General features: G+C 39.0%; 1 protein-coding gene across 1 annotated transcript; it reads left to right on the top strand.

Annotated features, from left to right (window-relative positions):
• Positions 1–29,456: 29,456 nt before the first annotated feature.
• Positions 29,457–70,415, top strand: LOC311209456 (uncharacterized protein; the record flags this gene model as incomplete). The annotated part of the gene is made up of 24 exons (XM_084286802.1): positions 29,457–29,515; positions 32,228–32,309; positions 33,613–33,679; positions 34,411–34,642; positions 36,704–36,893; positions 38,837–39,011; positions 40,009–40,074; positions 42,558–42,678; positions 43,646–43,791; positions 45,464–45,607; positions 46,688–46,852; positions 47,471–47,819; positions 56,052–56,136; positions 58,920–58,989; positions 59,442–59,513; positions 62,008–62,257; positions 62,563–62,755; positions 63,561–63,723; positions 64,524–64,589; positions 65,145–65,265; positions 67,355–67,503; positions 67,797–67,940; positions 69,347–69,508; positions 70,027–70,415. The coding sequence occupies exons 3-24, from the start codon at positions 33,619–33,621 to the stop codon at positions 70,413–70,415; spliced, it is 3,513 nt and encodes a 1,170-aa protein (XP_084142928.1). The 5' UTR covers positions 29,457–29,515; positions 32,228–32,309; positions 33,613–33,618.
• Between the last annotated feature and the right edge of the window lie 1,674 nt (positions 70,416–72,089).

The following is a 72,089-nucleotide window of genomic DNA, read 5'->3' as shown; positions in this document are numbered from 1 at the left end:
TGTGTGGATTCCCACTACTTTTTTTTGATTTCCTCCCAGTTTGTACTGATTCTACGATCAGAAAGAGCAACATTTTCACAACTCATTTGGCATCTTCAGCCTGAGAGTTCATTCACAACTTGTAATATCTAGAATACTGCTGACACAAAACAGGAGCAGCTTAGTGGCTGAAACAGGCTAGTGTGTACCAGTGTGAAACACCAGTATTTCTTGTAACACCAAACTTAGCACGTGTATGCATTTCAGCTGCAGGATGGATATAGTTAAGCACCATTAGAGGTGCTTAACTATAACTGTGATTACTGAGGTCCGAGGTGCCATGGGAATGCAATTTTCATTATGCTTCTGTTTTGCATGACACCTCTTTCTCTTGTCTGTCTAGCAAGAATTTCCTATGTGATCTGAAGTACAACAGAACTGATCTCCAACTGAATCTGGGGCAAGTTGCAAAGTCTGATAATTTCTAGCTTCAAACTGCTTTCATTCACCTGGAACGGAATCAGAGAATCACAGAATGCTTTGGGTTGGAAGGGACTTTAGAGACCATCCAGTTCCAACCCCCCTGCAGTGGGCAGGGACACCTCCCACCAGACCAGGTTGCTCAGGACACCATTCAACCTGGCCTCGAACACCTCCAGGGATGTTGCATCCACAGCTTCTCTGGGCAACTTGTTCTAGTGCTTCACCACCCTTGGAGTGAAGAGTTTCTTCCTAATACATAATCCAAACCTACCATCTTTTAGTTTAAATTCATTACCCCATGTTCTATCACTACATTCTCTGACAAAGAGCCCCTCCCCATCTTACCTGTAGGACCCCTTTAAGTACTGGGAGGTTGCTATAAGGCCTCCTCAGAGCCTTCTCTTCTCTTTAGGTTAAAGCCCAGCCCCCCCAGGGCCAGACTTCTACAGGGGAGCCTGCAAGGGTGTGGCATCCTCATTCACTCCCACTGCTGACAGAAATGTTTTAGTCCACAATTTTCTTTGAGTGCTGTTAAGTAAAAATAATAGCATATTCCATCAGCTGACTTACACTGGTTCAGGTAGCTGGTGCTGCTCACCTGCCAGGAGAGTGCTCAGTGGGATCCTACTGGCTGGATCTGGGACTTTCAGCATGTTGCTCACAAAAAGGTGATGTGAATAGTAGCGAGGTGACAGACCTTGTGCCTGCTACAAAATTGTTAGGCTAGTCAAATTCATTGAAACATATTGGGAGAGCTATGGAAGGATCTTACTAAATCTTCTCACAGAACTGACTGATAAAAGAGAGATTTGAATTCAAATCTCTCTGTGAGTAACTTTAGGTGGTTATATCAAAGCAGGCACACCAACATCTTGGAAAGAGCATATCTTTTGAGTCCTTTCATCACCAATAAAACACAGCACAGAGAAGGGTGCCACACATGATGGTGGTATGGGCTGGCTTTGCTACAAGGTTCTGCAGCTTGGAAATGCTGTGAGGTTCCTCTGAGTCATCAATAGTAATGGAGAAAGTGAGCAGGAAAAGATGTGTTCATTCTTTCTCACACAAGCAGAGTGAAGGGTGCCTCACTAAATTACTGAGGGGCAGATTAAGAAAGAGTAGTAGAGGGTTTTAATCACTTTTTAATAAGAGTGTGCCTTTACAGTTTAATGATTAAGCTGCAGGAAATATACGTTGAATGTTGTGGAGGCAACAAAAGATAAGAAGTTCAGAAAGAGACTAGGCAAAATAATAGAGGGAAAGTTAATTAGTCACTAATGAATATGACAATCTGGGCATGACCTTTTGCAGAGGGGATGCCTGAAACACTATTACTGGAAAATGGAAAAGTATGACAAATAAAAACAAACAGTATTTGCATTATTCATTTAAAGTTTTTACAAGTATCTGCAGCCAAAGTCAAAAACATGAGATTGCCTCAGGGGCTGGATGGCCCCTTCATTTGGCCTTAGATCTCTCTTTGTCTCCCACATTGGCTCTAGCAACTGACAGCTTCAGTTTTGTTAACCCATAAGCTGCCATGCAGAACAAATGATCTGACTTTAATCAACAACTTTCAGTGATTAGCTTCACTGAAAAGAGATATAAAATCAGCATGACGTCAAATAATGTCCTATCTGTGTACATCAACATAAAGGAAAGTGGGAAGGTAGCACACTGGAGAGAAGATATGAGAAGGTTTCAAATCTACTTTAAATATTGAAGCCATGAGCCTGTGCCTAAACCAAACTGTTGTCCACTTATTCAGTGGACAAGTAAGAGAGTGAAGTTAAAACAACCTAATGTGTTACTTCCTGGTTATCATAACATAACAAAGCCTTATGTTCTGCTGCTTCATACAAACACGGCTGGCTTGGTTTCCTGTTTGGACTTCCTAAAGGATACGTCAGTAAATGATGCAGCATAGTGAAGGGGTTATCATCTGAACAGGGCTTTCTCTTCTACTTTGGCTCTTTCCCAAACACAGCAATAATTCTTAGGAGTCATAAAAGCGAGACAGTGTGCTGCCTGTGAGCTAAAGTTTTGGCACTGCACAAGTTTGTACACAGGACGTTTTAATCTTTAACAAATAAAAGGGCTTCAGTCATGGACTCAGTCATGAGCATGTTTTAAAGGACCAGCAACAGTTCTGCGTGCCTCACTGGAAGTTAGACCTGTCACCCAAGAAAGAAACAATGAAGTGAAGATATAGATCCTGTTCGGTTTGTGACAAATAGATCTTAGCCTAAGGTAATGATAGTCAAGCATTTGCCATTTTTGTGAGTGTTTCTAAGCTAAAAATTGTTTTTTTTTATGATGTTCTCTGACATGTAGTTAGGACCTAAATCAAAGCCCTTGTAAAGTAGCAGATTTCTCCTCTGGTTATAGACTTGGTATCAGATCTGCAAACAGTAAGTGTAGATATACAAATGAACTTATATTCTGCAGGAATTTTCCACTGCAGGTATTATAAAGGGAGTATACATCTAATTGGCTCAAATGAATGTGCATGACTTGTATATAGGAAAAGGCATACTGAAGATAGTCTATATTATACTGATCATACTGAAGTGTGAATACCTGTTAAATACATGGACAGCTGGAATGACAGCATATATACCACAGATATCTGCTGGGGTAAACTTAGCTGTGACTTCATAGAATCACAGAATATCCTGAGCTGGAAGGGACCCACAAGGATCATCAAGTCCAATTCCTGGGTCCCTAAAAGGCCACCTAAAGAATCAGACCCTGTGTCTGAGAGCATCGTCCAAATGCTCCTTGAACTCCAGCAGGCTTGATGCTGTGACCACTGCCCTGGGCACCCTGTCCCGGTGCCCAACCACCCTCTGGGTGCAGAACCTTTCCCTAACCCCCAGCCTGACCCTCCCCTGTCCCAGCTCCATGCCGTTCCCTCGGGTCCTGTCACTGTCCCCAGAGAGCAGAGCTCAGCGCCTGCCCCTCCGCTCCCCTCGTGAGGGAGCTGCAGGCCACCATGAGGCCTCCCCTCAGCCTGCTCTGCTCTGGGCTGAGCAAACCAAGGGGCCTCACTGCTCCTCATACATCTTCCCCTCCAGACCCTTCACCATCTTCACAGCCCTCCTTTGGACACTCTCTAACAGTTTTAAATCTTTCTTATACTGTGGCACCCAGAACTGCACACAATACTGGAGGTGAGGCTGCACCAGCACAGAGCAGAGAGGGACAATCCCTTCCCTTGACCGGCTAGCAGTGCCGTGCCTGATACACCCCAGGGTATGGTTGGCCCTCTAGGCCACCAGGGCACACTGCTGGCTCATGTTCAGCTTGCTGTCGACCAAAATCTCCAGATATATCTCTGCGGGGCTGATCTTCATCCTCTCATCCCCCAGTCTGTACGTACAGCCAGGGTTGCCCCTTCCCACGTGCAGAATCCGGCACTTTCTCTTGTACTTCTAAATAACGACAGCTGCAGACCAGCTTTTTTATTGAGATCATCGCTCTGAACAAACACATGAGAGCTATTAATGGTGGTTTTGTTGTTGTCTTTTCTCCATCTGTATAGTGAAAACCAAACAAGACATGAGACAGCTTGTCTTCATTAAATTAAAAGAAGCACCTTAGTGAACAGAAAATGCAAGAGACTCATGGTCTTTCATAGACATTGGACAAACGGACCCATGGGTGTTACAGAAAACATCTTACAGGAAAAGATTTAACATTAACTGTGCCATGTTAGACCCCAACTCATAAGCTGGATAGCCCAGAGCTGTAGGTCTGCTTGAGCCCACAGAGTCCATATTGTCAGCTCAGATTTACTCTCTGTTTTCTTTTAACTACGGACACATTAATATGTTTAAATTGTCATTATAGCATGACCTTGAAGCTGTGGCATTAAAATGCACAGAACAACCCAATGATACTGCCGATGTGAATTCAATTTCACAAGCAATTAAAACTTTATATTTTGATTCTCAGTTTCCATCAAGTTACTCCACCGTAAGTGTGAAAGTGTGTACTAATTCATGTAGCATAACAACTGTAATTTAGACAAATACTTAAACTCTTAATTAACTAACCTTTTCAGGTTCTCTCCAGGCTCGAGTTGTCATGGGCTGTGTCACTCCTTCCAGTTCTGGATTTCTAGGCCCTCATAATGAGAATCTGAATAGAGGAAGAATATCATTTTAGTCTTCAAAGTGAAGTTTATTTTCCACTGAAAGCAAAATATAGGGATCCTTCCATGTTCTGAGGTGTCTTCCTGGCATGGGTTCAAACCATGGCTGGGGTCTGTAGCTGGTTTGTGAGGACCCACTCAGCTCCTGGGTCCAACAACCTCAGGGACAACCTCAGGACAAAAGGCAAGTTACGTTACAGGTCTCTTTTCACAGAAGCAATGCAAAATGATTACGGGAGACAGGAGATAAAAGTGGTTGGAAGCTAGGTTTAAAATCATTTCACAAATTGTGATCTTCCCCACAGAAGTCAGTCTGCATTTCTCAGGAAACTTTAAATACTTAGAGCTCTCAGTTGCCACGTTGCACAAAAGAGTTTCTGTTTCAAGAACCTTTTTATTGTTTTTCCTGTGGCTTATGTGGTTCCATTACTGTAATATCTTTACCTTATACAATTATTCCTTATGACCTCAGCGGAGAAAGAAATGCTGCATCCTCAAGGTAATATGAAATACAGGTTGTTGAGTAGTGTCTTAGCCACCTCATGGGGTTTGCAGGTTTGCAGTTCAGTTTTCTATTCCAGCTTTGGGGTACTCATGATCACTTTATCTCTTAAAACTTCAGAAATGACATATATTATCTCACTTGTTTTTTTTTTTTTTTTTTTTTTTTTCACCTACTTGATTAACAAAAGTTCAGTATCCTGGAAGCTGCCTCTAACTGAAGGAAAAATTGGTGATAGATATCTTTGATGCACTTCTGTTTGTTCATACTTCACAACTTTTTTATTTTTATAATTTCCTGACCACAAAAAGCTTTGCATAGGAAAAAGTACACTGAGTAAAGCTCAGTTTGGGATTTTCCTGTTACACAGTGACTGCTTGAAGTTCTCTGATTATTACATGAATGAAAGGATGCTGTATCTGTCTATTTGTCTAAGAAAATCTGTACAGTGGTTTGTAGACTTCAAACATTTCTAAAGCTGATGGTTGGTGTTTCCAGCCATGTGTTGTGTCCACCAGGGTACCTGCGTGGATTTTGTGGTTGTTTCTTAACAGTTTGAGTTCCATGAGCTATTCCCTCATGTTTTATGCCTTGCTGCTACTGCTACAGTTTCTACATGCTGTGTGCAATATGACCATGCAGTTGAAAGCATAACTAGTGTTTGCTAAATTTTCTCTCTTTCAAAACTCTTCTTCTCTGCACCAGTCCTCTTTTCTGAAGAAAAGAGACACAAAGTAGGGCACAGAACTGCTGGAGTGCAGGAAGTAGTCTTTCTGTGCTGAAACTGCTGAGAATGGGTAAAAGACAAAAGCTACAGAAATGGACAAGTTACAGCCCCAGAGCATGTTCTTTAGCAGGGCTTCCAGGTTTGGAGTGTCAAGCTGGCAAGGAATAGAAATGGTGTGACCACAAGGACATTCAGTAAGCATGGGTTTGAAGGCACGTGGTGTTAGTAGAAGCTGAGGGGGATACTATGACACTTTTGCAAGTATAAGTGCATATATCCTTCTGAAAGTGGCGGCAGAGGGAAAGAGATCTCTTATGGACTCTGAAGCACTGAGCGCTCCCTCCATGTGGGCTGTGAATGTATTTTCACAAGCAGCTAATTTGCTGCAGACCCAGGATTGTGAAAGAGGGTGGAAGAGTTCCAAGGATGAATAATCAGAGCACTTCAAGCACACTCTGTCTAACAGGAAACTCCAAATCTGAGCCCTGAACAAAGTCTGGAGGAGGGAGAGACTAAAATCACGATTTCTTTCTGCTAGGAGTGCTAGGAGAAAAATGTGCTCAAAGGTTATCTTCCAAAAGGAAAAAGAATGAACATAGCACAGTAACAATTCTCTGTCATCCTCTTCTTCTCTGGAGGCTTCTGTGAGCAAAACCCATGTATATGTTCTAGGGAATACATGGGCATGGCAGAGTACTTAAGGTTTTGTTGTTGTTGTTGTTGTTGTTTTTGTTTTTGTTTTGTTTGTTTGTTTGTTTGTTTTTGTGGATGACGTTCCAATGTTTTCAGAAGGAAAACCCTACATCTTTGGATGAAGTTGGAAGAGATCAGATGAAGTACTAAATGTATGTAAGACATGAAAGAAAATACACAAGATGGAGAGTTGCAAAATGAGAAGTGAAGCACCTTGTGGACTTGTCTTAGGGATTTTGTTCTGGGGCTTTGCTGGTTCCTGAGTTTACCTGGATGTGCAGGCATGCGAGCAGAGATTCAAGCCCTATTGGTCCTGAAGAGTCTGCATGTTCTGTACATCCAGTTCTTGAGATTACTGTTTTCTTCTGAATGCCAGAGGGCTGCCTGCCCATCCGTGCACTGTCAGAGCTTCCCTGTTGCATGTGTAGTCAAAGGGAGTCCAGTCATCACCTAGAGTTATTTTTAACCTTTAGTAAGGAAACTGTTAAATAACTATGAAACATCGTGTGACGGAAAATGGAACAAATGGGGGAGGTTTGAAAAAATGGGCTTATAATGATCATTTTCTGTAAGATGTGTTTTCTTTGCCAGTCTTAGGCTATATTTAGGTATATAAACCATATATTAAAAACTATATTGTTGATATAGTTTCTGCTCATATACTACAAACTTTTGTTAAAAATACATGTAATTAGAGAGAGGGTTTACTCTGCAATGTTCAAATGAACAGATGGTCTGTAAATCACAGTCCTTGAAAGGTGCTGGAATAGCTTTATTCTTGGGAAGATGATATTTCTGTCTCGGCCTGTAAAGATTTGGACAGAACCACTGCTCTTAGTGCTGGGAAGCTTGGCCATGGTGGTCAGTAGCTGAGTTTGTACAGGGCCTGGCTGAGGCTCTTTGCAACTGCTCCTGCATCTTGTAAGCACCTTGAGCACAGCCTGAGTTCAGGCTGTGGAGAAGTACTGCTTATTTTTGGGGAATACCTGAAGATGCCTGAACCCTTTCTGAAGGGGCTTTTCTAGGCAAGAAAGGTCCCAAGCTATCCTTTTTGTCTGATTTTAAAACAAAAGCAGATGGAGGCCACATACTCTGTTCTGGGAGGCTTGAGCCTGGTCACACTTGTTTTGGTCAAAGTCACAAACATATTTCCTCTTGGGAATAGGTGCAATTTAACTTTAAACTTCTCATATGACATTAACATTATCTCCTTCTCTAAAATAAATATACAAGTGTCTTCAAACAAATACTCAACAAACTTTCACAATAGTGCACCACAGACAATGAACTGCAACAAGAGTTAGTGTTCAAGTACTGTGTATCACACAGATCCTAATTAAAAAGGTGAAAGACAAAAAAAAAAAAATATGTAAAAATGTAGGATAAAATATGAGGTAGATAACAAACTGTTTTACAAGGGTTAGATTCTTATCAGCAAGACTTGATCATTCAAAGATTTCAAAATGGTTTGATTTATAGATCTGACAAGGAGCAGATAGTGAAGAAAGGTTATTGTACTAAACACATTTGAAACACTAGACTCAACAAGAAAAATAATAAGCAAATGGTTCATAAGTTTGTCCTGCATATGCAGTAACTCATGTTATAATTTATAATTTATAATTAGGTCATTTATATTGTAATCTGTATTAGCTCGACATTAATATGAATTTATTTTTAATTTAAATCAATTTACAAGAGGAAAAGTTAAAATTCATAGCCAGGTACACAGCAGAATTAGGAGAAGATTTGCCCCTTTGGATGAAGAAATGCTATCACTTACACTGCTCACATGATTAATGTAGAGGACTTTGTGGATAACACTGTCAATGTTTTAGTCAATGAAGTAAAAACAGGAGATGACCACAATTTATACATTCTTTCTGACTTGGTTTCCAGACTGCTACTCTATTAAGATGACTCAGAGTTGTCCAAGTTTCATTTACCTTACTGATCACAAACAGTAACTTGTGACAGTCCAGCGACTCATTTCAGAGTCGCTCTTTCAGGACCTAATTGGGGAAATCAAGGTCAGTCAAGATCTGGTATCTTGAACTACACTGTTATGGAATTGGACTTGTTATTTCTGTTGTATGTACATGCCAAATCAAAGGTTTGATATTGCAGAGGCAGCTTTGTACATGGCATCTCATTCAAATCTATTAAAATAAGAGAGCCTAGCATACCATTTAGCTGTGTGAGCAAACCAGAGACCACTGGATTACTTCCATCTCCTTGGGAAAAGGATTCATTGGTTTTGCTTTGTTTTGTTTCACAGTTTTCACAAGGAAGACATCAGCTCTCTTGGAAATAGATCGTCACGTGCCGAGCACAAGTATTATTTGGCGTATTGCCTGGAACTGAATTGATAATGTTTTTTTCTCTAAATTTCTCTATTGAAAGGCTTCTGAACAGTACAAAATATGTCTCTTTCATGCTCTGGTGTGTTTGCTGAAGATGTATAAAGCTCTTGGCAAGGGATGAGGAAGAAGTCAGGAGTTTTATCACTTCCTGACATTTTCATACCCATCCAAATAACTCCCTTCCTTTTCCATTTTTAAACAGGTTGTGGAATGACCTGACTCCCATTTCCTTACCAGGCTGCAAGAAACACGTGGGTTATTATTTTAAATTGTCTGCTTATTGAGTTTTCCTGTTTGTGACTTTCTCTGTTTAACACAGAGTGTAATTGCTGTTCATTGCAATAGGGGCATGGCCATAGCTTCAGCCACTACAGTCTCCAAAAAATCCTTTTGACATGCATCAACCAAACTTCAAAAAAGAAAAAGAGAGACATCTTAAAAATTCAATATACAACTATTGCTCCTTAATTTCCATTCCTTTGTATAGGGAGGCACCTAAGGTAAAAGCCTTTGTGTGAAAGGCTATCTGATGTTGTTCAAAAATCCCTTTTGAGATAGGGAGTCTACATACATACATGCTTGTGAACAAAAGCAGCTCATGGGCACTGTCCCACAAGTGTCTCCTCCACCTGCATGCTGCCTGGTACACTTCTGCCTCGTATCAGCCAGCTTCTTCCCAGAAAATCCTTGGCTATGGTACAGGGACCAGCCCAGGCTAGGGATATTTCCCAGTCAGAAGTGAAGCTGAGAACACATTTTTGAAGGCAAAAAGAGCTATATGGAGAGAAACAGACAACCTGTTCTCTAGCCCATTAATTTATTTGTCCTGATATGACTGGGTGTGCAGGTGTTGAGAACACTTTTTGTTTTTATTGTGAAAGCTGGATTGTTTTATGGCAGAAAAGATAAAGGGACAGGGCAAAAACATGGCAAAAGATGAGAAATACAGCTTTAGATCCTGCAACATGATTCTCCTTAGACTGGAAAAAAATGTAACTTCCAAGTTGGGATGCAGAAAAGGTTTTGCACTTGTTCTGTGTTCTAACATAAAGCCATTCCCCAAACTCCACACCATTAATTAGACCAGTGTTAACCTGAAGGAAGATAAAGCACAATCTGCTTCTCTCTCGTGTACTGTAAGTTGATCCTTTGTAGCACTGATAAAGGATATGATAACTGTATTAATAGAATAGAATAGTTCAGTTGGAAGGAACTTTTGAAGACCATCTGGTCCATTAAGGTAGTCAAATGATGACCATGTTAAGATACACCCTTCTTAAGGGTGTGGTAAAGTAGACCAGTATTAGGCTATGAAGGCACAGAAGAGATTTTTGTTCAGCTTTCTCAGGTATGTACACAAACTCCTGCTAGGAGGGACTTACTTTGTTATCACATCTGTATTTTGTAGGCAGACTCTACTTCTCTCACAAGGCTGAAGCAGGTTCTGGCAAACAGTGAAGTGGTGCCCATGTGGAGGTGCCTGCACTAAGAAGTGATGGCGTGCCTGGAAGCACACTCAGCAAGCAGTCTGGGGACACCTCCAGGCCCCCTATTCGAGCTAGGGCCGTGGAGCATGAAGAGAAAAAGAGCTCTGAGCCACTTTCCCCATTTTTGAAGCTGTAAGAGGATTGATGAAAAACTTAAAAGGGGAGTGAATGTAGTGATGATTTGGGAATCCTTTAGGCCTGCTGGCAATTTTTTTAGGCACCTAGGGAATTGTCCTCAAGTCAAATGCTATTGTTCACATCTAAAAATATGCGCAGCTTGAAAACAGAGGAAGGTGGTTTGGCAGCATCTTCTCTTTTCTCCCTGCCATACTTGAACCAAAGAGATAAGACAGGAATCTCCTACACATCCTTTTATTGTATTGTTTGTTTGGTTGGTTTGTTTTTTACAATTGGCTGGAAATGAGGGAGAGGAAGGCAAAGAGTTAGAGCCAACACCATCTCAGGAAGCTTCAAACAATCTTAACAGCTCATAATTTGATACACTTGGTGAAAATGACAATTTCCAACTTCTAAAAGATTTATAAGTATTTCTAAATTATAAATTATGCATGGGTTAATAAACTCTAAGACATGAAAGAGAGGAAAAGGATAAGGTGGGGAAGGAAAAGGGTGCATAAGAGATGGGATGATGACAGGAGCTTCAAGCACATGTTTCAAGATTTAGCCAAAACAAATTGAGTACTGGCAATGGTACTGCATGATTTCAGTAGTGCCTATTATATTTTGGACTAATTCCTCACTGTTGAACAGCTGGATTTTATATTGGATTAAAATGATGTCATTTAATTAGATAATGGTATTGGCTAATGTGTCTTGCTGTAATTCTGGAAGAAAAATCTAGATTAAAATCACCATCATAGTTTATGTTTTAATTATGCAACTTTGGTGTTATGCTACCGGGTATACAAAGGAAGAGCTTTTGAACCTTTATGAGAGGAGTTTTGCTCTCCTCCTGGGTTCAGACTAAGTGATGCCATTTTTCACACTTATCTCTTGTAAAATTAAGGTAAGAAAACATTTGTACTTGGAATTAGCTCATCTGGTTATTTACCTTTGACCCACTCAACATGAACAATGTACCACAGTCTGACCCGTAAGACAAGACCTCAAAACGTGTTTCACGTCATGAAAGCACCATCTGTTTTTTCTAGCAAAGACTGTATGAAGAAAGCACTTATGCAAAAATACTGGTTTCTACTTAGTACTATGTAGAAGAAAAGTGTCCCATTGAGCCATCTTCGATAGAAAGTACAATCAAGCATCAAAGAAGGCAGAGGTGTATCATTGAAACGGGTATAACGTCAATTGTATTTAGGACAGTGATACATAAAAGCATAGCTCCTGTTTTCTAAATTGGGCCAACTACCATTGCTAATTGGGTCAGCTAACCACAAGGGCACATGCTTCATTTCCTCTTCAGGCATGCCATTTGGTGGCTTCTCAGAAAGTTACAGCCTGTGTACTTTACAAAAATACTTTGAAACACACTCCAGAATAATTTATGTTCCTTTCACAGCCATTACTTTCCTTCTGTTCCATTTTCTGTGCCTTGCCTCAGTTATCTCCCCTTTTCTATTATCTTAATATATTTTTTTCGTCCTTTGTATGTTCATTTGTGACTTTATATTATTGTTATTTTTTACTATGATGTCTCTCTCAGTAACTTCTTTAGAATGATTTTTGGTTTCCAACTATTATTAATTATTTCTCTTCTGTGTTTTAATATACTTATCTGAGAAAGTTATGCACACATGACATTTCTTCAGTCATGTCCTCAATTCTTTGCCAGTTCAAATATACCTTTTCCCCTCTCCTTTTTCTATCAGGTTTGGCTACCTTGTCTAATTTGTTTAATCCAGCCCCACTGTTTTGGTCATTATGAGAAATTAGGAATATTGAAACCTAGATATCATAAAATAGTGTTGATTAACTCAGCTAGTTAATTAAATACATTTGACAATTATGAAAAGATGATGACAAATGTCAAACTCCTGTGCTTATAGGAAATGGAAATTTCCACAATACAGCATTCAGGAGAATCTTTTAAGGTTCAGCAAGGTTTTAAGGTTCAGCTCTGAAGATTTTGGCTTTACTGAACATACTCCATTGCTTTGTGGCTGTTGGTGCTGAACATACAGAACAAGTCTGTGGATCAGTCCACAGTCTAGGAATAAAATTGGTCATTGCCTAGACTAAATCTGTGTAAGGTTGGATTTGGAGCAAGTGTTTCATACTTAGGTAAGCAGTAGAAAGAAATAACAGAAAAGTGAGTGAAGTGGGTAGGAAAGACAGTCCGATAAAAAGAAATGTTTTTTGAGAGATTGTTTAGACAGGGAGACTGGCATTAGAGGTTTTTTTTTTTTCCTTTTTTTTTTCCTTTTTTTTTTTTTTTTTTTTTTGTAGAAAGAAAGAAACAACACAGTCAGAATATGACAGGAGATGGATCTACATAGAGTGGGAGATGAAGAAATGGGTGTGAGATGGATAGGGTGGGGAGAGCAACTGCCAACAACCCCCAGAAATTATGTTTGTGAGAGTGTATGACAGGAATGGACTGTACATAGTGGCCAAATTCAACTGATGACCCTAAATAGCATCTCCCATGGCCACTGCTGGAGACAGACTGCTGAGCCAGGTGGGATGTGGTGTGGTCCAGCTGGGCATTGCTTTCATTCTCAGATATTGTGTGCAGCTCTGAGCTTCATGATTTAAAAAGGATATTAAGATATTTGAATGACTCCAGAGGAGGGCAGCAAAGCAGGTAGAAGGGCTGGAAGGCACGTGCTGTGAGGAGAGGCTGAGGACACCAGGACTGTCCAGCCTGGAGAAAGGAGGCCAAGAGATGACCTCAGTGCTCTCTGCAGTGTCCTGAGGAGGGGAAACGCAGAGGGAGGTGCCGGTCTCTGCTCCTGGGGCACTGGTGACAGGACAAACGGGAACGGCACAGAGCTGTCCTGGGGGGGTCAAGCTGGGCATTAGGAAAGATTTCTTTCCCATGAGGGTGGTCAAACCCTGGAATGGGATTCCTAGAGAGGCGATTGATTCCCCATGCCTGTCAGTGTTCAAGAGGCATTTGGACAATGCCCTTAATAAAATGCTTTAACTGCTGGTTAGCCCTGATGGGGTCAGGCAGTTGGACTCAGTGGTCTTTGTAGGTTCCTTCCAAATGAATTATTCTTGTATAGTCTAGTCTAGACTAGTCTATTATCAAGAGTAAGTTTATCAAGATCACAAAACAAATAATTCAAAATAATTTGTTTCTTAAAGTTGCTTATGCATTTTTTTTTCCTATGCATGTGTTATAATTATTTGCTGTACATTGTAGGAAGACTTCAGCTCTGTTAGTAAGAAAGAAGGTGCTGTCTTTTAATCATCATCTAGTCAGGACATTTTTTCTCCCCAGTAACTCAAGGACCATCCTCATGCTTTATCTTCTCTTCAAGTCCAGATCATAAAATATTTGTCTCTACATGTACCTTTTTTTTTTTTTTTTCCTAGTACTGACTTTTCGATCAAGTTATTTTACATAGCAAGCTCGTGCTATAAATTTAGTCAGGACAAGGCTGTGTGTTGAATACAGTTTTTACTTATAGCTGCCAACAAAACTGACAAAGAAAAGAAGGACACACCATAACTCTAAAACTTACATGTGACAGGTATCTTGTCATCAAGAGACTAAATACTTTTGAACAATGAAAACTAGGAAAGGCCAACAGAGGGTGAGATGTATCAAAGTCAGGGAATAAAAGTGTTTGCCATCTCTTCAGAATGGGAGATGCACAAGAAATACGAAAATGGGAATGAAAAGGAGCATCTGCCCATGGGTCCCAGCTGCTACTCCTTGTATGGGTCACGTTCACTTTGAGTATGTGGGCCAGACACAGGTTGCCCCAGAGTATAGCATAGATGTGAACTAACATGTATCTGTTGTAGATACCCTGTTTAACCCAGACTGCCAAATATTATTAGATATCTGAAAATGTGGAACAAAAGAAGTGATGAAATTTTCAATAGAAAATATTCTTTTTTTTTTCCAGTGGAAAACAACTTTGCAATACCTGCAAATGCTGATGCTACTTTATTCTTTGTCACTACTACTTTGTTCTCCCTTTACTGAGTGTTGCACGGAGAGGCAGGAAGCCTGGCAAACCACAGAAGTGTAATCACAATGTGCTGGTACCATATGAGCAATTTTCCAGAAGCAGCCTAAGCTGCTGTAGGGTTGCACCGATTGATGCGATGTACTATCTTTGGTGTAGCAGATATTATTGCCTTTGTGTAACTTAGCTTGTAGCTGAAAAGCTTGTGAATTCAAAAAATCAGTGTCCTAGTGATCTTACAATTTCACTTTTACATTTACATTGAGGAGTTGTTTTCTCTGTAGTCTACTTTTTTTTTTTTTTCTTCTAGGTTTTCAAAAATATTTGTAATCAATAAAACATTTTTCTGAATGTAAGCAATTTCCTTTGAAAATCATTAGCACTAAACAAAACTGGTGACCATTTCAGCATTGCAACAAGTGTGGGTTCCCACAGGAGGCTCTTTCAGCAACTTGCATTATCAGGATGAAACAACTGTTTTTTTAAGCACCAAAACTGCTGTCCAGCTTACCTCAGTGTAGGCTTTCCCAAGAATGTTTGTCAAAGACTCTTTCCAGTGGCAGCCATTGCAATCAAAACACACTGGGAAAAGATACCTTTCAAATGCATCTGATTTGTAAATAGAGCATGTTTTGGCCAGTTTTCTTGTAAGCTGTTATAATTGGTGTGCATTAGGCTGTGAAAAAACTGGATCTACTTACTTTAATGCCAGGAATAGAAACATAATCTTTGTCAGGGACATGGTGCTTGCATTTCTGTAAAGTGCTTTGCAGATTTGGCCAATTTCGAAATTGCTATGTATTTCATCTCACCCGTGGCCATATTTGCTGAGTGTTAGAAGATAAAGCGTTTGGATAATTTATTTATTTATTTTTTTATGGTTGTTCTGTCTGATTTCTGTCCATGCTCTGGGAGCTCAGTTTCTGTGCCATGTGAAAGGAAGTGTTACGTTATTGCAACATCTTCTACGCAAGTCATTGACGCTATATCTTTCCAGAATATCTCGAAAATTCTGGGTCCTAACCCCTGTAGATATCAGCATAAGGAATTTGAGGAGGCAGCCTGTGCCTGCTCTTTTTCAAGCCAGCTGGGACCATGGGCTGTTTTTTCCCAGATATGAGGGTGCCTCTGAAAGCTACTCTAAGCTGTAGCTCCTTTGGAGTGGTCTATTAGGGCCACCAGGTGACTCTGCTTTGGTTGTTCTTTTTCTTCCACTATTCTTGGAAGAAAGAATCCACTATTTTTCTTCCACTATTTTTCTTCCACTGTTTTCTTCCACTTCTCTTCTCTGCTCTGGCTTCCCTAATGGCTAGGGTGGCCAGAAATGTTCACAATGTTGTCAAAAGCAGGAACTTACCCAGCATGAAGTCTCTTGGATGGGCAGGAAGCCTTCTCTGTGTGCTGCACAGCACATGAACCGAGCTCCTTCCCCTCCCTGCCACTTGTGTTTATATGTATTGGTAAGCAATGTCTCTGAGTTAGCACAAAAATACACATCAGATTTGAAATGTTTCAGTAAATTGAAATGTGTCCTTGAAAAGCTGTTCTTGAAGAAAGCAAAACAAACTCTGAGAAATTTCTACCAAGTGAAACAACACAGGTAAATCCCAGTTTTGTAACCTATTGGAGCTGTGCGCTTAACTTTCTAAAAACAGAGAAAAGGTCTGATCTGCAATAAGATATATGTCAGAGACAGCTCAGCTAATGTATGGATTTGTCTTCTTTCCCTTAGCTCTGTTCTTTCTCTTGCACTCCTTTGTGTCCTTTGCCTCATTTGCTCCTTCTCCCCAGGACGCTGTCATTCTGAAACCAAGTGCTGCATTGCTGCTGAGCAACATGGCACAAACACCTCACAAACGAAGGGTGGGGAAATAAAGGCAGGACTTACTGATGAATCATGTAAACAAAAATTATTTTTTCCAGCTTGCCTACATGTAGTGTGCATTCCCGCCCCCAGTATATCCTGTTTAAGAAAATAAAATAACAATAATAAAAAAAGCATGGGACTGTGGTCTGATTTCTTTTCCCTCCTTCAGGCTTCTTAAGAAGAGCAAGAAGCTGAAATAGGAAGGAAGCAAAGCTCACTCATCATCTGGCAGAGCAAAAGGTGCTGGGAGAGTTCAGAGCTCAGAACTGCTTCTCCCATATGATCCAGGGATGGATGAGATGCTGCCTCCCATGATATCACCTTCCCAGCTCTCCAGAAAGTGGCTAGAGACCTGGTAAGGGTGGATGGGGTTGGAGGGAACCAATGGCTACATTAAGTAGAACGTTTTTCTGCATCCCAAACAAGAATCAAATAAAAACCCAGTTGTTTTTGTCCTTTTTATTCACTTTCAAACTCTGCTTAGCACTCCCGAGAGGTTAATATCATCAGTTTAATAGCTTAAACTACTATCAGCTCAAGCTACTGGTTTGACACCAGTTAAATGGTAGTGTCTAATTCAGGTTTTGTGCCTCCTCTTGTGATCAGACATTCTGGTCACACACATTAAGATAATCCACCCTCAGATGGTGAATTAGCATCAGGCTTAGACAATGTCCCAAAGGAGACTGTTGAGGTGGCTCACGTCTTGCTCTCTGTATTCTGTTTTCTCTGGCTGTATTGCTCAATCCCACATGCTTGGACCTTTCCCATCTCATTACAACTTCTTCTAGCTGGAGAAACATCAAGGCTGCTGCCATCAGTGGTGAATGGGGTGACTCTGAAGTCATTATTGTGTCTTCAAAAAGAGTTAAATCAGCAAAAGGTCATTTCATAATAGCAGTAAAAGACAGCAGTTATTGTTCAATGCAACATATTGACTGGTGGCTTAACAGGTTACATTCTCACCCAAGCTTTCTTTGCAAAAGGAAATATAAAAAACACTCCAAACAAATCTACGTCAATGACTTGATGTTCTTTAAGCCACTTTGGGTCCTGTAAGTAAGGTTAGGCTCCCTCTAACAATAGTTGTTCCTGCTCTGTACCCCTGATTATTTAACAGCTTTTGATGCTTCCAGTAGACAAATAGTAACACCCTGTTCCCCTAATCCATAGAACTCTGTTGCTTTAAAGCGAACAAGAAATGGGAAAAATAACAAAGCTCCATGACACATTTCTCACTCTCTAGCTCTACTTGCATGCAAAACTATGGTTAACCTCTGAGTCAAAGCTCTGGCTACTGTTTGTATCTCTTCACTCCCTTACCACAGCAGCACAATGACACTTGAATGACTGATTTTTATTAGGAATCCAGTTCTAACATTTGCCATAAACTTCTTAAAGCTCTTGGTTGCTCTTTTGCAAGGGATAACAAGGAAGCTTTTCTTTACGTGCAAGCACTACCTTACTTTACTTTATAATAGTGTTTCACTTCACTTTTTTCAGCCTTTCTTCTGAACATATCCTCAGAAATCTGGCCACCAGCTTAAATATAAGTTGGTGGTTTTAGCTTACTAGCTGGATTTCCTTCCCCAAATCCTCCTTACTTCCACTCCTTTCTCCCTCCTGATGCAAAGTTTTTACCATTCACACAGCATTATAGCATCTTTTTCAAAAGGCTGTCTTGGACTCTCCCTAGTACATGCAGGTCTTGTTTGATTTTCCTCTTCTCTTCTTTACACAAATCTGGCTATTCCAATGCACTTCTAAGGTTGAAGACACAGGCTAGGACAGTAATATTTTCTATATAAATAAAATCATCAAAACATAAAGAGGCTGCTATCTCAGAACAAGGGAACAAACTGCATTGTTTCCCTTGGAAGACCATACGGAGAGTCCTCATGCATTGCTAATGTTCTTCTTGTCCTCCTATACAAATACTTCTTCATAACACATTTTAGTTTTACATGTATTACATTCTGTTGTGGGCAAAGGTGTACATTATAGCTGTTTGACCACTGCTTTGCTATTGGTAAGCTCTGTTAAAAAGGCAAAGGGCACTAGAATCAGAAACCTGTATAATTAAGGGAACCCAAGCATTTGAATCTTGAACTGTTACTTCTTACAGTGTTGATTTAATTGCCACACTTTTCAGTAGAAAGGTCTAAGTGTTTAAGGGGAAAATGTAGGGTGCTGGTAGACAGTAAGAATGGCAACAGCCTTCTTACACTATCACCATATATTGTGCCTGACATCTCATGATAAAATCTCCAGATATATTGGGGGCAAGTCAAATTATTTGAAATATTTTTAGATGGTGTCAGTATGAATTACTTGAACTTGAGATGCATGTGGGATATATGTCCTCTTTTGTTTCTAAAGCTTGTACAATATAGGAACCTGGTACTTAAATTCTCTGTGGGGAGTAAACTGTCTTGATACCATGAAAAGGAGAAGAAAAGAAGAAGAAAATATTTAGTATATGTTCTTAAGTTTAGCCTTAACTCTTCTCTCTGAAAGAGAGGTATTATGAAAGGCAATGAGCACAGCACATTCTCTCAGTTTGTTTGTCCATTGTTCGATCACTCTGGATAACCCCCCTGTGTTTATCTAGCAGCATCTGAAAGGGCATACTTGGTCTTGCAGGTCCTTATGAACTCTGGACATAAGTGGAGGACATAAGATGCCACACAACATAGTTATGGTCTCCACAGGCTGGGAAGCTGGTCTGGAGGATGGTCCTGGTAGGAACTATAAGATGTAGTATTAGGTAACCTTGATCCCCTAATCTCCCTTCTGAATAGGCTTTATGGTTTCATCTCCATAGTGCTGACTAAGCACATCTTGCATCTTTTGTGCTCCTATCCCTGTTCTACTTCATCTCACATCAAAATGGAAGTTCTGAGAGTCCAGCTGTGTATCCACCTCTTCAGACATAGAGAAATCACATGCAATCCAGAGAAAAGGCAAGGACATAAGGAACACATGGAAGTCCAGAGAAAGAGTGAATGTGATTTCAAAATATTTCAAAACAAACTTAACCTATTCTGGAGCACAGCATTTCAATGTGACATCTGTTGTTGTATTTATTGTGGGCGGAAAACTGGTTATGATTACCAAAACCCAGGCAAAATATAATCTGTAGCCCAATAATTCAGTGAATACATCAGCAATATTTCACTCTAGCTTCCATATCCCAAGTCAGCAGCTAGCACAGGAAAGCAAGGACCATGGGAACAGAAGTGACTACTTGGGCAAAAGGGTACACAAAATATTTTTATTTTTACTCATTTACCATGGTAGTCCTTAAGTATGGAAAAATGAAGAAATTTTAATGAAATTCAACACAAGAGCTCTCTGTGGCTCTGTGCCTATTGAAAACAGCAATACTGTGGGTTTTTCTTCTTCTTCTTCTTCTTTTTATTTATTTATTTATTTATTTTTATTATTATTATTTTAATTCCATCTCCAAAGTGCCATTCAATAGCTGTGGTCCAAAGGAGTTTTATACCAATGAAAACACACAGAATGAATGTCTCCATAGTGCCATTCAAAAGCTGCGGTCCAGTTGAGTTTTATACCAATAAAAACACAGAGAATGAATGTCTCCAGAGAAGAAAGCATAATGCTAGTGTTAGCAGGGATTGCTTAACACCACTGTCTACATTTGCCAATTCATTTTTAAGGATTTCACTGACAGAAAACCAACTCGTAAACTACTTGTGTATTCCACATTATTGTTTACTGTCTTTTGGCTGAGGAGTATGCTGGCTCTCCAAGCAAAGGAAAGTTTTAGTGAAGAATAAACACAGCTACTGCAGGTACTTTTGGGAAGCAACAAAAAGTTATTAGTTTGAAACATAATGCAACCGCTGAGAGAAATTGTCTTCTCTTCTATATCATGATCCAATATAATAAATAAGTGAATTAAAAAATGCATAAAATGCATTATAGATGCTGCAGGCTGTTCAGAAAGGTCTGAGGACAGGATTAATTTCTTGCATTGTAGACATCCACAGCACAGAGAGATGTCTACGGCTGAACCAGTCACCTGCCTCTGTGCCTGGTGACAGGAGTGCAGCTTGTCTCATTTTCAAGCAGAGGGTGACCTCCCTGTGACTCTTGCTGACCACAGTTGGAGCCTGTGCTGAGATGAACTCTACATTCTGAGTGCTCAAGTGAGGCATTTTGAAAGCCCAAGGGACCTACAGACCAAAAGTCCCAAGGAGCTTGCCCTGAAGGGAAGTTTATGTAGCACTGGGGAATAGGAAGAAAGTAAAAACAAGTATAGCAGTGTGGCAGTGGGACACTTGGACACCTTGACAATAAGGAGGTTGGAGACTGTTTTAATTTCTGCTGAGAGTTGTAAGACAAGGATAGGATTTAGGAGAAGCTGTTGTGCTGTAATGAATTAGTCTCCTTGTGGTAAGATAAGAGAGAATTGCAAGGCTACTCTTAGAAGGTCTGAGCTAATGTTTGTGTTTGAAAGACATGTGGAAAGGAAAGGAAAGAAGCAAAAACATCTGTTAGTGTTATGTGTTGTGAATACTGCCGATGACTAAAAGCCTACTGAGAAAAAAATAGGTGTGTCCTGATTGATGTGCTACAATGAATGACAGGGATGCTACAGGGAGGGCCCTGTAACAGGTAAGCTTTGTTTATATACGGGAACTGCAATGAAGCTGTGTCTCATAGGCTTTAAATCTGTCCGTTTTGATGGTGAAACAATTTTGGTTTCAGCTAATATGCTGGCACTGAGCAAAAGCTATGGCATGACACAACCATAGCTGTCTTCCGCTATGAAAGTGTTTGTGTTTAGTTCTTTCCACATGTACCACTAATTAGATGACTGAAATCAAGTTTCTGCTTCTTGTTTATAATCTGTTTCTTTTGTCCTTCCTCTTTTCCTTTGGCTCCTCGTTTTGTAAGCTAGATGGTTCAGGGTGGGTACACAGTGACTGTGAAGAAAAATCTGTGTCAATAACTACATTTTGGACTTTATAACGAGTATTAAAGAATAGCAGATAGATGTTATTAATATAGAATACATAGAAATTCTATTAATATAGTATTAATACAAACCCAATAATAAGAATATTCATGAGCCATTCTCCCCAGGGAGCCTGAAAGTACCAAATTTTTTGAGTAAGGGAGCATGTTGTAATACTGGTTGCATTCACCACCCCAGACTGTTTGGTCTTTTCCTAAAAGTTCTTTGCAATTAGGCTAGCACTGGATCTCTATTCAGTTTGTACACAAAGCTTCTGAGGACTAATTAATTAAAAGCTACTAACAAGGGGAGTACTAATTATTTGTTATGACACTTTAGCAAAATCAATGGCTTAAGCTGGCATAGAGTTAATTTTCTGCCTAATAGATGGTATGGTGCTTGGATTTATGGTTTTGGATTTGTGATGACAACAGATTTGATAACACCCTGATGTTTAGTTGCTGCAGAGCAATGCTTACTGAGGGCCAAGGACTGTTCATCTTCTTGTGGTGCCCTGCCCGCAAGGAGGTTGGGGGTGCACCAGGAGCTGGGAGGGGACACAGCCAGGACAGCAGGCCCAGGCTGACCAAAGGGATATTCCATACCACATGGTGTCATGCTCAGCAATAAAAGCTGGGGGAAAGAAGGTGGAGTAGGGGATGTTCAGAGCGATGGCATTTGTCTTCTCAAGAAACTGTTACATGTGATGAGCCCTGCTTTTCTTGGAAGTGGCTGAACATCTGCCTGCAGATGGGATAACATGAAAGAATTCCTGGTTTTACTTTGCTTGTGCATGCAGCTTTGGCTTCATCTAGCAAACTGTCCTTATCTCTACACAATTCTGTCCCCCATCCCACCCGAAGAGAGTAAGCAAGTGGCTGTGTGGTGCTTAGCTCCCTACTGAGGTGAAAGCATAATAAGCAACAAGGTGAGAAAACAGAAAAATTAAAGCTTTTGAAACAACTCAGGGATGATACCAACAGAGGACATCTGGAAATGCATACAGCAGACAGAAAATTGACTGCTTGGCAAACATCAAAAAGAAGTTGAGTACTCTGCTGTGTCCCTGGAAGCATTTGAGGCAGCATTTAACACAGTGATTTGTGTTCAGCCATTTAGAACTCAGCCCTATGTAAGACAATAAACTATTCTCCAAAAGGAAAGGGTTCATGCTCCAGTCATGGGAAATCCATTTCTGTTGAGTACTAGTTATTTTATTTTGTCATGTGCATTATCTTCCACACAGCTAATACTTTGATTTTTTTTTTTTTTTTTCCTTCAAGAAATATCATAGCTCAGGCAAAAATAGTTCAGTATTTATTTTCCTACATCTCTTGCTGTTTTGAGGCCACAGCTTTTACAAGTGGTAGGAGAAAGCAACAGTACTGTCATTTTTACCTGCTTCTGAGGCAACTAATCCTTCTAACCTGGGCTGAAATTACCAATAAACCTTAGCGTCTCTTGGGACAGAGGTTTATTTTTTCAAAGCTCAATCTAACACAGGTTACTGCTCCCAAAGATCTTTTCAATCGCCATATTTCAGAGTCTGCTCTAATTTTGTGCATCTTTTTTGTGCACTTTCCTAGCAATGTAAAGAAAATTTATTTTGTATATGCATTTCCTCAGGCCAATTTGTTGCTCCAATTTGCTTTTTTTTTTTTCATATAATTTAGTGGTATTCTAGCAAGGGACTAGATAACCTGATTATAGACATTCAGACATTGTATGCTTTGTGCAGACTTTATTGTGTGCTGCCTCTTTCTGGCTGGGTAAAAAGGCTAAATTAAGGATTCTTTTGCTCACAGTTCTAGGTTCCTTTTAATCACATTGCCCTTTATTGTATATTTTTTAAGAAAAATTTCTGAGGGTACATGTTATGTAGGAAATTCCAAAAGCAGAAGCTAGACAGCCGCTTCATAACAGCAGATAGATAGTAGTCATTATAGCTGAGGGCATTTCAAACTCGTGCTAGCTGGATGTGAAGGATAAATTACTGCATCCATCTTAAAGACCTCATTGCAAATTAGTTACAGCCATTTCAGTTGCACTTCTGCTGTCTCCAAGAGCTTTAACCCACAAAGCAGGATAAGATCTTGAGGTGGCTGTGTGTCAGAGATATAGTTGTGAAACTTGATTTTAATTTCACTGAGTCACCTACTGGCTAGTGAAGCCATCACTTTCTTTGGCATTTGGTGAGTTTTGTTACTGCCAGCATATGGGCTCCACCTCAAGGAAGTGGAGGGAGACCAAAAATAACCCTGAAGTTATTTCGAGATATGCCTTGAGAACTGCTTCAGTTCAAACCAGAACTATTGAGTTAATGTCAGTAACACAAGCACTACTGATTTGTTTAAGTGTAATTGGTAGAGCCAAAAAAGCAGGGATTTGGACCTGCTTATTGTGGTGGGTTAAACTTGGTTGGGCAGCAGGTGCCCACCGAGCTGCTCTCTCACTTCCTCTCCTCAGCAGGAAGAGGGGGAAAATACAATGAAAAAACTCATGGGTTGAGATAATGACAGGGAGATTGCTCACAGATTACCATCATGGGCAAAACTCTTAACTTCGGGAAGACTGATTTTCATTATTGTCAATTAATAACAACAGAGTAGAACAGTGAGAACTAAAAAAGTGAAACGAAACAAAACAAACAAAATCCACCACCAACAACTAACTAAAAGCATCTCCCACAGTCCATCTTCTTTCTAGGCTCATCTTCATTCCTGATCCTTCCACCTCCTTCCCCGGTGCAGCATAGGGGAATGGGGGCTGTGATCAGTCCCCAATGCTTCATCTTCGCCACTCCTTCACGGTCACTCTCTGCCCCTGCTCCATGAGGGGTCCCTCCCACGGGATGCCATCCTTCCCAAACTGGGCCTGCGGGGGCTGCTCACAGGCAGCAGCTCTTCAAGAACTGCTCCCACATGGCTCTGTACCACGGGGTCCATCCCCCAGGAGCAAACTGCTCCAGCACGGGTCCCCCACGGGTGGGCGGCAGCTCCCCCCAGACCCCTGCTCCTGCGTGGGCTCCTCTCCACGGGCTGCAGCTGTGGCCCGGGGCCTGCTCCTGCGGGGGCTCTCCATGGGCTGCATCGTGGAGATCTGCTCCATGTGGGACCCATGGGCTGCAGGGGGACAGCCTGCTCCACCAGGGGCCTCTCCACTGGCCACAGGACAATCTGGAGCACCTGGAGCACCTCATTCTCTGACAATGCCTGCGGAGTTGTTACTCCCACATTTTCCATGCTCCTCTCTCTTACAGCTTTTGTGCAGGACTTTTTGCCTTTTCCTAAATACATTATCACAGAGGCCCACACAGCGTTGCTCCCTGGCTCAGCTCTGGACAGCTGTAGGTCTGTTTTGGAGCCAGCTGGAGCTGGCTTTTATATGAAATGCATGGTTCCTGGTGTCTTCTCACAAAGGCAACCCCTGCAGCCCCTCTATTGCCAAAACCTTGACATGTAAATGCAATACACCTAGTGGGAATGAACAAGGCTATAGCGTTTCTGCATGCTAAAGACAAAAAGAAAAAAAATCACCAGCAATTCTCAGCATTCTTCTCAGGAGGCAGGGAAAACAGTCACAGAAAAGATAACGCAGAAGCATCCTGTCATCCTGTAAGGACATCCACAGTGATATGCATTTATAGGAGTGGATGGGGAGAGAAAGGTGCTTCTAGCTCTGCTTGCATTCCTGGTTAAGAGTTGCAATTGCAGTCACACCATTGCAGAGACCTCCTCCACATTAGCTGCAGTTGCACATGGAAACATGTGGAACTGATGAAAAATCTTCCATCTCCTTTGAAAAGAAAATTAAAATATCTGTTTTTATTCTAAACAAGATTCCAATTACTAAAGCTGTCTTTTGAGACATGTGGTGTGTTCAGGTTTTTCACTTACTTAAAATGTCATTTTGAGATCAGTTGCTCTAACCAGTATAAATTTGCTCCAAGTGCTGACAGATATATCTGATCTTTGCTTTGCATGGAAATGCTGGACAGTGTGACTGAACAAGTCTGAACACATGCAAACATGCTTCAGATTACTGCCGCGTGTACAAAGCAGGTTTGACGTGTCCTTGAAGTAGCACTAAAAGCACTCTTGTGAGGGCAATGTTATGCCTTTTTGCTTCAGTTGCAAATCTGTTTTACTGAGTCTCAGTTTGAACTTTGGACTTGGTTGAGTATTCTGCACTAAACAGAAAATCAACGACTCATACATTTAAGATCTTCTAGAATGAGCACCCTGGTAGGCACAAGCTCTGATGCTGTGTTGAAACAGGTATGTTCAGACTGCAGAAACTGAGAACTGGTTTGTGTTTTCAAATATCTATAGCTTTTGGTGCTACAGCAATCTGTAGCATGACTTAACTCAGTGTACATAGATACTTTGGCATAACTTTGTGTTTCTTGATTTCTTTTCACATTATCCTACTTTAAGCAACAAGTCCAAACCGTCCCGTGGAGAACTTCAGTGGACCTACCAGGAATACCTTTGAGTTACCAAATGTGATAGCCATCAATTCCCACATCAGTGATAAGATGAGTCAAGTGCTGTACCTTTCAGGACCAACGGGAACTAGTTACTGTATTACTCTGAAGTTCACCCTGGCCAGATACTCCAAGATACTGAAGGACACAAACCTCTGTCCAGTTTCTTGATGCTGACTGATTCCTGAATAATGAAGTCTTACTAGCAGCAACTTGGCACCTGCCCAGAGGTCTGAGCCCTGAAACATGCCCCAGAGACATGCAGTTGGAAGCAACGAGAGGCTTTTTCCAATTACATGAGCTCAGTGCCACAGTATATTCTCATGATTGACTGTATAATTGGGGTAACAGGCTGGGTTGTACAACTCATGAGGGAAAACAGTTATACAGTAGGATAAGAACAGACTTTAGCGAAATTATTCTTTTCTAACTGCAGTCCTACTAGATGTTTCATGATAAATTCATCTTCAACACTCAGGAAACTCTGGGAAACATCCTCTGCTCTAAGAAAGACGCATACTTTGCCACTGAATCACCGCTTGGCAGTACGGACACTTGCGTGCGTTCTTTCAGAATTGTACTTTTGGTTCCACATGATTAGTTTCTCTATAATGAATGACAGTCAGTACTTTGGATTTTTTACTTTAGAAGTGTGGTTTTGACAGATATGAGATACCACAATTATGGAAATAGTGATGCATGACAGATTCTAGAAATGACTACTTCATCTTCCAATATGTAGGTGTTACTCTTTCTATGAGACTGATGGGTTTCTGGCATGCTCCGTATTCCCTGGCTTTCCTGCTTGTTGCCAGCTACTGGGAGAGACTTCTTTCTCTGAACCCTCACGAGTCACCAACTTTCAAACTAGTTGTGCAGCTTAGTTGGAAGCATTGCTATCATCCTTTGGACATTGTGGAATGATGTATTGCACAAATGGCCACTCACAACACCCTAGTATCTTTGTTCTTAGGATTGCTATAGCCTATGAAATGAATGTTTCAGTGTTAGCCAGTCACCTTAACATCACCCTTGAGTCAAGAAAAGGCAAAAACAGATTAAAATATTCCTTAAAATATTCCATTAAGATATTCCATTAAAATATTCTCCCGTGAAGGCAAAAGCAGATTAAAATATTCCTTCAACAGAGCTAAAATAAATAGGAGAGTTTGCAAAGGTTTATAAACACACAGGCAACAGGAAAGATCTACCCATCTACTCATCTACCTCATAAGGGTTCGTCTCACCCTTTATATCATCCAATAAGCTGATCAGCATTTCATGGCTTTCCTTTTTGACACCTCCATGGCTCAGAGAAGCTCTTCATCCTAAAATTGTCAACACAGAAGAAGCCCAGTAGGACAATCCCATCTTTTCTGTAATTAGTGTTAATGAAACCAAGAGACAAGTAATCTAGCCCTTTCTCCCAAAAAAAGACTAAGCTTCCCGTTTTGGAAATGGCAATGGTTCTGTAAGTCTGGAACAGAGGATCAGCTGTGCCATTTAATAATTTAAAATATTCCTTCCCACACTTTTCTAATCCCTTAACAAGTCCCTTCACACTGTTTTGGGAATGGCTCAAACCCAAAAGGGAACTTTCTTTTTATGTTACGTTTTTATAATTCATCTTATGAATGCTTACTTCATCTGGAATCTCAATGGAGTTAGTGTATGTAGAAGGTTTTGAATAAAAGCAGAGATGGGAATAAGTGGTCACTGAGTACCTTGCAGTCAGGTTTTTGAGGAGTGACCAAAATCGTGTTGGTTGGAATCAAAATGAAGGAGGCTAAGTCAAATTCAAGGAGGAGAGGGCATTGAATTGAAAAATATGGGCAATTAAGCGATTCCAGAGGAACTTTTCCCTGTTTGGAAAAAAATTACATTTTTATGTTTGAACGTGCTTAATTTCAACCATCGAAGTAAGGAATGAGAACTTCTATAAAGTTACTACCCAAATCCAGACAGAAAAAGCTAATTGTTTGAACTGGAAGAGTGATGCCCTGACACAGCAGAAGGGACAGACGACCGAACAGGACAAAAAATAGACACATATGACAGAAACCAAACAAGCTCTGCTCCAAACCCGAGCATAAGCTTATAAACTCATAAACTCGTGAGCCATAAACTCATGTTTATGGCCCTGAGGAGCTCTGAGGAGGGCTGCAGACCTCCCCACTCACGAACCTCCCTGATCCCTGAGGGAAACTGGGCTGCCCTGAGGCCGTCCCCTCGGAGCCATCCCCCGGGCGGTGCAGGCCGAGGGGCGGCCCCGGGGAGGGGCGAGTCCCCATCGCGGCTCGACGGCCGAGGCGGAGCCAGCTGCCTGGCCGCTATGTGGCGGAGCCGGGACGGCGGCCGAGGCTTGGGAAGCAGACGGAGGTGAGGAAGGGCTCGGCGGGGCTCGGGGGGCCGCCTCGGCCAGAGGCGCGGCGGGGAGGGCGGCGAGGGTCCTGCTGCGCGGGCCGCGCGGGGGCGCGGCCATTTTCCCCGCGGGGCAGCGAGGGGCAGCGGGGGCCGGGCGGCCGCTGGCTCGCAGCGTGCCCGGCACGGAGCAGCCTCGCTGGGAGGCGTTTGCCTTCGGCGTGCCCCTCTGCTGCTGCTCCGCGGGTCCCATTGCACAAGGGCAGGTAGGGAGGAAGGGCAGGGAAGCGAGAAGTGCGGGAGCGCCGAGCGTGCCACGTTTAAAGGCTTATAACAGGAAGCAGGAGAAAGCTTTTCGTAAATCTCCTTGACCTGGTAAAGCACCGCAGCAACAACTGTTCATTGCACAACCCTAATCAAACAAGCGCTTCAAGCACTTTTTTTTTTTTTTTTTTTTTTTTTTTTTTTAACTGTTAGTTATGATGACGAGAGCAGGCTTTGGGCAAAAGCGCTGCCCTGGCAGAACTGCTTGCAGATCTCCCTCCAGCAGAGCTCGGGGCTGGGATGGTTGCAACGAAGCCACCGCATGACAGCTCGGTAGGAACAAGCTCGGAGTGACAGCTCGGTAGGAACAAGTCGTCACCCAGCAGTTCCCGAGCTGAATCACGGCCCCAGTTTTCAAGTTTCCAGAAGCAGCTCGTAACTTAGGGGAGTTTTCGCCAGGGATGTCAGGAAACCGCTGGATGCGTTTTGTTTTTGTTCCTCGTAAACTTGGTAGCTTCGGTCTTGTTTGACTTGGACTCCCTACATGTGCTTGAACTCTCAAAAACAGTTCCTAAATGAACACACTGGTCTTTCATACTGATTGTTAAATTGGAATGGGTTGAAAGCTGGGGAACTGGCATAAAACTTTTGCACAAATGTTTAATAACACAAAATCCTTAACTTAGATCCTTTAAGTTAATTCTCAAGTGAGAAATACTTTCTGGTTTTGGTAAACATTTTTTTTTTTCAGAGAATAATACATTTTTATATTTTTTTGCATCACCGTGTGTTTTTTATATTTATAGTTTTATCTACGTGACCCCTCCAGGTCCTTTTAAATGGCTTCGTTCTTTGAAAATGATGGTGAAAAAGTAATAATTTACTTTCAATTTAAGTAACAACTTTTTCATATTACTTTATATTGACAGGCATCAGGAGTTGAAATGACATAGAAAACTGCTACAAGCTCTGACTACAAAATGAGCTTCTTCCACTTGATGCTGAAAGCAGGAACTGGGTTTGATTTATTTGAACACTGGTAAGTTCACTTCCTTAAAGGTAGCGTGGATGCTCTCATTGTCTCCAGTTTGATGTGAGGTGGAAATTTGTGGATAGGTAGCTTTTCGTTTTGCTGGCATCCATGGTTAGTTATCCACATCTGCAGATATCCATCTATATATCTGGACAGCCATTCATCTGTGTTTCTCTCTTCCCTCTCTCCCTGTGCTTTGATGAAAGGTGAGGCAGTACCTGTAACAAACACTTAGCTCAGAATCTAGGCATATGGTTGCTAACACTTTTTCTCACAGCTGAACTGAAAGATGTCTGATATGGTCAGCTACATTTGGCTCATATATTGAGCACATGAGACAGGAAAGTGGGGACCTCAGGTACAGTAAACGGGAAACGAAGTATGTCTGGTAGAAAGTCTGTCTTGCTTTGCTTAGCTTTAAGAAGCCTAATGACAGGAGTAAACTCACCAAGGAAGATGTGAGCTGTGTGAATTGTTGTGGTAGGTTTAATCTTGTCTTGGTGGTTGTATTTTGGAACAAGAACATTTTTTTGTTTTTATTGTTCCCCCCACCCTCCGTCACTCTCCCACCTTCACTGTTTCAGTTAAACTTTAATAAAAATTTTAGTTAAATATTAAAAGTTGACTCATGTAGGTGTGCTTATAAAATCGGGGTACTTTATATCTCAAGTTGCACTTCAAGCACAGTTTTTGTTTCTTTATGGCTTAGAGACTAAGGATCTGCTAGTCCCCTGATAGTAACAAGTCCCTGTAGGTAGTGATCAATATTGAAAACCACTTAAATAAGTTAGTAGCAAAGTGCTGATAAACAACTGAAGGATCTAGATGCTTTCTTAGCTACTATCCTGAATGATTTGTCATTGTATTGGCCTTTGCAAGAATCAGTCATCTCCATGTACTTGTAAATTATTTACAAGTAAAATCATTTTAGAAGTTGCAGACAGAAAATTTTGAAAAGAAAGTTATGGTTATGCCTTTTGCACAGCTTCCTGAAGGACAAGTTTGCTTAGGGGCCCAACATGTCTTTAAAAGCTATTCTTACCATGTTTAAAGTTGGCAGCGTGCCTAAGGCAAGTAAAAGTCAAGTTCTGTGGTGACAGGCATCTTTTGATGAACAAAAAGTCAGTATCTTAAATCAGGTCAACATATTTACTGTTTCTGTTTTCAAGATGTTAATTTTCAAAATTTGAAGGAGAAGTAATAAGTCATATTTCAGCTACGGGAAGGTAAACATTAGGAAAGTAACTTGGAAATCAAAACGTTTCTTTTTTTAGTAGATCAAACCACAGATATGATTGGTAGGTGGGTGGTTTGTTTCTTTCTTCTTTCATAAAGGCTTTGTGTACAAAAATTTTTCCTTTGAACTCAGCAAGCTTTGAGCTGAAATAGTTTTTCAATATAAGTATATAGGCATTGTCATCCGTGAAGTTGCTGTCCTCTCTACATAAGTGAGACATTTTAAGCCTCTGTAGCTGTGTCACAGGGGCATCTCATACTGCTGAGACTGAGGTAGAAGGCAGTACAAGGCTAGTCACTAGGTATGTGAACAAACATCTGCGTTTTAAACAAAGTTTCACATTTATGGAGTCTGAATAATGTTTCACTGTATATTCTTCTTAAGAAAGAATGCTTGTAAGAATCTTTTGTGTCACTTGAAACCAGAATAAATGTTCTGTGTGTTCTCAGATACTGCAACTACAAAAGCTGGAGGCTTCTTCCCTTCTTTCCAGAGTTTCCAAGTTTTACCATTGCAGTATTTGACCTAGGGGGAAGGAAGTTTGTAAATAATAGAACTTTTCCTAAAATGCTGAGCTTTACCGTACACTATTAGAAAGACATCCACCCTTGGTATTTGAAGCCAGTAATGAGTGCAAAATGTAAACCTTAACCTGTTAGATTGCTTACTTATTTTTACCCTAAATTTAGGCATCATTTACTTTCAGTAGTCAGATCAGTCTTACAAAGTGGCTACTTATGTCTGGCTTTGTTGATTGCTTTGACAAATCTGTAATGTCATCTTTTTGACAGAAACAATATTTTTCAAAGCTCTTGGCTAGAATTCTTGGTCAGTCTTTGCTGCAAGTTTTATTGTTCCGCTTTTGTTTTAAGTAGTGTCTCCAGTGTAGGCACAATTATGCTCTTGCTTTTACATTTAGGTTGACTGTTGAAAAAAATTAGCTTTGTGTTAGCAATTTCGTTAGTCAGATTTTCAACCAAGTGATTGTCCCTCTGTACTCATCTCTGGTGAGGCTGCACCTTAAATAGTGTATTCATTTTTGGGCCCCTCACTACAAGAATGACACTGAGGTGCTGGAGTGTGTCCAAACAAGGGCAGTGCAGCTGATGAAGGGTCTGGAACACAAGTCCAGAGGAGTGGGCTCTTCTCCCAGTCATCAAGTGATAAGACAAGAGGAAATGGCCTCAAGTTGTACCAGAGGAGGTTTAGGTTGTATATTAAGAGGAACTTCTTCACTGAAAGGGTTGTGTGGCATTGGAATAGGCTGGCCAGGGAAGTAGCTGAGTCTCTATCCTTGGAGGTTTTCAATAAATGTGTAGATTTAGAACTTAGTAGCATGGTATACTGAAGGACTTTAGTACTAGGTTAAAGGTCGGACTAGATGGTTTGAGAGGTTTTTTCCAAATTGAATGATTCTATGATTCTATTGTCCAAATAATGTGTTTTTTACCATCGCTTTTCCCCTTCTTAATTTTTTACAGGTAAACTGGAATGTCAAGAATGATGATCTACTCTGAGAAGTTACAAGAAAAACACTTACAAGGCAACTAAATAAAGGCTTTGGTATGAATGCTTTGTCAGATAAAAAAATAAGCTGTTGGTTCAAAACAAGCAGATATTTAGAAGCTCTTATATTCCAATGTTGAACTCTGCTCTGTGTGTCCCTTCCTTGTGCCCTGATGCCTCCTTATGTGCAAAGTTTCAAAAGAAGTAGCTGGTGGGGCCTATACGTTGATGTGTGAACTACTTTGGATATAAAAGTAATTCAGGGCCATGGGTGTTTTTCAGGGAATACATGCTCTTCTTCCAAGCCATTGCTAGCTGATTAAAGTACTAGTACCTGTGGTCATTGCATTTGCAATGATTGTTACACAGGAAACCAGATTGCTTTAGTGCAAGAGGGAGCAGCACGCAGAATAGTCATATATGAAAAGCAAGATGGTTAAATGCAGACCTTAACCTACAAAGAGCTGTCAGAAAGGAAAAGGGTCAAGTGTTTGCCAGCTGGCTGTCAGTATGTGGCTTGGGAGGGGCTCTGATGACATCTTGCCAAAGAAAAAAGCAGGCCCATCTGAGAGAGGGCTTGGTTAAGGCGCAATGATTTTGTGGAAACCAGCTCTGAGGGCAGTGGTTTTCTGTTCAGTCATGTATGTGTTAGAGAAACCTGTGAAGAAGACCGGAGGTGTGAAGTGCAACTACAGTTCTAGGAGGCTTTGCTGTTTTGTGTCTGACCACAGCAATTCACATCACCCACGGCTTCCACATATGTGTGTCTGGAAACGTTGTCACCTTTAGACACAAATTTAAGTACCTGCCAGATCATTTTAGAGTTACAGTACGTTTGTTCTCCAGCAAAGAGATACAAGTTCACCAGCTGTTAAAAGGTTCACCAGCTGTTAAAGTGCTGCCTTAATTGTAGGAGCGCAGTTTGCAGAAGGAAACCTCATGTATCTCTGGAACTGTGTCTTTCGTAAATATGGAGAAGGAGCTTAGTCAAGCTCGGTATCAAGATTATATAGTATAGCTTAAATGTTAGCTGTATGCAAGCATAACTTCATCCATGTTAAAGTTGTTTTTGGATTTAACTAGGCTGGCAAAAGAAAAATACACTTTATGCAAGAGTTCTTCCAGAAGAAAACTGGAAAAGTTCCAGTGGAAAGCTGAAAACTGAGCAGCCTTCTGTGGGCACCAACTTTGGTGGTGGCCAAAATATTCAAAGGCTGGGGCTAAACTGCCAAACCGATTTTTCCCTCCCCACAATGACTAATGCTTCTCCTAAATTTTTAAGGAGTAACGCAGGGTGCAGAGGACATTGTAGCTTGGAATGCGCATCACATTAATGGAAAATATTTTTTTTTCTTTGCAGCAAAAGATGACATCTACATTTTTGCTTATTGGTCATCTAATTCTACTGATACCTTTGTTCAGTGCTGGTAAGTTAAATACGTTGCTGAAATTACCATTTTAAAAAAGAAAACCTACAAGAGACAAGTTGTGCATGTCCAGTAGAAAAGAGTTACTGAGAGGAAGTAGTGGATTCAGAGTGTTGAAGATATTCTGAATGCCTCATTTTGGGTTGAAGTTGCACTGGGCATGGGAAGGACAGGTTGACATAAATAGTTTTAAATCTAGTCGCATAAATTTAGGGTACTGAGGCTTTGAATAACCACTCCCTAATTCCTTTAAAGAAAGTACAAAGAGATCGGCTTCCTTGACTACAAGTGAGCTGTTAAATGCCGTCTTTAAGAGATGTGCTGTTTCTCTAGTCCTGAAAACAGACAGGTAGAGGCCAGTTTCCTTTGCAATTAATTAGTAATATTTTTAATGGTAGATCTAAGTTTTCAGTAGAGTTTAGGCTATATAATTTAATGGTATTTATAATGCTGTTCTTGGAATAAGCAGGATAATAATGGATTTACTACTGACTACTTTAATAGGGAGAAGTTATGATTTAAGGTTTGTGAAGTATGTGTTTATTCAACCAGAGGGTACTAAACAGACAAGAAGCAGTAATCTTGTAATATTTTAATAATAAATAGTTACAGAAAGTTTACTTCCTAATTCTTTTTAACTTTGAATGGATATTAATACTTCTTAAAACAAACAAACAAACAAACAGATTAAAAACAATAACTGTTTTCTCTCTCTTTTTTTTTTTTAATAGAAGAGTGCATTATTTGTGATTACTTTGTGCTAGTTGGAGAGCCTACAGCTATCAGTTGCCCAGTAATAACATTGCCAGCGCTTCACTCTGATTACAATATGACATGGTATAAAAATGGTAGTAATACACCCATAACCACAGAGAAACACGCCAGGATTCATGTGCGAAAGGGCTTGCTTTGGTTCATTCCTGCAACGCTGGAAGATTCTGGACTTTATGAATGTGAAGTAAGGTAAGAAAGGGAGGAGGGGAACAACTGGATTACTGATACTTACAGTGGAGTAACATCTGTGGGACTTGGGTGTACAGAATTTTTTTGTTTTAGGTAGAGACCTTAGATCAGTTAAAAGCACTGTATTGACCATGCTTTTTGTTAATTTTGTGCTGCCTTTTTTTCTTTCACGTGTGTAGAATTTGGCATTGCAAAAGTGGTTCATACAGAAAACTTTCTATCTTAAAGCTCAATAATATTAACAATATTATTGTTAATGGGTGTGGGATATTTTCTTTGTTTTGAATGGAGTGTAAGGTCACTGGAAGAAGTCTTAACTCCAGTTCTTCTGTGTTCAAATGGCTGTTTGATGCTGACACATCAGAAAGACATTTTGCTTTCTTCACAGAATGTGGTTAAATGTAAGGAGGATCTAAGTAGAGAGAGTTCTCTGTATGTTACAAAGGATCAACAAATACAGATGTTCCAGAGAGCTTTACAACTTTTTTTTGGAATCCTTCGGGAAATTTATAAATTAAGAGGCCATAAACCATTGTTATATGTCTTATTATAAAGCATTACTAAGTGTTACTGGTCAAAAATGAGAATGCATAAGAAGAGCAAAGCCGTGTGCTAGACAGCTTTAAAGACAGTGAGAGTACTATGTCCTCAGCACTGTTCAGAAGATCTAAGTGCATGGAGAAGAAACAGAAGAATCTTTTCGGCTGTTTGGCATCTTCAAGCTCTTGTTATATTTAGAGCTCAGATTATTGCACTGGAATTTACTGCTTCAGGTGCTCAAATCTTACAATGGCTGAAATTCAGTGTGTGCTGAACAGGAAATTAATGCCAGGAAGGCACATAAAATTTTTGTTGTTGATGTTGTGGTCTTGCCACATCATGCTGAGAACAACCAACGTAGGCTTTTTGTGTGACCCAAAATTTGTTTTAGTAGGGTGTAGTTAGGTGTACTACAGTGCATACAGCACACCAGTTATGTTGAAAGGATTTGGATTGTGAGTGTAGTCACAGTAATCTGCAAGAACCTCCAGTGTAGGCACAGGTCATAAGCTGTTGCAGCTTCTTACTTCAGAGTCAATAATGAATCCCAAATTTAAAGAGGAAAGAAATGCAATCCCTTCAAAGCTAACTACTTAAATAATAAATATCATTTTAATTTAGGCACTCTTGCTTTGTCTTTTCTTGGGTACCTTACCTCTTAAGTCCGGCTTGCTTAATGTCAGCATGCCAAAAAACATATACTAAAATTCAGTTGCATTAACCTGGCTATGGTTTGTGCATCAGGCACTTAAGTCTTAATTATAGCGTTTGTCAAGGTGCAGCATATGGAAGTTGTCGCCAATTCTGTCAAAACATACAGTTGTCTTCTCTGGAAACCAGTCTCCTAAAAGAGCACTGAGAAATGAAGAATAAAGTAGAAGTAATGAGTATTCCTTTATTTCTGGCTTAGACTTCTGCTTTCTAGTGCTGTATCTTCTGGAGAGGTGCTATACCACAGCTTGTTCTCTGTTTCCTTTAAGATCTCAGTCTGAAGTAGTTTCACACCGATGTTTCATCTTGGTGTACACGGTATTCAAAAGCTTTGTCTCCTGCAAAAAAGTTAAGCCTTCTTGTCTTAAAGTGTCCCTTCAAGGACACAGCCCTTCTTCATAAGAGAGGTGCTTCAGCCCTCTGATCATCTTTGTAGCCCTCCTCCAGACTTGTTCTAACAGGTCCACATCTTTCTTGTGCTGGGGGCCCCAAAACTGGTCACAGTACTCCAGTAACTAAGATAAGTCCTGAAGTCCCCTCTGGTGCTTCCAGAGCACCACAGATTCCACTTCTATACACAACACAACATCAGAGCTTATCCCTATCTCTTATGGTCTGGAATGGGGAGTGAGGAGTTGAGAGTAATGTTTAAGAACTAGGAAGACTGTAGCAGGGGTGATAGGAGCAAGGCTGGTGGAAATATTGAAGTCCCTGCAAGTCCTGAAATCTCTTCTCTATAAACTCCCTGAGCTGCTGAAAACAAGAGACCTTGTTGTTAATGACCTGACTTGTCTGCTCTTCTTGTTACAGAGGTCTTAATCGCTCTAACCAGAAGACTATAAATTTAAAGGTTTTTAAGAACGATAATGGTTTGTGTTTTAATGGAAAAATGAAGTATGACCAAGTGGTGAACAGCGCAAATATTGGAAATATTATATGCCCTGATCTAGAGAATTTTAAAGATGAAGACAATGTTAAGCCCGAAGTACACTGGTATAAGGTACTGTACATAAATATTTCAGATATAGAACATAGAAAATATTATATTTAAAACACGTTATGATGTAATTGTGAACAGCAGCTTTTGGAAGGAAAGTTTATTCACTGTGAGGTTTGAGTATGGCATCTACTTTATCATACTGTTGGGAAGATGTGAGGAGGTATGAGAGATATTTAAAACAAACAAAACAAAACAAAAAACCACAACACTGTGTCCACTTTGAAAGAACTTGCAGTCTAAAAAATGTGTTGCTTTTGTTTGTTGATTTGTGAAATGTCCAGTTTATATAGGTGTTAAGTTTGTAGGTAAAGTATAGAAGCAGTAAGTTCAAAAACTTGTGTTTCCTTAAATACAAGGCTCTGCGTAGCTATTTCTATTTCTTAGAGTGTTAGGCTTGTCTTAACTGTTGATTATGGTGCAGCATTCATATGCCTATTGCTCTGATTATGGCAAAATACTCTGTAGCCCATTCAAGCTTGGAGAAGTATATTTTTGTGTTTTTTTTTTTTTTTTTCTTTTTTTTTTTCTATGTTGAGGTAAAATTCTAAGGCAGTTCAGCTCTTAATTCTGTTGTTGGTCTTAAAGCACTTATATGGGCCTGTATATTATATCTGAAATAAGATGCACAAATGTAGCACCAAGGTTCTTTTTGAGATGATGTGGTTGTAAACTGCTTATAGGTCAGAGAAGAGAAACGATTATTTTTTTTTTTTTGCTGCTTTTGCATTGCTGCAGATGTGATAATACACCCAACAGCATGAGTCACTGCTACAACAGCTCTGTTTCAGGGAAGTAGAAATGTAGACACGCACAGGCTCTGCGTGTCTACATATCTCTGTAACAATGGTTGAGGGTGAAAGGACCTCTGGAGGTCATCTTGGCTCAAACAGGGTCACCTAGAGCACATTGCACGGGGTGACATTCAGGCAGGTTTTAAATAACTTTGGAGAAGGAGGCCTCACAGCCTCTCTGGGCAACCTGCTCCCGTGCTCTGCACAGTAAAGAAGTTTCTTCTCGTATTAAAACTGAACTTCCTGTGTTAGTTTGTGCCTGTTGCTGGAACCACCGAAAAGAGCCTGGCTCTATCATCTTGACACCCTCCCTTAAGATATTTAGATACGTTGATAAAATCCCCTCTCAGCCTTTTACTCTCGAGGCTGAACAGTCCCAGCTCTCTCAGCCTCTCCTGATGAGAGCGATGCTCCAGTCCCCTCACCATCTCCGTTGCCCTCTGGGGGACTTCCTCCACTATGTCCAAGCCCCTCTGAGGCCCCAGGCACAGTCCTCTGGGGTATCAGCGAGTCCTCCCAGCATTGTACCACCAGCAAACTTGCTGAAGGTGCACTGTCCCTTCATCCAGTTCACTGACGTGTAAATTGAACAAGACTGGGCCCAGTACTGACCCCTGGGGGATACCGCCAGCTACAGGCCTCCAGCTGGACTCCTGATCACTCCAACACTGCTGAGCACAACCCCCAAACTCCGCCATCCAGCCAGTTCCCAATCCACCTCACTGGCTCCTCATCTATCCCACACTTCCTGAGCTTGCCTAGGAGAATATTGTGGGCGACAGTCTCAAATACCCTCACTGCAGGTGTAAAAGACTTCTAGTACACCTGGGGACATCTGTTTAACTCAAGATATTAAATGAAGGCAGTGAACTAAGAGACTACATCTGAAAACTTAAAGAATTGGCTGCAGTGATATTTAAAAGGTGCAAATACAGCAAGACCTCTTTGGGCTTCATGTTAGAGCACAGTGACGCTTGTATATGACCCACATTGTGGTTTTTAAAAAAAAAAAAGCTGATTTTTAATTAATTTTCAATAAAAATATCAAAATGCTGATTTTTATTTATTTTTAATAATTAGTAGAGTTCATTAGCGGGCTTAATTATAAGATGATTAGTTCCCCTAACTCACAGGTACTTTTGATATATTTAGGAGTGTAAGCCTGGATTTCTAGAAGACAAGCGATTTGTGTTGGCTGAGGGTGAAAATGCTGTCCTGATTCACAATGTATCTGTACAAGACAAAGGCAACTACACATGCCGTATGGTGTATACATACATGGGAAAGCAATATAATGTTTCACGAACCATGAGTCTAGTGGTTAAAGGTGAGTTCACAGAGGTGGTTTTCTGTTTTATTCCTCTACTCGTTATTTTTATGCAAGCGTAAGCAGACTGGAATGACACTTTTCAGCTCTGTGGAAACAGAGCTGCACATTATCTTTACATCTTTTTTTTTCCCTAGAATGCTACAATTAAAGTACAACAATGCATTCTGCTTACCCTTGAGCATTGCTTCAGAGGAAGAATTGTAATAGGGAAATGAGAAATGTGTGGTTAGAAATTAGAAGAAAGCAGGGGTGTTGGTTTCTTTTTGCAAAAACATGTAAATAACCATTAAAACAAAAACAAACAGAATGATTTTATTTATTTATTGCTGAGACCATGACAGCAGAACTCCTGCTGGCCCTATTGGTCAACCTGTCTCTGTAGAGAGCATTACTAATGACCTGAGCGCTACCATGGCTGTAGTCCTTTCAGAAAGGAGGTACATGTAAAGTGGAGGTAAAAGTTGGAGATAAAGTGTTCATCTTCTTAGATTAAATCAACGCTCTTACTTTAGATAGGTGATACAAGAACAGCGGCTTGTTAGCAGTGAGTGTATGTATCACGCAGAAAGATAAAATTCTGTTTGTGTATTCTTGACAACTCTTTTACTTAAAAAGATGTTCACCTGAAGCAGGAGGTCACTGAGGTAATTTCTCTTCCTTATCCATCTCTTTGACAGTTCATTGTACTTCTTTGCTTGTGTTTCTGTTATCTGGTTTTGTATTACTTCTACATCAACTGTCAGTAAGTCTGAGACTTTTTAAAAAAAATGTTTTTAAGATAAGGTGAAGTTTCCTGCTATCTTGGAAACTAGAACTTGGATGAATACAGCAAATTTCATTAGAGATTTTTTCCATTGGAAAATTGAAACTGGTAGTACATAATGGTGCTCCAATAGTACCAAAAAATAAAGCAAAATAATTGTGAAACTGTTGGTTGAAGTAAGTCATGGAACTCATTGTCCAGAGATTTATTTTTTCTCTTTCTTTCTGTTAGAAAGCCCACTGCAGATGAGACCAGAGTTTATTTATCCAAGGAATAACACAATTGAAGTGGAACTTGGTAAGTAGTGACTATTTATGAAATCATTAAAACTTAGAAAGACTGGGAGTTTTACTGAAATAACATGTTAACAATTCCAGTGATTTCAGCAAGACTGTTAGATAGGCATGTGGATTGAGGTTATCTGGAACACAGATGATAGAACATGATTCTTCCAAGTAATTTGCAGGGAGAATAACTGTGTGCACCTAAGATTGGAATTTCTTGACAAGCAATGTCATGTTGGATGCATCTATTTTTTGTTTGTTGCCATATTCCCTTTTGTACTTCCTCTCACTGCCTGTGTCTTGACATATGTACAGTGTCATTGGGAACACAGTTACAAATATGCAACATGTTAGGATAGTTACCAGTTGACTGGTTTAGTAGTTTTTCTCTTCCTCTGTGTTTCCTGTCTTCCTTCCCTCTCAAAAAAAAAAAAAAAAAAAAAAAGATTTTTAATCATTCTTCTAGGGCATTAAACGGTTTCAGATACCATTTTGTACCAAGTAGAACTGTTTCAAGCTAAGTCTTTGATTTAAAAAAGGCTTTAACTGATCTTGGAGAAGTGTGAGTGGCTATTTACTACAATTTCCTAGTGCAGAGAGATCTGAGATGTCTTGTACTTCTTTAAGTAAACAACTATTAGCAGTTAGGGCATTAAAGAAGCTCAGAGGAAAGGTCATGTTGGGGATCTGGCTCCATATGGAAACTGAGGCTGTAGCACTGTGGATTATTCTTCTGTAAATCACAGCTACTTCTGCTGGTGCTTTTCCTGTCATTGAGTTTACAGTTTGATGTGAAACATCTTGTCCTGCTCAAGTTCTGACTTTGAGCATATGGTAGTAAACTAAAGTGAACAAGTGAACAATACTGAGGTACTGGGTAGTTTGTTTGTTTCCTTGCCTTTTTTTTTTTTTTCCCCTCAATTTTTTCCCCTTTTCTTTGATGACTTCAAGGTATCTTTCACAAGTTGTTGTTCCAAAGTTGCCAGATTCTGATGAGGATGAGATTTTGATCAGAATAAAGCTTTAATAGGAGTTATTTTCCTTCAAAGTTTGGAAGACTTTATTTTAAACAGTAGTCTACTGAAGTGTGAAAATTTAGGACCTGATACAAATAGTATTATTGTAGACTTACAGAGCTGTGGTCTTCAGATGATCATTTAAATCTGTTGGAAAGTTAGAAATGGCTCAACAGCCTCCTCTCTTGTAATTACAGCTTCTCTGGTTTTGTTAGAAATACGTATCTGAAAAGCTCTATTTGTGCTCTAATAAGGAAAAGTGCTATATGTGCTGCTAATAAGGAGATTTATTTACCAGATCTTAGTCTGAAATAGGGATACTTGCCACTATCCTTTTATAAACTCATACAGCCCTAATCTTCTATGAAAACTTATCTTTTCCTTTGCAATTGTAACTGTGGAAGAAATACAGTAATATTATGGTGGTGTTTTCCTGTACTAAATCTTGCAGCCACTCAAATGTGTAAATCTCATCCCAAATTCTTATTGGCAAATTAATTATGACTTCCCATAGAATTCAGAAAAGTTCTTGCCAGTGTAACCACTACTCAGGAGTCAGAAGTGCATAGGACCTTAAAAGGCATATTCATTTACTGTATGCATCCTTAAGGATTTTCTTTCTCCTTTGATCATGCTTGTTGAGAAAATGGAGAATTGAGTAAGCAGCAGTCCGGGGCCTGCCTGTGGTTCTCAGCCTATATTAAGATTTGTTATGGGACAACTTGTTTATATTCCTTGATATTTTAAATTAACAGTTGATCCACATTTTTTATGGCTTGAATATTGTTGATTACAATTTACTGTCATATTACTGTTCATTTTAGCTGGTCTAAGGTACCCAAATCCAGCTTTAAGTACCTCACAGATCCTAAGAAAGCAGTCACCCATGAGACTAAAGGGAGACACTTACACATAGGTATCTGCATATGAGGTAGGGGCTTCAACTCATGTTGTTATAAGACCTCAGTTCAGTTGACTAAACATAGATGTCTAGTGCTGTTTTGGATGAACTGGCTGCTCTAGATATGCAGATTTTCTGAATATCTGGAGGCCTATTTGCTAGCTTCCTACAGATGCCTGGGTTGCTGGTGAGCATCTCAAATATTAGGCAACCGATTTGGGCCCTGAAGATCTTTTAGTAATAGTCAGTGAAGTCCAGAGAGCCATTCTGATGTAAGACCCAGGTGTCTATTTTAATATGAGCAGAGTCCAGTGGAGGTGAACTCCTTTATAGCTTAGACATCTGGTTCATGTGTAGACATGAACATTCAGTTACCTACGTTTAGGGTGGGATTCACATCCAGATTGGAGACATCCAGTTGTGGAGTAGAAATGGATGAGTTTAATGGACTCTGTTTTTCATAAGGTAGGTAAGATTTTCCTTATCCCTCCTTTTCCCAGTTGTTCCCTGGTCACTTGATCCCACTTCTCTTACAAGACTTTCAGTTGCTGTATTTAAATGGCTTGTTTTGTTTTGTAGGCTCTCATGTAGTCATGGAATGCAATGTATCCTCTGGCATAAATAGCTTGATTCCATACTGGGAAGTTAATGATGGATATGTTGATGACTTTGATAGCACCTACAGGGAACAGTTTTATGAGTAAGTATCTTCATACATTGAACTGTAAGTACCTTTCTAGGTGATGTAATCTGCACTAATTTGCAATGAATTCACCGGAAAGTTGACTAGTAGTCAATGGCAGTAGTCACAAAAGACTGATTAGAAGTCTGCATCAAGTACATTATATTCTTATTGCTTGATTTTTAAAAATAAGTAATTTATAATAAATAGTAATGCATCTGATACAAATGGAATGAAGCAGCCTTACACACATTTTTAGAATGCTGTTATGAAACATATCATTTTTAAGCCTTATATATACGTTTGTTTTTATGAAATTCTTTTGTTAATAGACTACACCTTCCCCTCCATCATTAATATAGGAAGGGTAGATTGCTCCAAGGCAAAAAAAAAACAAAAACAAAAACAAAACAAAACAAAACAAAAAAAAAAAAAAAAGAAAAAAAAAAGAAAAAAAAGCCCTGTTGAAGTACAGATGTGGCTGTTAATTTCAAAGAACACAAATGAGAAGCTCTTGTAGAAAATCTCTCTTCCAAGAGAGCAGGACCTTTGTTACTCTGTGATAATTGGTCTGTGCTATTGTAGAGTGTGGATATATTGATGCTTTCTCATTATAGTGACAACTGCTATTAATTATAATCCTTAAAATGTATTAGAAGGAAGTACGTGTGGGGGAAAGGGTGACAGGATTCTCAACTGATCAGTTCAGCCTCATGCAGAAGCATTGTTGTTTCCACCAAGTGCCATCATCAGTTAAAAAAAAAAAAAAAAAAAAAGTCTGGTGTTATGTTGCAAACTGCTTTCTTTTCTACAAACCTCTTAGGTTAGTCTTAGTTTTGACCTCTACAAACCTCTTAGGTTTGTAGAGGTCAAAAATGAATATTCATGTATTTACAAATAGTGTTTAACATAGGATAGATTCACCAGAGATTCTAGTTTCTATACTGATATTTCTTTTTTTATTTTAATCCTTTTTTAATAACAGAAAGGGGATGCCTCATGGAATTACTGTGGCTGGAACAAAATTTAACATTTCAAAAGTGAAACTAAAGGATTATGACTATAAATTTTTCTGTCATTTCATATATGAGTCTCAACAATTTACATCATATATCAAATTGGAACGCCCAGGTAAGATATCAAGTCTTGATAAAAATTGTGATCAACGATGCCTACTTTTCAATTAGTTTGACACCACACTACTTGCGGCTAAAACTGTTTCTTAGCAAAATTAAAGGGAGTAGCACTTTGAATTTGCTTTGCCTTCTCTTGTTAGGTATTTTAGCAAGCATTAATGAAATACTTAAATTTCATTTGAAGCAAATATGAGGCCTCAGTGGAATACTGTGCTTCATTTTGCACACTTGTGAAGAAGCATGTGAATCAGAGGAGATACGTGTGTAGAAGAGGAGTGAAAATGGCCAGTTCTCTTAAAGAATTGAGGGGAGACATAACCAAGTATGGAACAGAGTGTGTCAAAAGCAACTGAACATAAACGTGCCACCTGATTGTCCTGTCCTACTGTAACAAATAATGGGCTCAGATTGTCAGGAGGAAAAAAAAAATCTGTTTAGATAGTAGGAAAAGCTCTTAATGATGATAAAGTGAAACAGTGAAATAGGTTGCTTGGAAGGTCAGGGAGTTTCCATTACTGATGCATATGCTTTGTTACCACCTTCTAGATAGGCACAGGAATTTTGGTTGGGGGCATCAGCTTCTTGTTGAATACCTCCGTCTTGTGCTCAGAGACAGGGTAATTTTGACCTGGCACTGGCTAGTCTGAAATCTTTCTTTTTGGTAGATGAACCTCCAAATAAAGGTAAAATGAGCTTGTAAAAACTCAGATGCAAGGTTCAAGAAATTAATTCTTTGTAGTCAAGAACAGATACACAGAAAAGCAAACCATTAGGTTTTTTAAGTGTCCTTTTTTTTTTTTTTTTTTTTTTTTTTTTAATATAGCTACAGAATATTCCCTAGTCTACTGAGTGACAAAGCTGATTTCATTGATTGTGAGCCAGTCTTTTGACAGGTGTCACTTTCAAATTTGCCTTTAGCTGGCCACATTGTAAACAGATAACTGACTGAAGGTGGATACCAGCCCTATCTTGTTACATAACTATAAACAAATTATTTGCTTACTCTAAATAAAGGCCTTCACAATGACCCACAGGGTAGGAATTAACCTCAGACATTCTTAAATGCATGAACTAAAAATTGCAGTTCATGTGGCCATTTCTGGGCTTTAATCTATTTATTTAATCTGTTTTTTTTTTTTTTTTTTTTTTTTAAATCTATTAAGGATAACAAATTAGTTGGTTCAGTGGTGGGTCTTTCAAGAGGCTTGACACAATGAAAAGCTGGTTGATGTGTGGAGAACAGTGTGGTTAGGAAGTCGTCTCCTCTCCTCTGACTTTCTTGCTTTCTGACTGATCAAACTTTGTATGAGAATTCTCTGGGCTATACATTAATATTAATATATATATATATAATCTTAATTTATATATATGATATTAATATTTTGGTGCTTTGGCTGAAGAGTAACCTCTCTTGTCTCATTGTTAAGGTACCTTTTCTCTGAAAGATGAAAGCACACTTATCAAATAACAATATTTGTAGAAAGAATACATGGAAAACTTGCGGTCCTGTCATTCATTACATCTATTTTTTAAAATCCTTTAATGACTAAGTATTTGAGGGGAAAACTGCCAGTTTTTAACATCACGTCTTATTTCTTATATATAATTATATTTTTGTTTCTCTCCTTTTATTCCACTTTCTAAAACTTTTATTCCACTTTCTGCAGCTCAGAACATCCAGGGTTACTTGATTGGAGGAGGAGTTTCTTTGGTGTTTTTAGTGTTTGTTACACTCATTATCTACAAGATCTTCAAAATTGATATTGTGCTTTGGTATCGGAATTCCTGCCATCCTTTCCTGGGTGAAAAAGGTATGTTTATGTTGCAGTAAGGTGTACTTTGAGTGTGCTGCGTGTTGTAACGAGCAGGTTGTCTCCATCTTCTCTTGCAAAGCAATGAGTTAACCTCATTGGAGCATGATTGATCTTGCTTGGGATTTTTGAAAATAGAACACATTTTTATGATGTATAGAATTAGTTCAGATGACAAAAATATCTATGGGAGAAAAATCAACAACTTTCCAAGAATCCAGTTCTATCATTCCTTTCTCTAAAGACATGATTTAGAGGTTTGAATGCTGTTCTGGCTGCAGCTCTTTGGATATCCTTTAATTACCATTCTTACAAAAAGCAGTAATACAATGGAATTGCTCCTCACTCTGGATGAAACAGGACACATTACACTTTTTTTTTTTTTTTTTTTTTTTTTACTATTTAAAGATATTTCTAATCAGTTTACTTTCCTTAAATTCCTGGCATTCAGAATAATGTTGACTGGTGTGCTATCTATAAGAGCAGCATGCTTCAGTATGAGTCATTTCCAAACATCTGAGGGGAGGTACATGGCTAGAGAAGCTGGAGGTAGTTGTTCTGATGGATTTCTGTGAAGCCTTTTCAGTTTGGTCTTTCTGGAAAGCTTGTTCCTAAATACCTAATGTGCTTCTGATCCTGAATTTTGCCAAATATTTTGGTTTTGTTTTCATGTCTAAGCGATTGTTGTGTTATGAAACTTCTGGTTACGAAAATGATCTGCTAGTTATATGGCTACTGGGGATCTTTAAGAATTCAGTTATTCTGCTGGAACACCTATTTTCTACACAATTCACTGGTAACATATATATGTGTATATATATATTTATATTTAATTTAGATAGGTTTGAGTTTTCTTTATTCAACCTTAATTTTGCAGGTCTCTTGCCTATTCAGATCCAGTATGCTGAATCTTAAAGGGCTGATTCTACAAATACATCAGGCTTGATATAGTTATGCATGCTTAGGTAATAGTTGTATTAGAACACAAATCAATGCTTCAAGCAGAGTGGGAAAGTGTTTAGGGATGTTTTTCTGCTTGTGTCTTTAGATTACATTTTTATATATATATATTTTTTTTAGCTTCAGATGGGAAGATCTATGATGCTTATGTTCTGTATCCAAAGAACAGAGAGAGCTGCTTGTACTCATCAGATATTTTTGCTCTGAAGATACTGCCAGAGGTCTTAGAAAGACAGTGTGGATATAACCTCTTTATATTTGGGAGGAATGATTTAGCAGGAGAAGGTAAGCTATCCAAAGACAAATTAGACTTGAGTTTTCTTACTAGCAGCTGAAAAAAGGAAAGCAAAGTGACGCTAATTTATCAGGCAAAAATCAAAGTGTACTTTGCCCTAGTGAAATTCTTACAAAGCATTGCCTTACAAGGCTTTAAAACCCTTGTGGAGGTTTCCTTTGTGTGTGTATGCACACCAAGTTTCAGTTTCTAGCACCTGACACTGAAAATTGCAAGGTCTGTCCCACTGACTGCTTATGTGAAATGAAATGAAGAAACTCGTCTGAAACTTTTGCCATTTCACCTATGGTAATAATAAAATGACATCAAATCATAAGTAGTAGAAAGTTGGTAGCTCTTTTCCGTTTATGCAATACAAATATGTATGTTTTCATGTGGTCAGTGTATGTTTTCATGTGGTCAGAGCGTTGCATTAGCCAAATCTTCACTTGTCAGCTAACCCACAGTAACAGCTTGGATGCTCTTATCCTGTCCCTATTTATGAGGTAAAGGGAGGTTCAAATATCAAACAGTGAATGAAGCAGTTGCAACATATGAGTAACAAAAAATAAAACCCTGGCAGACAGTCTGATTTTTTTTTTTTTGCACAACCTTTTTTCTCTCTACAGCTGTGATCAGTATTGCTGATGAAAAAATCCGTCAAAGTAGAAGAGTGATAGTTATTTTAGTACCAGAACCATCATGTTACAGTATTCTAGAAGACGCGTCTGAAAAGCATCTAGCCATGTATAATGCTCTTATCCAGGATGGTATTAAAGTAATTCTGATCGAACTTGAAAAAATACACGACTATACTAACATGCCAGAATCCATCAAATATATTAAGCAAAAGTATGGGGCTATCCGATGGAAAGGTGACTTCTCGGAAAGGTCTCATTCAGCAAGTACCAGATTCTGGAAGAAAGTACGCTACCACATGCCGTCCAGAAAACGTGGATCTTCGTCAGGATTTCACTTGTTACCATAAAATACCAATTCTTCCTAAATAGCAGAAAAATGACAGTCACTGCCAAAGTTCATTATAATTAGTGATGGATGAATTGAAGGTCATATGTATCTGTTTTGTACAGAAAATCTCATCCAGATTTGCTGGATTGAAGGTACTACAACTTTGTCTACAGATGTGAATCACACTTTCTTCTGGCCAAATCAATAGAATGTTCTGTAATACCATCAGTAGCACACTGATGACATGGAAGCCATATAGGAAGTACATAAGGATACAGAAAATACGTTCTCTTGAAAGAGAATTGCACTGTGATTTGTTGGAATATTTTTTGACTTTAAAAATGGAAAGGAGAAAAAAGAAAACTTCTTTCCAGCAATTTAAGGTTGAATATGAAGGGAACTGTATTAATTATAATTGTGATGTTTTGTAATGGGTTTGGTTGATGCCAGTAAATGTTTGTGCTTTTTTTTTTTTTTTAATGAAATTACATGAATCTTATTTGTTACAAGTTTGTTATTTGCTGCTTTGTTCAGTTTGCTCAAAGATAATTCCATTTGTGTTAGTGCATCAGTGGGGTATCATCCAAGAGAAAAGGTAAGAGACAATCCCAACCCCCCCAAAAAAATACTATTCAACTCGGCGAAGCATAGATTCTCTTACCTGATCTTTTTACGTTTTAAAGAACTGCATGGTTTTCAATCATTTATCCCACTCAGACATCATAAAAATACTATATTGCTGTACCAGGTCATAAAAATGTAAAATCTCCAGAGGACTTTCTTTCCAGTTATGTGGCTTAGTATGTTCTTATTAGCCGTGTGGAACAATGAGCTCATGACACATTCTCTCATACAGAGTTCAGGATGGTTGACTTCTTCCCCTTTCTCCTAGGGACCAAAGGGCTTCAGGGCACAGGCAATGCAGCTGGGCAGTTTTCATGGGATGCCATTGGTAAAAGAGAGCAGGTCTCCTCTCCTGTTCCCAGCTAGGGTTCTGGCTTTAGCATTTGGCACCTCTGAAAACTGAAGCTGCCTGAACGGACTAACATGGCAGAAATTCTTTTCCTTGTAGCTTTCTCCCAGATAAGTGAGTTGATCTGGTTGCTAGAGAAGTCCAAGTGGAATGGCCGAAGTAAAGGGGTAGTGTGGTCAAGCTTTTTGGCTCCAGGTGTGTTTAGAAAATAGAGCTAAAGTAACATTGCCCAGTACTTAGAGAGAGAGAGATGGCTTGTGTTATTGCCTGTAGCTGCTTGCTTTTCTTTTTTCCCCTCTCCACTGATGTCGTAAGGAATCTAAGATGACTGGGCACCTAATTTAGCTGGGGTCAGATGAATTTATGATGGAGTTGCAACTTCTGTGCAGCTGTTTGGGAAAGGAATTTATTAAAACTTACTGTGGACATCAAATGCTTTTCCTTTCCCTCTTCTTTATTTTTTATTTTTTTTTTTAGCAATATTATGTTCAACACAATTTTGTTAGCTCTGAAGCTAAAATGCATATAGGCAGTGATGTAGTTTGTAATAATAAATTCTCTTGCAGGGCATTGATTGTTAAGAAATTATCAAATCTCTTTAAAATCATGTTTATAGCTATGAATTTTACAGGAATGAGAGATGTGAGAGCTAAATTGCGTGTGCTTTTCAGTCTGTGCTCAAAAGTTTACATTTTTAGTTTAAGAGATTTGTTTATGTATGGAAGCTTCAGCGTGTGTCTGTTACAAGTGGGCTGTGTGCTCGGAGTATAAGGCATATCTGGTTCTCCTGAACAACTGGAGCACCTTTTGTTCTCCTCCAAATCAAATTTCAGCAAATCTTTTCTCATACATCTCCCTTACCGCAGAACAACTATCTTACTACTGTGTCAAATTCCAGTGCTTTCCAAGCTGTACTTGAAGGCTGTTGCTAATACAGTATTAGGCAGAAATTTTGCCTTTGAGTTCATCTGAAAAAAACAATGCTCTGCATCATTCAGAACTCTTCAGCTCTTTGAAGACTGCTTCCTTCATTTTGACACTACAGTCTTTATTGGCTTTTTCTTCTTTCATGACTTTTCTGCCCTCCATTTTCAACCAAAAGAAACTGATAATGTGAGGTGCCATCCCACAGAACTGCCAAGTGATGATGGGATGCTGTGACTCTTGTGTTCTGCCTCACTAGTAATAAAACCAATGGAAATAGCTTCCACCTGAAGTTATTTGGTTACCTCAATGTGTGCTGGAAATCTGAAACCCTGCTTCTGGGGAACAATGCCTTCTGAGCTTCAAGCTTCATGTGTTGAGTGTGTCTGACCAGAATCTCTTCCCTTCAGGATAGGAAGGGAAAAACGTGCATTTGAAACGTCAAGATTTATCTCCAACTTTTATGATACTGGAATGTTTAATTGATGAATGTCATGTGTGTACAGACCAATACGTATGCTTATCTTCTGTTCTCATTGTGTGTTTTATACAAGACAAAAATGTCAGGGAAGAAACACTTTTGGTCATGAAGTGCCACATTCACTAAGCTGTTGCACTAAATTTCCTTTTCAATATAGTGTGTGTTTGGTGACAGCCTGTTGAGGGAGGATAAAAGAGCCTTGAGATCCATCCCAAGTTACTGAGATCCATCTGGGCAAGGCGAATGTGCTAATTGTTGTGGTTCACATTGACAGAAGAATTTAGTGGGACAGCAGCTCTGTGGTTTGGTTTTGGAACTCTTTTGTCAGAAGATCCCTATATCAAATGTGAAGACTAGACACTGGAAATATTGTATTTATACCCTGAGGACTAGTGCATAATATTGACTTTGTATTTCCACCTTGACAGTTTGTGGTTTGCAGGCCATCCAACAGAGCTCCAGTAACCTCTGGCCTCCTGAATTTTTCTTTTTATTTTTGCTGTCTGGAATAGATTGTATGATAAACTGCTACTTGTTATGCCTACCTTTGGTGGAAAGTTATTTTACTGAGCCAAAATACTTTTTTTTTTTTTTTTTTTTTTTTTTTGATACTTGTCCCTTTTGCTATATTTATATGACTGCTGAAGTTTTCCTGTGTGTTATGTAAAGACACTTTGAAGAGAGGTCCACTTTTAATTCAATAAAACACTACACAATTTTTTCTTACAGCATTGCTTTTTTTTTTCTCCTCATTCCTCCACTGAAGCACGCTGTGAATGAAGAATGGCACACAGCTGTCTTTGGTTTGAAAGTGTATCGATCAAAATGGCTTTTACTAGCTCTCCATTCAAGCTACTTTTCCCAGAATTGGGAGTGGAGGGGAGAGGGTCTCACTAACATGGGTTTAATCTGGTTTCAGTACAACATTAGCACAAACCACTTCACCCTGGTCATTCTCATTGCTCCCTGAGCATTCTCATTGCTCTGAAGTCCAATTTCAGTGGTCATTGTTACAGCTAAAAAAATTCTTATTAAATGTTTTGACTTACCCTACAAAACTAAAACTCCAATGGTCCAGTTCTCTAGTGGTTTTTTTTTTTTTTTTTTTTTTTTTTGTCGCCACAGTTTCCCCCAGGTGAGTTTAAGCATTACAAACCTGCAGGTAAAGAGAGAGAAAGTAAATTTGTTGGAGGGATGAAAACCAATGAATCATTTCCAGGGGGGGAAGGACAGATTTTGCCATAAAAAGTGGTCTTTTTCTTTTTTTTTTTTTTTTTTTCTTTAATTATTAGAAACTAGATGTTTCTTATAGAAATACAAATTATTTCCCATGCTTTACTGGTGAATAATTTGCAAGATGCTTGATTACCACACCTATAAGTCCAGAAAAAGTCCTGTAAAATGGATGTAAATGCTAAGTTAGTTGCTCGGTGTTAAAACCAAAAGTGGAATTGATTGTCTAGTAAAATAGAATTACACATTCTTAGCACTGAAAGCACATTTAGGCAGCCTTGACATTCTTAGGTACCTGATTTTTGGATAAACAGTACTAAACCAGCCTGTTTCATGCAGCTTTAAAGTTATCTAAGATAATTACCTGCAAATACATTTTGTGATATATTTTGTAGATTCAACAGAGAGTTTCATCTGTGCAAAGATATTCCCAACATCTTTAGCAAAGCTTAAAGTAGAAATTGCAAGAAAATATACAAAAACGGCTTTAAAGTTCTGTTAGGTTTGGATTCAACCTTTTCAGTTTCTGTTGAGAAAGAAATACGATGAATGTGTATTGTAGCCAAAAGCAAAAAATAAGACTGTGGCTATGAACCAGATAGCTTTGCCCTAAATAGACTTCCGTCTGTCTTAGAGATGTGCTATGACTAGAATCTCTTTTCATGCAGAAGGCATAGTTTACCGGGAACAGGTAAAGCACAAGGTTACTGATTTCTATCATTTCCTTTTAAAAAGTAGCAATTACATATCTTGCTTTTGTCACTTGCCCTAAAAAAACACAAACACACAACCCACACACCTCTCTGTCTCCCCTCCACTCCCTTCCTTCCACCCCAAAAAAAAAGAAGGTTGGAGAGTGCTCATGTTAGTACCATAGCTTAGGTCTATATAAGGAAGCATTGCCCTGAATTTTGCAAGATAACTCCACTGGTGTGGAAGACCTGGTCTCCACCCAATGCACATATCAAGAGGTTTTATTTCAGACTGTAGTCAGCCAACTTCAGTCCCACCCATACAGCAGCGAACATTCTCGCTCTGATTTGCAGAAGGAATGAAATACTTGTTTCAGGTATTCTCATTGTTTATATATCATTTATCAATGAAATACTATCCAAGGTGGGGAAAAAAATAATTAAAAAAAAAAAAAAAGGATTTCACAGAAAGATCCTAGTTGACAAATACATCATTTGGGGAAAAATGAAATATACCAACTTCTACACACAAATCTGTTCTCCTCATTACTCATTACCACCTCCGCAGTCACAGAAAGATAAGCCATGTCATGACCATTGCTCTGCTGCAATCCATTTTCGAAGATGGCACTGATAAGTTGAGTTAGAGTCCTCTCTGTGCAAATTGCAACATCATTCTGCCTCAGAGCTTCACGGCTTTGTTGCTGGAGCTGGTGGTTCTTGGTCTGCTTTGAAGTGGTGCTGGTGACAACATCAAATGGTCATGCAAACCAATGTCAGGTGTTGGACTTCTCTGGTCTTCCCTGCCTTTTTGACTTGTAACAGCCAAATTCTGTACTTCAGGTGTGACGTACCCCCGGATTTTGCTGTCTCATGAAACCCAGTCATTTCAGGTGATATTCCTCCAGAGGATTTGCTGAATTCTAATTCTTATCAGTCTCTGCAAAGTTGAATGATTGAATAGATCTCATTTTACCTGTTCATTTTGGTAATGTTTTAACAACATTTTGTTAACCAGAAACATTTTTTCACTATTAGTGATATTATAGTGAAGTTATGAGAAAAAAGGAATACTTCAGAGGTCTCTACCAACCTTGGCCATTCTGTGATTCACTCAGCAGAACCTCCTATGTGTATGTCTCAGTATTCTTCAAAAATGATTTATTTTTTTTTTAATTAGCGCTTCTAGAAAAAAAGCAGTAGAACAGATTATGGAACCCCTCACTTGTCTTTATGATAAACAGATTTGAACCCACAGATGTTTTTTGTTAGTGCAAAATAACATGGAAACTAGAAAACTTACATAAAAATAATTTGACCTTAAGCAGTAAGTGCGTAAGAAACATTTTCAAAATGAAATACGGGTATAATTGCTGACAAAAGACAGAGGAGGTGACTGCGTAAATCCTTAACTCTTTACTGAGCCAGGAATGAGTTCATTCTCTGTGTTCCTCCCAACAGGATAACGTCTGGAGCTGTTACAACACGCCTGCAGCCAGCACTAAGTACCTTCCTTTGGTGGAGGGCAACATACGCAGGCATAGCAGAGCTTCGGCTCTTATCTTACCTCATCTAATCTGTGGTTGTCATGTGGTGAGCAGGATGGTAGAATGTGTTTGTATTTGGTAGATACAATTTAGAAACAGTGCCAGAAAGCACAACAAAAATAAAAGCAGGGTGGGACAAACAGGATAAGCAACGATTATTCTCCACAGCTTTCCTGAAGTGTTTATAACTGGCTTAGCAAGTTTAGCAAATGTGTTTACGATGTACTTTTACCAAGAATGAGAACCTGCCTCGGCAGTCCCAAAGTGCCTGTGATTTCTGATTACTTTGGAAGGAACCTAGGAACGTGCTTTGCTCTATCTGACCATGTATTTTCAGGTAAGTTAATCAGCAAGCTACAGCGGTAAAATGCTTGTGTCTGATTCTGTACTGGCCATGTGGTTTTGAAGAGCTCTGAGTCCAGCAGCGGCGTGTGAGTGAAGCAGAGAGCCCCACACACTGGCGTATTGTGAACACAGCGCTCCTAGAGCAGCCGCAAGCTAAGTAACCTCCAAATGCCCCATCAGGGCTACTTTGTACGTGCTGAGTTTGCAGGTAAAAGCTTGGCAGTGAGATGGGACTACACCAGTATGTTCACGTTTGAGCCACAAAATAGTTCAGCGTGACACACAGCATGACCAAGCTGTTAAGGCAACCTCTTGAAAAAGCTAACAAACAGCTGGTGTCCCCGAGGGGCTCCTTCTGGCACCTCCACCTTGAAGGCACACCGTCTCCTCAGCTACAGAAGCGTGCTTCTGCCGCAGCGATAAGAAGCTGCCTGTGATACAAGAAAAAAAAAACAAGGCAAAAAAATAGAAAAAAAAAAAAAAAAAAAAAAAAAGTCCGTGACAGTCTGTTGCGATTGCAGCTGAGGTAACAGCTTGCCGGGTGGGGAGGGGAGCCCAGCCCTGACGTGGGGCTGCCTCACCACCACCATCGCCGCTGCCTGCGAACAGTGGAAAGGGAAGAGGAGGCTTCACCGGCTGGAGCTGCCCACAGGACGGGGTGAGGGGCCCCTCTCACCCCTCTCAGCCCCTACACAGACTGCCAGGGAGCCAGGCAGCAGGTAGACAGCAGTGGGGTTTCCCCTGGGAGCCCTCGGAGCTGTCAGGGGGATGAGGGGATCAGGAAGGTGCCCACCAGCCTGAGCTAGGTGTCTGGGAGCAGGGCTTGAGTAGGGCAGCAGCTGATGTGAGCTTGGAGCAGGGACCCATGCTCTTCTTGTCAGTCGTGTTGCAAGTCATTTGGCATCAGCAGGATTGGGATAATCCCTCTTTCCCTCCAGGAAAATCGGTACAGGTGTACAGGTAATCTTCCAGGTCCTGTTTTTTTTGGGGGGAGAGCGTGCGGAGACAGGGGGCAGGGTGATGTCTCTGACCAAAGTGTTGTCTTTTGGCTAAACAGGGCTGGAAACTGTTCACAAGCAGGGGTGAAATATTTCATAAAAGGTCAGTGTTTTCCTCCGCGAGTAATGCATGGTTTAATCTGACTTAATTTCGGAGAGGATTTATACAAGTACTTTTTCTCTGAATTTAAGCGTTGGCTCCTGGGCTGGATCAGTGTGCGTAGCCTGTCACAGCGCCGTTGGCTTGCTCAGCACAGGCTGGTTGGGGACCGGGAGTGCCATTATGCTCAGGTCCTCTGCCCCACTCACATGCGTGTTTCGAGGAATAGGTAAAAATTGTAATGCTGTAAAGCGTTTTGGTCCCCTACGTGGCAAGGGATGTGGGTGATTCACAGAAAAATGGCTAAAAATAGATCACAAATGAAAGTCCTGGTTCCGTAACCACCTCTGAACGGGCGGGCTAACACAGCTCTCCAGCGTCAGCTGTATTGCGAGCACAGGCATTTGCTGCAACCGGGAGGGACTTGACAAGTTCTCACGAAGAGTCAGGGCAGACTGTGCAGTTAGAAGCATTTAAGGTAGTATGTATGTATATACATTTTCTGATTTAAAATATTTGTGGGTTCATGTAAAAGAAATGGTGTCATAGTCTTGTGTGTGTTAGTTCTCTTCAGTTCCAAGAACAGGAGTGTTACACATTTTAATCCATCTGTGTGTTTGAACAAGACATTCAAAGAAAAAGTGCTGTGAGTGTGCAGTAATTACTGAAAGCCATGATTCTTCAAAGTTTTGATGAGACTATGTTTGTTTTTTTATTATTATTTTATTTTTATTTTTTTATTTTTTTTAATTGAGTATATCTACTTTGAAAGGGCTAAACAGAAGTGTCTTTCAGACATTTCTGCCTGTCCGTCTGTCTTTTAAACTGATGAGGATATTTCCTTTCAGGGTGAAACTGTGGACATGGCGTCAGATACAACGATTTTTTCCCCTTCTGGAGAATTTGGGCAAAAATAATAGCAGCTGAATTCTGTCCTGAATGGTAAAGCTCTACAGGTCACTTGCAGACTCAAGATGTGGACAAAATGGCTGGGAAAAGGGAGAAATTTAACTGTTTGCCATGGCATAATGTGGTAGGAAAAACATTTGCACTTGATTCTGCAGTCATACTTTATTATTTTCAGCATGATTTATGAAAACATGTCTACAGAACAGAGCCTGTTTTGCTGTCAGATATAACTTAAATATAAATGGAATTTTTTTTTTTTTCAGATAAGTAGTGTGGGTCCCCTCAGAGCAGTTCAAGTGCCTGGTTTTACACAGTGCTATATACTTGCAGCTCTTCCATGTTGGCAACAGGGCAAGTTAAAAACAAAACAAAACAAAACAACAACAACAAAAAAGAACTATTTAGAAAGAACATTGAACTTATAGAGGAGGGACCTGAATGACTGTTCTTCAGGATATGGCAAAATACTACCGCTCGATAGTTTCTGAATCTGCTGGTGAGGCAAAAACTGCTTGGAAAGCATATATGAGACAGAGTAATATGGTAAGGTAATAGAACAGAGCTTATTAAAAAATGATTCAAAAAGTTATAAAGAAAATACCTGGTCAAAAGTGGAGTCCATTCAGTCCTGTTTTCTCTTTAAATTATTTCCATTAAAATATTTTCATCTTCTTTAAAACTAAAATATAGAAATTTTAAGAATGACTGTCTACTCATCACATTTAGTCAAGAAAGGTGGAGTTTTGTACAAACACACATGAAATGCCTCTGGTGATTTAGAGCATAGTGTGTTTCTTTTTATGCTCAGTGTTCTTGTGGGGACTTAACTCCTTAAAGCTAAGCAAGAAAAGACGTGCCTGGTAATTAGAACGGAAATTGCAATGAGGGAAGAGAAGGGGAGGAAGGAGCAAAGCAGGCATTGCAAAAAGCAGTGGGTATGACTCAATGTATGGCGCACTCCAGAGTCAGTTTGGTGAAGAAAGACACAGATTCGGAAGCATCATATTTGATTACTGTTTAGGTTGGTGATTAGCTAAAGATTTTTAACATCAGGATGGGATTCTCCTGATTGTTCTTCAGCTTGTATAACTGCATTTTTCCTTTCATAGCTGTGTAAAAAGTGTAGTAGGTATCTGCAGAAGGTAGCTTTCAAGAAGAGAATTAGCAAAATTTTCAATGCATTATATAAGGATGGAGTCAGCATTAACTTTTGTGAAGGGAAGTCATGGCCCACAAACACTACAAGTGTATTAGAAGTGTAGATGTGTATGTGAACACACTGGCTGCAGAAGACATGGTTAATATAATCTGTCTTAATTTCCAAAAGGCATTCAGCAGAGCACTCAGTGAAACCAGACTGCTATGGTATATGTAGTCTCACATGTATAAATAAGTAGTTAAAAGATAAATGCTCAGTTTCTGAAGTGGAGGAAGATTGCCAGTGAAGTCCCAAGTGAACCTTTTCTGTTCAGCCTATTTTTTTAATGATCTGGACAATGCAGAACTGTTGCAGTGGCAGAATTCGCTGACAATACAAAGTTATTCAGGGTAAAAAGTGGAGGTGTTAATTGCAAAAAGTGTCATCAAGATGTCATGATAGCGATGCAGGTAAATGTAAAGAAAATTTTAAATGAAAACATATGGGTGAAATACTAACATCACATACAGAGTGGCTGACTGGGCTTCCCTGACTTTTTAACACTCAGTGATGCGATCGCAGGCCCATGAAAATATTAGGTCAATACTTAGTCGTAGTCAAAGAATGAATAGAAGTTTAGAAATTACTATGAAGTTATTAGAAATTAGTCCAGAATAAATAATTGTTTCCGTTCATAAATCTGTAATACACCTATGTTTTGATGATTGGATGCCACTTCTGGTTTTTCCTCACCATCTCAGGCAGGCTGTAGTGTACCTGGGGAATCACACTGAGGGGATGAGGTTGGCAGGGACCTCTGGAAGCCACCTCAATCAACCCCTGCTCCAGCAGGGCCACCCAGAGCAGGCTGCCCAGGACCATCTCCAGGTGGCCTTTGGAGATCTCCAGGAAGGTACAGAAGATGGTGGCAAAGATGATCAGATGTATGAAATCGGGCTCCATCTAAGGGACAGTTAAAGAGATAAAAACTAACTTGTAAAAACAAAAACTGGGGAGGAGTGTGCTAGAGATGTGGAAAATTTTGAGTGCTTGACAAGCTGAATAGGAAATGATCACTATTTTTTTTTTCTCTTCTGGTATAAAAGTTAGGAGCTGTCAGATAAAAAGAGCAGATAACAGGCTCAAAACAAGCCAAGGCAATTTTCTGTGTCAGTATTTAAAATCTGTGGCTCCTTGCCATGGTTTCAATGGCTTTGGAGGTTGTTGGACTAGTTTCATGGGAAAAAATCTGCTGGGGGCTATCAAGTATCTAGAGACTGACTCTGGCATAGCTTCCTAAATCATGATTTGATGGATTCTAGGAGACTATTCCAGAGGAATGTCTGTATATTCTTGTTCTCTTGCACTTTATTTCCCAAGACATCTGATATTGGCCACAGCTTGAGACAGGATATTGCTTTTGAGGGACCTCTGATGTTGCTGGCATACACATTCTTATGTATAGCTAGTTGCCTGTCACATTCAATCAGAATTGAGCCTTCCTTTTCTAAGAGAAAGCATGTTATGTAGTGGGGTGGCCTCGTAATTATTGCTTTTTAATCCTAGAGATGGTTGTATTTTCCTGTAACGTAGATGGTTCCTTTTAATATGCTACAAACATGTGAAGTGAATACACTTATATGAGAAAAGTACAGTTGTCAAAAGACACTCAATATGTTATAGAAACTGTGTAATACAAATATTGATTTTCAATTGTGGAAATTTATATTGGAAAACACTAATTCAAGATTTTCTTTCCTTTTCTGTAGGGAAACATTACAGCAAAAACATTACTTTCCTGTAAGATCACAACAGCATTTCTGTCTTTAATTATTGCAGGTAGGTTCATTGGTGGCTATGGAATGCCTTGTTTGGAAACTTAACTTTTCACATACGTAATAGTAATTTTCTGTGAAAATGGCTGAAAATTAAATTTAATGGTGAAGGTTAATTTTATGTGCGTGCTGGTAAGATTTTTTAAAAACATTTCTAAAAGCAGGAGCCTGTAAAGTGTGATATCTTATGTACTATCTTACACAAAATCACTTAGGTTGCAGGTGACCTCTTGAGATCATCTAGTCCAATCTTCCAGCTCAAAGAAGGGTCAGCTGGAGCAGGTTGCCCAGGACCATGTTCAGTTTTGTTTTAAACATCTCCACAGATGGAGACTCCACAACCTCTCTGAGCAACCTGTTCCAGTGTTTGATCACCCGTATAGTAAGAAAGTATTTTCTTGTGTTCAGATGGAATTTCGTGTGTTTCAGTGTGTCTCATGCCTATTGTCCTGTCAGTAGGCACTGCTGGGAAGAAGCTGTCTCCCTCTTTTTCATTCTGTTCCATCAGGTGTATAAGTTTACACATTGATAAGATCCACTCCACCACCAAGCTTTCTCTTCAAGTTGAACAGTCCCAGCTCTCTTGGCCTCTCTGATGCTCCAGTCCCTTAGTCATCTTTGTGGCCCTTCACTAGACTCCAGTAAATCCATCTCTCTCTTGTACTAGCAAGTGCTACTCCAGATGCATCTCACCATTGCTGAGTGCAGGAAGGATCACTTCTCTCAGCCTGTGGGCAGCACTCTTTCTAATGCAGCCCAGGACACCTTTAGCTACCTTTGCCATGACCAAGCATTTCTGACTTATGGTCTGACAGGACCTGAAGGTAGTCTGGAGTCTCCTGGACCCTGAGGGGATTCTTCCCCATGTACAGGACTTTGCATTTACCTTTGTTGGACTTCAGGAGATTCCTGTCAGCTCATTTCTGCAGCCTGTCGAGGTACCTCTGAATGGCAACACAACTCTCTGGTGTATGAACTGATGAAAGGAATTGTAGTTCTAACTTTCCAAAGTGTATTCATATGACTTTTTTCCATGTTGGAAAATACAGCCATTTGACAATTGATACAATGTCTAGATTTTTGTAAAACTACAAGAGTATTCAGTTTAATTTCTGCCCTTCAGTTGTCAACCAAGAATCCAGTGCATGTTAAAACTTTTCAAATGGATCAAATGAGTTGCTGTAATAATCTTGTCTTGCTACCTAGAATCTTGCTGCAGTGCCAGATTGTTAGAAGAAAAACACTCTGAATTTCCATTCCTTGAGTTTCTATTGTCTGTGGATGGACAAGTTCCTACACTCACCAGTCGTTTGGATATTTTGTTTTTGAAGCTAAGTTAAAATAATGGTCAGCATTAGGGGAGAGGGATTTCAGAGAATGTAAAGCAGGAAGTGCTCAAAATATGATACTATTTCCAAGCCTTAGGACTTAGTGGCAGAAAAATGCATCAATTTGTGTGGCCACAGCAAGTAATTACTGGTCTTCATTTCATAACCATCAAAGTTATGGAGCAATCTGTACAGATATCTGAGCTATTCAGTGTTTTGTTAAGTAATTTGGTATGCATGTAGGATATATGCATGTACTAGATGGTGAGAACATTAAGGTAGAAATTCTTGGGAAAAATACTACTTTGACATCTCTGGATGCTCTCTGGAATCATTATCTGTGTCTTCACTGATGGTCAGAAAAGCAGAATTTTAGGAAAGAAATACATTAGAAAACAAGGCTTTGTTATGCCCTATATAACTTCATGGTAAATGTGCATCAGTTGAACTCTGCAATTCTGATTATTCCATCTGTGAAAGACTGGGTCAAAATAGGCAAAGAAGTAGGTGACAGTGTTGTCTGAGATGTGATGGCTTCCATATGAGAAATCATTAAATGAATGAGGATTCTGAGGTAAAGAAAAGAGATGACATAGGGAAGGTGTGGCAGAGGTCAGTAAAATCATGACTACAAGAGAGTAGGCAGATAATGGAATGTTTATGTTGTCATTTCTCATAACAAGAAATAAATGATACCCAGAGAAATAATAAAAGGCAATAGTATTTCATGAAGAGCATGAAAGGGAAGAGAGGGGCCGGAAACAAACTATTAATTTACACATCCTGTCCTACTTTACTTTCTTATACATATGGAACTGACTGTTATCAGAGACAGGCTTTTGGACTGGGCAGATGCTTGCATGGCCGTGCATGGCTGTTCTTGCATTCTAGTAAAACAAGTTATTTTAGATAAATAGTACTGACTCTGGAATGTGACCAGCGTATCCCGAGTTGCTGCTTTTTTTGTTGTACTGACAAAAAAATAAAATAAAATAAAATAAAATAAAATAAAATAAAATAAAATAAAATAAAATAAAATAAAATAAAATAAAATAAAATAAAATAAAAATTCTTGTGGTGTTGCTCTTTTCCCATCTGAATCTCCTTGGGTTCAGGGGAAAGAAAATGAGCTCATCATAAGTGCTTGTAAAAGTTCCTCTCTAAATGCTCATAAAATGAGGGATGAGTTGAAATTTCCATAGCAAATTTAATTCTTGTACAACTGCAACTTTAACTTTCATTGTCCTCTTAGGACATTTGGGTACTGCAAGTATAGTCTGCCTTAAAAACTTACTTTGCCTATTCTTAAGTGAAAGTAGCAAATAAAGACACTAAATTTGAAAAATGTGTGTGCACATGCGTATTATGTGAGTGAAACAGACTGAAGAAATACAAGGACTCTAATCATTTGCATCTGAACTAAAACATACAAATGACAATCAGCTACAAAGTGATTCTGTTAAACATAGAAGTTGCACTTGGAAAACAGCATTTCACTTCAATAGCGCATCTGTATATTATTGAATAATGCTCTCAACTCCAAAGACAAGGGATTATAATTGTATTTTAGTAAATGACGTAAGAATGAAGGTGAACACTACAATAAACTTAGTAAACATGATCAATGATCAGTAGTTCAGCGTATTCTTTCACAATGTTTGAGGTTTTCTTTAACGTTTATCTCTTTCCTTTAGAGAAATATGAAGCCTATGATGTGATGTTTAGGCACAGTCTTGTGCCTGCTGGGCAGCCTCTTGCTATTACATGTTCTCTGGAAAAGAGCTTGAATGTTAAAAGTGGAGACTACAACTTAACATGGTATAAAGTTGGTAACCAGACAGCTGTGCCTAGAGACAAACTTTCTAGAATTCATCAGCAGAAGAATTTAATTTGGTTTCTCCCTGCAATGTTAGAAGATTCTGGAGATTATGAATGTGTCATAAGGTGATGGTTAAAAAAATTAAATTGCTATAGAAATGAGTTGCAAATGGAATAACTTTTAAAAAGCAAGTAGGATTTTTGGGGTAAGAGAAATACTAAATAAGAAGGGAGAAGAAGGGGGAATATGTTCACAAAAACTAACTTTATAGTGGTATTGGGGGATGTAAGTCTTTTTTTTTTTTTTTGGTAAGCAAAAGTAAATCTATAAGAGAAATTATAAATTGTAGTCCTCTCTTTCTCTTCCAAAAAGAATACAATACATTTTTGAGTTGGAAAATATGTCAAGTAGCTTAATTACGTTATGTTAGTTGCAGGAATTTGACAAGCTGCAGCAAAATGTCTACAAAAGTAACGGTTTTTGAGAGGATTGATGGTTCATGCTTAAACAAAAAATTTGCTGTAGAGGAGGTGGTATTTACTTCATCATCTGCAAAGGTTGTGTGTCCACACTTGAGTTACTTCAGGAATGAGAAGAATATACTGCCTGTTCGCTGGTATAAGGTAACAATACCCTCTTTTTTACTGACATAAATTATTTAATTATTATATCAATTATTTAAAATATAAGTAACTGAGATTTATGAATTGTAGGAGAAAAACTACATATTTATTATAAATGTGAGAAAGAATATTTTAGAACAACTGGAGGAGGGGGAATAAAACTTTCATCTTCTAAAGTTATATACAATTTTTTTTGAATAATGGGATAGAAATTCAGTTTAAATGTAGCTTTGACCCATATATCCACTAGGTGGCATCTTTTAACCTGGTAGTGAAACACTGTCATTCATTTCTTTTGCGTGGAAACAGTAAGTGCTTTGTGAGACAAAACATATCCATTGTGTGTTCAGTATTGTTCCATCAAATAAATGTCATTTTGTATTGTTTACAATTATTTTATGGCTACTTCTGTTAAGAACATATTGCCTTCTCCAGCATTACTGCCTCATGCCTGTGCGATCTATAAGATACTGAGAATATTTGAGTACTTGAAAAAATTAAGTCTAATTATTGAGTGATTCTTCATTAACAAATACTTTTATAAAACCTGACCCCTCCATGTCACTTCCTTATTTCTCTCTTTTATATGTATATATATATATTTTAATATGAGAATAATGGGTGTATCTGTGAATTAGAAACCCAGAGTCCAAATGAACTGTGGTTTGCTTTTATTTTAGCCCCCTTCCCCTTCCTCAGGCCGTACAAGGAATCCATCCTTATGTTGTGGTCCACTGAAAGCTCAGATTGCATTAAAGAGTTACAAATCATGTGATAGTGATGTGAGTTCTTTACCCATGTTTAGGACTGTCAGCTATTAAAAGGGAGAAGGTTTGCCTTTTTAAACAGTGATCTTGTGATTTTCAATGTGACTGTGCAAGATCAAGGAAACTATACTTGCAAAACAACATATATCTACAATGGAAAGCAATATAACATTTCACGAGACGTTATTCTGACTGTAGCGGGTAAGTAGATAAATTCACTTTTTGTTTATAGCAAGGACTCTACAAAAGTTTGTCCAGGTTTCTAATGACAGTTAAAAGATTCAATTTGTGGTAGAGACACATAGGACAATTAGTTTGCACCTAAAAAAGGGAAATAAATGCTACATGAGAATTTATATATTTTAATCTACTGTTACCACTCTGTTGATTACTCTTCCTTTGTAACTTGTACAGAGAAATAAACTTTCCAGAGTGTTGTATGCCAAGTACTAATGTAAACATCTAAACAGGAAGGTTGGTGTTGTACTTCCTTTAGATAGTGCTCTGGGCAGAACTGTAAGGCCTTTAATGGAGTACAGAAATTTAATTTCACCTTTATAATATTGAAAGTCTAAAACAGATAAATTGCAGTCTAAAATTATTTATCTCCAGTTTGTATCTGTGAGTTGCTGGCTGATAAGCTAGCCAGACTGTAAAGTGGTAATAATATAGATATTTACCTATATCCTTCTCTGCACCTCTGTGTACAATATTACATGATTTATATGTCATGGAACAGAGAGTCTGTCATCACCATGATGACATCAGATTAGTAGCACTACATTTTGGAAAGGGTGGAGTGAAGAATAGTTGAGCTTCAAGTCACGAGAAATATGACTGTCTTAGATATGACACTGACTATTGAGTGATGTCTGTTGTAAAATTGCTGTCAACCTTGTCCATAGGACAGGGTGTTTTTAGGTTGTTGTTTGGTTATAGAGCATAGAACAGGCTGCAGCTGTCCATGGTTTTCTGAAAAGGACTTTCTATCTTTTGCTTAGTGAGCCCACCAAAAAAGCCTCCAGAAATATCTTATCCACGAAACAACTCCATTGAAGTGGAACTTGGTAAGTAATTTTCCCTATAAAAAATATGATTTTGTATCCTAGTGAAAATTCACGCCCAAGAAGAGTGTGTGCTTGTTTTCTTTAGACAAAAACTAGTTCGGTGACCAGAACAGTTTCTCCTTTACACCCTGCAGTCTCTTGCAGGAGAAGTGTTTGGGGGTGGGAAGGAAAGAGACAAGGGATATTGCTTAAAAAGCCATAGAAAAGCCATAGGGAAATTTCTCAGATGCGATGAAAGTTATAGGGAAACCAAGTGAATCTCTGTCACATCCATTGCTTTCCATCACTCTGAAAGAGGTTCTGAAAACAGATCCATCTTTGAATCTGCAGGGAAAGTGATACCACAAAGGGAGACATCTTCCTGATTTGGTCTCTTCCATCCTATCAGTCTCTTTTTGAAACAGCACATCACTGAATGTATAGGCACTGTTAGAGGAGCTTTTCTGAAAGGGTGTGGGGCCTTCCTTAGCTGGTCTATATGGGAGTCTGTGAACAGAACTGTATAACTTTTAGAGTATGAAAATTAACTTTTCACTTTGTAACACAATTTTATAGGCTCACAGGTTACAGTGGATTGCAATACAACAGGTGCTGATGGGTATGAAGTGTTTTGGACAGGCAACGGTGTGTATATTGATGTATTTTATATGAGCAGAATTTTTGCAAGGCCTTATGAGTAAGTATATTTTCAGATTAGAAAATACTGGATTGGCAACCAAAGTGGAACTTTCTGACTCTTGCCTCCTCCATTTCACTTTTGGTTTGATGTAGAAACTTGAAATGTAGTAGGTGCATGGATTTTGTGTGAATTATGTTATTTCTGGTCATTATAAAAATCTGTCTAAATTTATGACCTTGGGAAAAGGTGACCTACAGAGGCGTACAGTCTCACAACTGTAATGCATTTTCTGCTGAGCAAGTTCTGGCCCAGAGGACCGAGACCTCTTTCAGTGGGGTCAAGCATGTCCTGCCACATGATCTTCAGACTGTCTCTCCGGTGTTCTCCTTGTCCTTCCCATCTACCTCTCTGAAAGGTTACAAGAAGGATAAACTGTGCTTTACAGGAGAAATTGAGACTTCTAGTTTTAACAGTCTTGAGTTAGAGAAGTGTAACTGCGATCAGGTAGAGAGCTAATGGAAGATTTTGTTGAGGATGTGCACTGAAGCTTAGTGGAGTGAGAGGAGAAAAGGAAGACAGATTTCCATGATGGGTTGGGGTCTGAGAGGAAGACTGAGATTTGGACTGAGTGAAGCAATTGTGAGATAAGGTGAGGATGAAAGGAGGGAAATGGAGTTAGGAGGGAAAAAATTAGACCTGACTTGGAAAGGCAACTAAAAGTGAAGCAGAAGGAAGTCTGAAAAAGTGTCACAGATACGATTGGTTGGGAACTAAGGTACTGAAAGCTAGCTTTTTTGTCAGCCCTCATCTCACGGTGGTGCTATGAAGAATAAATGTGATTGCTTTTATACGTTCTCAAGCACCATCTGTGAGGGAGAAACTGATGAAGAAATTAGAATGATATCTTCAAGGTAAGAATATGGTTCTGAGAAATTATTAAGTCCTCATTGTAAAACAAAGGGGGAAATAAATGCTGAATTCTTTTAGTGCTCACCTAGAGAAAACCCTATACAGAAGTCATATCTTATAACGTCATAAGCAATTGTGATGTCATAAACAATTTGACCATAATACAGTCATTGAGCTGATATCATAAAAGTGATGCTATTTTTTTATATTTCCTAACACTTAAATGGTTGTCTTGTTATATTTGCAAGCATAATATTCTCTGGATCTAGTCATTTGTATTAATGACATTGATTCATTTACTCCTTACAGTGTTCAAACTGCTATAACCTATTGGTCATATACAGATTTGTGTGGTCCTGTATGTGGTTTCTATGATTTATTTCAAGCCTTTTTTTATTATTATTTTGCATTTGAAGTGGTAATTAGAGTATGTTTTAAAGGACAAAAAGTTATTCGCTAACTAGTCTGGTTAGTTAATTTTGCATTTGAGATCTACTGTTAATGAGGTAGTAATATCCCTTATTTTGCTGATTGTTAAAAAGTTACTTAGTTTGAACATCAGTCACACATAACAGAACATGACTAATTGAATGTGCAGCTTTAATATCTTTTTTGTGCCCTTATGCAATGGGAATAACTTGTTGTTACAACATTGCATGTTGTAATGGTGCAGCCTGATGTTATAGCTGTTCAGAGTCTATTCTGATTCTTGGGATGAAGCAGCAATGTAGATCCTATTTCCTGCAGATGGAATGCATCATGAGTTAGTGTTGTCTGCTTTGGTTGACAACTTCATTGTCTTCCCTGTCCCAGAGCTGCTCACCAGAAGATGATGTCCTTGTACTGGGGCCACTTGTTAAGTCATTTCATGTTGTGCAATTTTCTCTTCAGGCAAGCACTGGGGCTCTCCACAGGGGCTGAGAACCCCCTGTAACAAGAGGGGGGTTTATGTTTGTAAGATATATGTTTGTACTGTAGTCTATATATATCATATTTTTGGGGGAAACAGCTCCTGATAGGATTGGCTCATGTTTTCTGATGTCTATGCTAAACCTCAGTAAGAGGCCCAACTGCTGTTTGGGTGTCCCTCATGTAATGTAGTTACTCATCTGCTGTTACTGAAGTTCAGTTGACATTTGCAGATAGAAGTGACCATTGTCATGTTTCAGATATTAGTAAGGAAGCCATTACAGAAAGAACTGTGTTTTTATGTCTCAGTTTGTCATCTTTTGCATAGGGAGGAAACTTCTTATGATGGACGCCCTATCTATTCTGTGAAGCTCATAATTTCAGAAGTGAATAGTGAAGATTATGAACAACCATTTGTCTGTCAAGCTTCAAATGCCTTTGGGCAGGTTGCATCCTATATTATACTAAAACACAGAGGTAAGGACTACTGCTATTTTTTGTGGTCTTTGTATCACTTGACTTTCCTGGAAGGGGTTTTGACACCAAATGCTCATAAATCGCATCAACAGAATGCACAAGGATTACTCTTTGTGTATTTATGCATGTCCCCCATGCATATGGGAGGAGTCGCTGTAGTTATATATTTATCATTATTAAAATAATAGGTGGAAATGAAAAATATGAAATTCACATTTGTACTACGTTTGTGTGAAAGATCAGATTTGGACAAATTCAACATTTTCTTTTTATTGTTATTATATTTTGTGCAGTTCCTGATACACGAACATGGCTGATTGGAGGGCTTCTCTCTTTGTTGATTTTAACATTTATTATTTTAATAATCTATAAGATTTTCAAGATTGACCTGGTGCTTTGGTACCGGGATTCTGGATGTGCCTTTGTAAGTAAGGAAGGTAAGTGAGTGTGACTAATTATGTTGTAACTAGCCTATCAATTTTTTTTTTTCATTTACCATTATTTCTAAGCAATAATATGATTATTTAATAGAACGTATTTGGAATTTCCTTGAGAATTATTCAGATATGCTCTGAAAGATTTTTTCAGTCATGTGGGTGAAATATGTAATCATAATTGAGGTGATAAACACTGCAGAATAATTAAAACAGTTATGATGAGTTATGGTCAGAAAGAACTCTATATTTTTTTCCCCAATTAGCATGTTGCACTCACTTTTCTGTAGTTTCTCTGTGTGTAGATTTGTGGTCACTGATGATGATCAATAGGTGTCAGCAGAGCTACATCCCATAGACTAGCTGTTTAAAAATGTGCATTAAATATTTATAGTAAAAATGAGACTCCCATTTTCTCAGAGAAAAGCGTTGGTTGATTTGTTTGTTTTTGCGCAACTTCTCTGTCTTACTCATCACTTTTCCTATAAATCCTGCAAGTTATGATGGTTACATGCCAAAGAGAAGAAATTATACTAGTTGTCTCTTCTGTGATTCAGTGTTTCTATTACTTATTATGTGTTATCTATTAAATATGTGTTTCTGTTGATGTAGTGTAGATAAATACATTGAATGAGTGTGAAAAAGTGGGAATAAGTGCAACATAGTTTATATTTTGCTTGGGCAACCCTTAGAATTTGATTGTCTGAAGTTCCCCAGAGCTTGAAAGTAAATGGATTATGTGCAATAAGATAGTAAACATTTAAAAGCTGAGTTTTCCCAGTAATTTTTAATATTCTAATGAGAATATAAAATCAAAGAAACTATGTTTCGTAACTTGGTGAGCAAAACTTATCTTGTTGAGTTAAATTTGATTTTGCTTTAGTTTCTTCACTTCACTACTGTTTATTATGCAATATTGACTCTCAAAACTTCAGGCTTTTTCTGGTCTCTATCTGCCTTTTACTCACATAATTATTAGGAAAGAATTGCCATTTTTCCACCCTTGCTGGTGGTTCATCATAAGTGGAAAGAACTGCTGTTGGGTTTGTTTCAGGAGAGGTGGCGAAGAAAGTCCTGCAATAAGACACTTTATTAATGTCCTGGCACTTGTGGGGCTGGGGACTCCTTCCTGCAGACCCCAGGGTCTTGCATCGAGCTCACTTGCTGGCAATGTTCTGCCCCATGAGAGGAAAAAGAGATCAGATTCTGTGGTTCATCATCTTCCTTTTGACCTGTAGAGCATTTTAATGTTTTGCTGTTATTCTGTCAGGCAGGTGTGAATAAATCCCTCATTACTATTTTTTAAATAGTTTAGAATGAAACCTTGTAATAGAAGGAAACCTTGTAATTTCCTAATAGAAACATGTTTCTTCCTTTCTGTTTAACAGAAACATTTGTGTTTGTTTTAGATGGGAAAATCTATGATGCGTATGTCCTGTATACAAAAGGCAGTGGAGGCAGCAGCTTCTGTCATCTGGAAACCTTTGTTCTTGGAATTCTCCCCAGTGTTTTAGAACAACAATGTGGATATAATCTCTTTATATTAGGAAGGGATGATTTACCAGGAGAAGGTATGGTTTAATTAGCAGAATTAATATGTTGGGGTTAGAAGATTACATATACAACCGAAAAAAAACAGCTATTATTGTAAAGCAAATTTAAAACTAAGCTCTTGTTGTTGTTGTTGTTCTTGTTTATTTGTTTGTTTTTATATGGAGAATTTGATCTCTTGTCCATTGGATAATATGTTAATTTCTAATAAGTTGTTGTTTTTGGTGGTGGTGGTGGTTTTCCATATTCAAATTTCTGTTTTGATGTTATAAGCACCTGCATTTTCTTTCTAATGATAAACAAGCTCCTGGGGACTGAAGAAAACAATTTTTGTCAGCAATTTTATGCAATGGACTTGAATCATGGATGATAGTTGGGAGATCTCAGACCTATCAGTTCTTTCTCTGAGCTAGTTATTATTCCATATATATAATATACCTATATACACACATAAAAATTTAAAAAAATAATATTTGAAATATTGAAATATTTTGCATCAGTTATAAAGTTTCTATGCAAACTTTGATTGTTCTTTCAGCTGTGGTCAGTGTTGCTGATGAAACCCTTAAGCAAAGCAGAAGGCTGATGATTATTTTGGCATCGGAAACACCTAGTTGCCTGTTAGAAGATGCTTGTGAACAACAATTAGCTATGTACAATGCTCTCATCCGTGATGGGACTCAAGTAATTCTTATAGAAATGGATGAAATACTGGACTACACAAGCATGCCAGAATCAGTCAGGTACATTAAGCAAAAACATGGGGCTATCCAATGGAAAGGAGACTTCTCAGAAAAATCTTGTTCAGCAAATACAAAATTCTGGAAGAATGTACGCTATCAGATGCCATCTAAGAAAAAAATGTCTCATTCTGAAATTTATTTATTGCGCCAAACTTTGAACAGTTCCACCACGAAGGGAAACTAAGACCCACTTACTAAAATAATACTGCAAAGGTAATTCTAAAACGCTTTCTACAGAAATTCTGTGTGTTATGAACAGTGTTTTCTTCAAGGAGTATGAACTACTCATCCTGTCCCCAAATTATATCCCTAATTGGAAAATTCTGTGCAACTTTGTTTCTGCTTGGGCTATGGATAGTGACACAATTTATTGTGTTGGCCTCAACCAGACATTTGAAGTAAGTATGCAGATGTTGTTGGACTGTTAAATAGTGGTAATCTACAGAAATGAAATATCCACTGAAGAACCAACCTTGAAGTCCATTTGTTTCCTAATTCAAACTGCAGATGATAAATTAAAAACGTTTGTGTAGGCTGCATTTTCCTAGTTTTTCTGTTCTTCTTGTTGCCCCTCTGTGGTTGTCTGACTTCCTCATTACCACAAGAATTTGTACTGTGCAAGTTCTGGGGGCCCTTCCTGAGCAACAGTTCTCATCATTGCTTCTTTAAAGGGATGGGGAAATATATGACATGGCAGGTATATTTTAAACTCCTCATGATACTGCATGCATTTCAGCTGAACAGTTGATTACCAAATGTGTTAGAGGAATGGAATGAAATCCACGACTTCTTAAACATTTATTGAATAATTCTGTGAGAACTCATACATGTTTTTTTTTTTTTTTTCTAAACTTTGAAATGGTCAGGAAAATGAAAATATTTCAGGTTTCTTGCAAACCCGAAGCTTTCTAGACTGTGCTGCTACTCAGGAAATCATGGCAATAAATCATATCTTATTTACGGCCAAAAAAATAATAAAAAAAATAGAGGCATGTGGCTTTATCTACTTGGAAGTAGCTTTGTACTTCTAGGCACTTCTTTGTACTTCCATTGTTTTATGTGTATCACCATGAAAAGGGGAATGCTACTTCCTTTCCAAGATGGTCTGAAATGGCAACAGTTTTCACTCTCCATCCTTGAAGAGCATCATCTGAATACAAATGTGAATTCTACTTGCTTTTTGTGTTCATATCTAAAATTGAGCAGGTTCTTAAATTATATTTCTTGTCAGGATAACATCTCTCACTGATTCCTTTCCAGTTTTCAGACATGTTTATGCTCTGGTATATACTCATAGTTGGGCTTTATTTGTATTGATGGGACAGACATTAAGAACCAGGAGTGTAACATTTATAAAGTGAAAGACTTGCAGTAGCATTTCATGGTAGCTATTTCTTTGTGAAGGTTGAATTATATTCCTTACGAGCAGTGTCCCAGTGTCCTGGCTGTTGGGTTCACAGCTTCGTAATTTTCTACAGCCTCCACTGGCTAGAAGTATCTTCTAAGATATTGCCATGTAAATGGAGATCAGAATAGATCCATCAGATGAGGTAATGTTGTTCTAGCAGTTTTTGAATCAGTCTTCTTTAGAAATGCATTGTGTTTAGGCTGGAACCTTTAAAAAATAAATTTGGGAAACTGAAGAGTTTAAATAATCACTAATGTCAATTTTTATATTATGCTGAGGCTTAGACTTGCTCAGAAAAGTGTTGAAAACTACTGTTTGTTTCCAAGACCTTTTTCACTTGTGTTAAAAAACAGAATCTTCTTATTTCCATGGGATGTAGCAAGGGAAACAATAAAGAAAAGATGCTGAAAACATGGTTGATTTTTTCAACTTTAGATTTTATTTTAGAGC

The sequence above is a fragment of the Netta rufina genome (assembly GCF_964035555.1).
Source record: "Netta rufina genome assembly, chromosome: 1".
Classification (NCBI taxonomy): Eukaryota; Metazoa; Chordata; class Aves; order Anseriformes; family Anatidae; genus Netta; species Netta rufina.
The sequence above is the reverse complement of the archived record's forward strand: the minus strand, read 5'-3'. Positions and strand labels throughout refer to the sequence as shown.